Below are 72,089 nucleotides of genomic sequence, written 5' to 3' on the forward strand. Positions count from 1 at the left end.
TTATTTGGCCGTCATGTTGAGACTTCAAATGCAGATTCCACACAAATGCAGAATTAACTCTAGACCTTTCTTAGCTTTCTTGCACAATAATTAATGATGCAAAGGCATACAGCTGCATGAGAAAAAGCTGAGCAGCCAATTGCCCAATTACTATTGCTCCACTAAAATGGGGGACTGTGTATACAAAGGGCTATAATTCCTGCACAAATCACCCAATATGGAAGTAAATACCCAAAAATTAAAGCTGACAGTCTGCATTTTATCCTCATATGCATTGTTTTATTTCAAATCTAATGTGCTGGAGTTCAGAGTCAAAACAACAAAAATTCTGTCACTGTCCCTATACTTTCGCTTTTAACTATTTTTTTTTATTATTGTTAAACTTTGTTTATCAAGGAAAAACATTGTTAGAGCAAAAAAGTATTTTTACAACATTTACACTTTCACTTTCTGTTTGAAAGTGTAAAGACTGTGTACTCAGCATGTTTCTAATATAAAAACTGAATTCCTGGGGGCACATGCATGGCCACTGGAAACAATGGATTTGCCAGGATCAGGTGTTTTTGGGGCTGAACGCTGGCAGGTTGTTGGCTCTAGGCTCTTCCGTTTGGGGGCCTCTTGCCCACGGTGGTTTCCTGAGGCTATTGTTGGGCGGTTCCTGCGTGTCAGCGCTTATCGGCGGGCGGGTGAAATGTGGCAGGGCGAGCGCCGGCGCCGCACGCTACTGCTGTGTGGGAGAAGGCCGGGCCACGCACTGGGCTCGGACCGGCCGTCGTGCCCACAGAACGTGCTCACTCCCCCCTGTCCCCAGTGCTCCGACCCATCAGTAACCTGGTCTTAGCTCTCCAGCTGCTGGACGATTCAGTGCACTCTCCCCACACGCATTACACACACATCACACAGCTCCTTCAATCAAAACTTCTAGATAGAGACCATAAATGAGCTCTTTTAGTTTAGCAGCCCCGGTGAGTTACTCCAGACAGACCCAGTGGCAGTCCTTGTCCTCCAGCAGTATCTGTGCTCTGCTTAATCTCCACTTGCCAATGCAAAGCATTAAATTACGGCTGACTTTAGTACTGAAACATAGTGACATATTGAGATGTTTCACTATTGTCTTTTATTATTTTGGGATTGAAGTTTGTGGCATGGTAGAACTGACCACTGCACTAACATTGCCTCTCTGTTGGTGTCCTTGATTTCAGTATGGAGGGAAGTGTTGGGGATGGCACACAGGGAGACAGGCGCAGTTCGTTTGACTGTGTGGGGACCAGAGTGATGGTGAAAAAGGGGTTAAGTTTTTTTGTTTTTTTTTAATGGTCCTGTGCGCCCTCCCACCCCCACCCCCAAACCCCCCACCCCCCCGTGCCCCGTGCCCCTCCCGCCTGGGGATTATTCCGTCACCATGGCCCCAGGGAGCTATAAATCCCCCCAGCGCTCCTCTTCACACGCTCAGAGCGACCCGATGTCTGCAGGACATGCTCGACCTCCGTCTCTCCCTGTTTCTGTGCTGATCCAAATCATCCTCACTCTCGCATAGATGCATCATTGGTCCTCCTGACGAAAAGCAGCGTCTCTATGACAAACGCCAGCGGCCTCCAGCAGCAGATGTGGCGGAAGAAACTAAAAGCTGTCGCTTAGCAACACGTCAGACTGTGCCTGCAGAGGCTTGGCCTTAGCTTAGATCTCAAGAAGTTGTGAACTTTTAAAATCATTTTTTTAACGCTTTCTTCATAGTTCGTTCTCTCTTTTGTCACTTGTTTATTTCTAAAATCAGTGAACTTTGTGAAGTGTGCCAAGAGACTCTAAAGGGAAATCTTATATTTGTTCAGTTAGTTCCCTTTTAGAGTTCAAAGAGGGTCCTTTCTTCTCTCTCTTTGGTTGCCCTTTTCACCCCTCCCACCCCCCTGCTGAGGAGTGTCCGATTGTCCGATCACCATGTGGGAGTTCCGGTCCATGCTGTTTTGGCGGGCGGTCTTCGCCGAGTTCTACGGCACCATGTTCTTCGTGTTCTTCGGGATGGGCGCGGCCCTCCGCTGGACAACCGCCCCTCACAACGTCCTGTACGTGGCCTTCTGCTTCGGGCTGGCGGCCGCCACGCTCATCCAGTCCATGGGCCACATCAGCGGCGGCCACATCAACCCGGCCGTCACCTTCGCCTACCTGATCGGCTCGCAGATGTCCCTGTTCCGCGCCGTCTTCTACATCGCGGCGCAGATGCTGGGCGCCCTGGCCGGGGCCGCTGTGCTCTACGGGGTCACGCCGAACAACATGCGGGGAACCATGGGCCTTAATACGGTATGGGCTGACTCCCCCCTCCCATGAGGGAGTGTGAGAGGATCAGTTTTTATCCCTTTTTAGGATAAATACTGAACTGCTAATCTCGAAAGTTCCTTGAGTTCCGTAGGCTCCCTAGTGTAACAGTCATTAACGAAAATGCAGCCAAAAAGCTTTGAGAAGAAAGCATGGAAAAGGCCAAAATACACTGTATTTTGAGTCATTTCCCAAAATTATCTGCTCTGTCAATCTTTTGGCTGGCTGTCTCTAATGGAACCATTGTGCATTCGCCTGAACGTTGACATAGGATGGATGCTTCCATTCTGCACATCAAGCTCTCTCCACACACACACACACACACACACATACATACACACAGATCACCTCCTCTTCATCAGTCAACTTTAAACTAAATCTGTCAAACCTTTTTATTTATTTATTTTTTAAAATATAATTTTTTCAACAGTTCAAACACAATGCTGGATAATTCTCAATCAACGAGTACAAATTCATAGTTTCAAAAAATTGTAATCTGCACTCATCACAGGCAAGAAATACATAGAGAACTTGAGGGAAAGATGTTCTAGGTAAAAGTTGTGTAAGCCACTCTGGATAAGGGCATCTGCTAAATGCCTGTAATGTAAAAGGCACAGCATGCAGTCACATTGTGGTTTATTCCATATCTGATGACAAAGCCCTAGCCACAGACCTCACGGAGAGGAAAGGAGCAAAGGGACATTTGACCGGACCGATTTTGGGCTGCACTGTACATGCGCTAAACTTCAGACAAAGCGGCAGGGTGCATTTCACTCTCTTTGTCCAGACGCTGACCTTCCTCTAGGAGACCGCGATTGGTCAGGAGTAGTCCGCTGCGTGTGTGCAGGTGGTTTGATGTGGCTCAGCTTCATGACCTGTGCTGGCTGAGGAGCAAACCTGTTTTTAGTGTCTGTGTCTTTGTGAGAAAATCTCACAGATCTTTCCGCAACAGCATCTCCGAGGCCAAAAAAAGAATACTGCTCTTTAATCTGTTACTTTGGCTACTTTGTTTGCTGTCTGTTTATTTAGGTCTATTTTTGCATATAAGTGTAGTTGGAATATTGTTTCTGTAGTTGAATGTTGTGTAGTTGGAATGCATTTGGAGGTCTGCCCCAGGGAGGTGTGGGACAGAAAGAAGGGCCTTGCTGTTGAATGGGAGGGGGGTAGGAGTACCCTGCCTGTCTGGTACATTGCAGATCATGATTAGGGAGCGATGTTTCAGATTAGCACTCACAGAGCCCCCCCCCCCGCCCAACAGGTGCAGCCTGGGATCAGCCAGGGAATGGCCACCACCATGGAGATCTTCCTCACCCTGCAGCTCGTCGTCTGCATCTTCGCCGTGACGGACGAGAGGCGCAACGGGCGCATGGGCTCCGCCGCCCTCTCCATCGGGTTCTCCGTCATGCTGGGTCACCTGCTTGGGGTGAGGAGGGGAGGAGAGGGCAGGAGAGGGCAGGGGCGCGATTGGGGGCATTGATGGAAGCGTGAGACTTCAATAACTGGATGCAATGTCATGCTCTGCTAATGTGACTCACATGAACCTGTCAAAAGTCTGTCCCAAGTGTTTAAATCAGAGAACCACTGAACTCTCTACTTCAGAGCTTTGTGACTTATCTTTTTCATACTAAATGACAGCACATTTTATGTACTAAATCTACTTCTATTGTGTAGTAAATCTGACGGCTTTTCAGTGAATATTCATCTTTCCAAATGAATAATATATTAAATATGTAAGAAGGACAATTCAAATTTGGCATAGCCAGAACAGACAGAATTATGAAGCAAAAGTCTCATGCTGTGAACTACTGAAAGTTTTTTCTATTTTATTAAGCTCCAAAGTTTATCAATGATAATATTTAAGGATATCTAAATTGCGAGAATTTAATTGGTGTCTAAGATCAGTATTTACAAGTCATTCTCTGTATGTCTCGGATCTAATAATTCTCATTGAAGTAAATTTTTTCATTAAAATGGTGTATTTCTGAAGATGTTTACGGTAAATTTAATGAATTCTGCATTTGTTAGATTTTATAATTGTGGGGTTTCAGCCTTGCGATTATTAATGAATTAATCTTGTTTCCTGCCAAAGCTTCTTATGCACTTGAAAGTTTGGTAACTTGGCAACTGGTCCTAAGAACTTACCTCTGTGTTTCAGATGTACTACACTGGAGCCGGAATGAATCCCGCCAGATCATTCGCTCCCGCCGTGCTCGTTAGAAACTTTGTCAACCACTGGGTGAGATACACGATCTGGCCTGCAGGTGGCGATAACATTCACCATACTCCTCAGATGATTCTGAGCTCTTGCCTCATAATGAGGGATACTTTTAGTGCCAACATTCACAGGACTCATTTTAATCAAATGTAATCACATTTTAAAATATGTACATTTTTATTTTACATCTTTCATGTACATATACATGAAAAATGCTAAATAAAAATGTACATATTAAAAATATGGTTCTATTTTTGATACATCCATCATTTGATCATGATCATCATTCCTTTTCATTTGGTTCTATGTGTGTGTTCAGCTAAATATTTATGTTATATGGTTAAGCAACCCCTTGTAATGTGTGTGTGTTTGAGTGCACTGCAGGGTGGGAATCCCTTGTAATGCGTGTGTGTTTGTGTGTGCTGCAGGTCTACTGGGTGGGGCCCATGATTGGAGGAGCCATGGGGGCGTTGCTGTATGACTTCATGCTGTTCCCGCGCATGCGCGGTCTGTCCGAGAGACTGGCCACCCTGAAGGGGAGCCGCCCCCCTGAGAGAGAGAACCAGCAGGACACCCGGGGCGAGCCATCCGAGCTCAAGACCCAGGCCCTGTAACCTCACACTGCCACGCCCGACCCTGCACACGAGAAACCCGCACACACGCACGCACACACACACACACACACACACACATACACTCATGTGCGTGCACACGCACAGCCACTGAAACTGTGCCATGTCCTCACCGAACATACTGAAATAGGAGCAACAGGCACTCGAGAATCACTCTACCACCCTCCCACCCCCACACCCCTCGCTCCCGCTCCACCCCTGGGACCACAGGACAGAAATGAGAGCTGGAAGAGGAAGTGCACCTGGGGAAAGGAAGAGGGGGGGCGGGGAGGGGAGGGGCTGGGCGGGTGCTGACTGCTCAGGACCGGGGGCATCTCTCTCTGCTGTGGTCTTTTTCAGGAGTGAGCTCTGGACTTCAGACTTTTGAATGCTACTCATCTTCAAACCCTTCTGATCTTGAGCTTTTTTTTTTCCTGTGTTGTTTCTGCATTTTCAGCACGTGCACGTGTGACGCCATTCAAATTTACCAGGGTTTATGCTATTTTATTTTATTTTTATTTTCGGTGTGTGTGAGTGTGTGTGTTTACTGGTTTTATTTCTGCTTTTTCACTACTGCTCACCAGTGTTTGTATCATGCTGATGTTGCTTATGTTTTATTTATTTTTTATTTATTAATGTATTTAAATACCTCTCCCCATACAGTGTATTCACTGTAATTTTAGTCAACTTTAGACTTTTTTTCCAGTGGAAATCCTCCCTTCCACTGATTTTCCCCACAAAGATACAATGGAGAAACTAATGCTACATTCCAGCCTGGCCCCTGTGTAACTCGGACTAAAAGTCTCATTTTTGAGGACCAGTAATCAATTCCCACGCCATTTAAATGAGAAATAAACACAAACAACACAACAGTAAACTGTCTTTTCTTACCTGAAAGCTATTTAAACTTTTTAATTTTTTTCCCTGATATTTATTTTATACGTATGTATACATACAATGTATGAATGCATGTGTGTGTATATGCCTATGTGTGGTGTACACGTACCCCACACGCATGTGTATGCACGCACACATATAGACACGCATCAATGATTTCTGCATATACACACTTGAAGTTGATTTTTCATTTTGTTTATTGATTTATTGATATGAAACTTAAAGCAGAGCTTTAGATTTTATTGTTACACTTACTTTGAAAATGATAAGTAAAGTGCCAAAGACATACTGGTCTTTACCTGTATTGAGCCAAAAGACAGACATATTTTCAAATGCTTAGTATTAATAAGTGAATACAGTCTTTTTTATTTTGGCCTTGCAGCATGTGTGACTTGCAGGGCCTAATGTTTCCCTGTGAGATCGGCTGAGTGGGTTTACATTTCCATTTTCCTGCAGATGCAGAGATGAAAGTTCTGTTGATGCGGGAAATTATGTTTTGATAGATTCATTATCTTCATGACTTAGAGATGGCGCTAGTTCACACTTCTCTTATGGCAGCAGGGAATGGATTTTTAAAAATCCAGCAGAATGGACTGGTTGGGTAGCCTGCTTGGTGGGCGGTTAGCTAATCTGTTGAGATAGCCTATATAATTTTATTCACATCCGCACAAAAGAAGTCCATCAGTTTAGGGTGTCAAATTACTTCCTGGTACCTTTATGAGATAGAAACGGGAAGAAAGCGTTGAAGCTTATTCAGTTCAGGAAATATTTTGTGTTTGAATGTGTGTGTGTGTGTGTGTGTGTGTGTGGGTGTGCGAGTGAGAGAGAAAGAGAGGAGATGGTGAGACAGTGGGAGAGAGAGAGAGAATGCATGTGTGAATGTGGGAAAGATGGAGGGTGTATGAAGTGTGTGTGTGTGAGAGAAAGAGAGAGAGAGAGAGAGAGAGAGAGAGAGAAACAGAGACCTGTGCGTGTCGCAGTGTGTGCATTTTTTATTGATTCTGCGCAGATATACAAATCTTTAATCATCTGGATGACTTCTCTTTGCCCGAAGATGCGCTTTCCCGGCTAATCTGAGCAGCCTGTCCCACCAAAGGCTAGTTTAACGAAATGTGACTGTTCCAAGTTCGTCTACGTCATTTAAATTATTTTTACCTAGTATTCAAAAATGTTTAAGATCGAAAGTTGTAAAAATAAGTAACTTCCATGGTTCATGATGTGGAAGAGTTTGGATTAAAACAGTCGCTTGTTCAGTTGAATGAAATTTTGTTTAGGAGTGTTTTGAGGTGTTGGAAATCAAAGTAGAATATGTTTGCTCTAGTAATGAGATCTGTGATGTATAGGGTAAAGGTAGGCCTGTGATGTAGTCTATAGGGTAAAGGTAGGCCCATTTATTTTATTTGATTGTTTGAACTCATCATGTACTGGAGTAAAAAGTATTACAGTATTTCTGATTACACAGGACTGGTAATATAAGGAGAGGGAGAGTTAGTATAGCTACAGAAGACTGGGTCTCCCTGACAACATACAGACAACATGCTTTCTACACATTTGATCCACTGCTTTAATCCCATTCATTACTTTCTTCCTCTTCTTTATGTGTAACTTTTACACTTTTGCCTAAATTAGCCTACACTCAACTAGAAAGAACAGGAGGGAAAATGTTCTGATGATTGTTCATGCAGGGATTCGAAATACGAACTGATTTATTTTGGTTCCATTAAAACATCAAACTGTTTTTTAACCTGAATATATATTTCTTATTTTTAGAGATCTCTCGCAAATAATACTTTCTAGCAATCTTTCTTCACTTCTTTTCTAGGTTAGGTATTGGCAATTTCCCAGTAAAATATTCAGCGTTGCTATGTGCTCTGAGCCAATAGTGGACCTCTTGTGGTACGCCTCACAACTCCATAACAGCAGAGTAGACTTGCTTGTCTCTGTGCCAGCTGGACACTCCTTGTTACTGCACACCAACTGAAATTTGAGATCACAGACCTCGGTTGGTCTAAGAGTAGAATGCCAGCGCTTTCTAAACAGGCTAGTTTAAGACGGATCTTCCTAGGTATTAGATCAAATCCAGGCCGAATACATAATTTTACAATTCAGAATGAGTTTACATCAGAATGAATAGGCCACACAGAAAAATGAATATGGCTCATACTTTGCTTGTTACCATCCACCCACATACCCCTTGCTTAAAGGGACTATCTGCTTGTTGGTAGGGGAAAAACGCTTTTATATAAATAAAGAAACATGTGAAAACACTTTGGGATCAGCTTTTCTTGAATGTCCATCCTCATACTGCAGACTTGGAATGTGGCCTCATGGCATGCACATGTACACTTTGCATTTACAATCTGAGAGTCATTCGATTACGCCGCTATTATATAAAAATGATTTCATCAATCAACATGGTCCCTAGCGGTGAATAAAATAAAGTTCTTGGGAAGTTCAGAACAACCGAAAGTGAAGGAGAAATGTGGATTCAATCCAGGTCAGTGTTTCATTGCTCTGGGTTTTTTTTGTGTTGGCTCTGTTCTGCCTAGTTTTCACAGACAGTCCCCTCCAAAAGTATTGGAACAGCAAGGCCAATTCCTTTGTTTTTGCAATACACTGAATACATCTGGGGTTGAGATAAAAAGATGAACATGAGACAAGAGTTCAGAATTTCATCTTTTATTTCCTGGTATTTACACCTAGATGTGTTAAACTACTTAGAACATAGCACCTTTGGTATCAGACCACCCAATTTTTAGGTGAGCAAAAGTATTGGAACAGAGAGTATTTAAGTAAATGAAAGCAAATAACACTTAATATTTGGTAGCATATCTCTTGCTTGCAATAACTGCATCAAGCCTGCGACCCATTGACATCACCAGACTGTTGCATTCTTCTTTTGTGATGCTTTTCCAGGCTTTTACTGCAGCCTCTTTCAGTTGTTGTTTGTTTCGGGGGGTTTTTCCCTTCAATCTCCTCTTCAGGAGGTGAAATGCATGCTCAATTGGGTTAAGGTCTGGTGATTGACTTGGCCAGTCTAAAACCTTCCACTTTTTCTCCCTAATGAAATCCTTTGTTGTGTTGGCAGTGTGTTTTGAGCCATTGTCTTGCTGCATGATGAAGTTCCTCCAAATTAGTTTGGACGCATTTCTCCGTAAGTTGGCAGACAAAATGTTTTTGTAGACTTCTGAATTCATCCTGCTGCTACCATCATGAGTTACATCATCAATAAAGATTAGTGAGCCAGAAGAAAGATAGCCCTCCTGTAGGCAACTGTAAAATACATTTTTATGCAAGTGATATGGTGATGTACACTTTGGCCTGTACACAGGCTCCAACCTTCAAAAATCTTCCGATACATGTGGAGTCGCCAACCGCTTCTTTTCACCTGACAGCGAGGAGTTTCACCGGGAGAGCGTAACGAGCGCGGAGATTCACGTTATCTCCCCCAGATTCCCTCCCTGCTGAACAGGCAGACCAACCAGTAGGAGTCGCTAATGCAACGATCAGGACTCATACCCTCACCGGCTTCCCACCTGCGGACATCTGACCAAGCTGGAGGTACTGCTGCCAGGGATTGAACCCGGGTCTCTGCAGTGGTAGGCCAGTGCTTATTCCTCTACACTACCCAGATGGCACTCAACCTTCAAAAATCTTTTAATACAAGTTGTACCTTTAAACTTAAAACATGACCTTTTCTGGAAGTTGCAGAAATTGCCCTACTAATCCTGAAATACTTCTACAAGATGGACTTAAAATTGAACTTGTGACCTTGGATGAAAAAACTTGCTTTTAAAACTCACATAGATAAGCTCACAAAGAAATTAAGAGCAAAATTAGGCTTCATGTTTTACTTTTAACAGCAAGAAATCAATTGTCCCATCCATATTTTAGATTATGGGGATGTCATTTACAGTCACGCATCTAGCTACAACTTTAAATCCATTCAATGCTGTCTATCTCAGTGCTCTGTGCTACATTTGAGATCATTTTAGCCCACATCATTGCAACCTACATCAAAATACTGGTCGGCCATCCTTGTATACCGAAGGAAAGCCACACCTCTTATCCATTTATGAAGGAATTTTAAATGTCAGCAATATATCATATTCCACCCAGTGGTTCCTTTTGAAACATCTGATTCAGGATAAATGGCTTTTAGCTCCTTAGCACCATACCTGTAGAATGAAATGCAAGGTTCTCTTAGACTTGACACACTTGTGCCCTTGCAAACATTCAAACTGTTGTTGGAGGAATGTACTTGTTTTCAAGTAACTGACTATGATTTTTCTCCTCTTAATATTTTTCCATTGTATTTTGTCCTTTACTGTTTTGTTGTTTTGTATACACTTTGTTAACAAGGGTCTCATGTAAAAGAAACCTATTTTCAGTAAGACCTCCCAGTCAAAATAAAGGTTCAATAAAAAATGAATAAAAATCAATCTTCCACAAAACCCTCATCCACCCTAAATCTCCAAACCAACACCAACCTGCCCCAACACCTTGAACCCACCCAAAATGTATGATTTAGATTACACTATTTTTCATTTTCCGTTTTTAAACATGCTTCACACATCTGAATGAAAGGAAAATTAACCTTCACGCAGAAAAGAAAGGAGAGAATGGTAAATAAAAACCATGAAAGAGGGAAAAAACTGGGTGTGTCTTCGCGCCTGGCTTGGTGTTCATGCATTAGTGGTAAATGGCAGGCAGCCAATCTGTGTAGGCCTTTCTTAACCAGGTGCACGATTTCAGAGGAAAAGGAAACTTGGATTCAATATACAGATGAGTAAAAACTTTATTTCTATATATTTTTATCAAAGATATATGTAACAATTTTGAAACATAAATCAACCAGTGTATAGTCTGATATTTTGATATGTGAAATATATAATTGAAAAAGGCATTCTGGCTGAAGTAGAGGCAGACAGAGGCAAAAGTACTGTACACTACTGACGCCCAATCAGAGCAAAGCACGGGACATTGTGGTGGGTTGTGGTTGAGTTATACGGTGCCGCAACCCCCGTCTTCAGATACGTGGAATTTTAGGAAAACCTAAAACAAGACATTATGATACGGCAAGAGAACAAAAATGAAGTAAAAAGAAAAAATAGAAAGTAGCGTTTCTGTACAGGCACGACGTATCTCCTGTCGCTGATTGGTCCTCTGTATCCCACAGGGAAGGGAAGGCATTTTTTGGGTTTGTTTGATTGGTGCAGGAGTCAACTTGCAATGTAGGAAGCTGTGTCCACGCTATGGCATTTCGTATATCCCTGTGGCGAATATCTCGTCCAGCTCCATGTCGTCGGTTGTGGGAGTGTTACCCTGTGCCCTGCAGGAGAGGAGGAGTGACACTGAAAAACTAACCAGCTATCACTAATCAACCACAGAGTGTCAGATCATCACCATCTCCCTGGTGATCTGGAGACCTGTCTTGGTGAGCTGGTGATGGCATGACTTGTATGTGCGACTGGTTAGACTGGTTTGTGGCTTGGTGCGCTCAGCCTGGTGTTTTCTGTTTCTCTGGCGGCCAAATGTCTCGGTAGGTCCCTGCTTCCTTGACATGAGAGTTTGAGACAGGCAGTCGGGACAGTAAGCATGCGGAAGCCTGTATATATTTCTCTCAAGTTTCAACAAGCCTCGATTAGTTTAAATTTTTCTCTAAATGCCTACTATCATGTATCATGTCACTCTTGCGTTGAAGAGTATTTGTGCTCCTACCTTTTGTTTTTATTTGTATTCCATGTTCAGATCATTTTTCTTTTAAGATTCACTGCCAACTGTCACACAGGGTGAACCCCTGGGTTACTCCCCAACTTGAGGAGTATTATTTTAATATTATTTTGTAGAAAATCCCCCCGGGTGGTAAGGGAAAGGCCCATATGTTAGCTAACTGCAATTCTGAATTGAAAGAATGAAACCACTTTCTAAACAACTGCCCTTGTTTTCCCTTCAGAAGTGAAGTCCAGGGCTCAGAAAGTAAAAGTCCTGCCGTAGGTTTCCTCCACCCATAAACCCAGCCAGCTGATTTCACTAACTCATTCTACCTCCTGGCAGCTAATTATCAAAGTCAAGTGATTGGAACAAAATACTGGGGAGAACCTTTACTTTCTGAAGCCTCTGCTTCCTTTCATGTGAATATGCTTCCTGTAAAACTGTAAAAGATTCACACCAATATGTCACTTCACCTGTATCATTTCTGGTGTTCTCACACCTTCATGTTGGGTGTATCGCCCTTGTCTGACCCAGTGCTCTACCGGCTCTAGTCCAGGGAATTGAAAGGGGATTTGAACTTCCTTCACAATTTTGTGGCACTTTTATCTGAGCTGGAAGGGAGGGGGGTTACTACAAAGGGAGCTTAACATTCCCAGAGTTTCTTTGTGTTGGCTGGCTTGACTAAACCTCAAAACCGAAATCTGGCTCAATCATGAAGATGGTTATCGACTTTCTAAGTGAACACATGCTTTGTTAATCAAGCTCTCTGCATATTTATTAATAAACTGAAGAATTATGGGATAATCTTTAGTAATATAATCTGTATGGGACTATCACTGTCCTGTAAATAAAAGATAAGTGGATATGGACAAATAGTGTTCAAGAAGCTTGCATGTGTAGGCTACTGTATTCCCTCAGTTAAGAATCTGAATCTTTCATATGATGTGTCCTCAGGAAAAGGCAGCAGACTGTGTGGGGTTCTGAATAACCTCACCCCTGTAAAGAGTCCCCCTCACTATCAATGGGTGGTGCTTTTACACGTTTCAATCTGTTAACCTGAACATAACCAGGTTATCTGTGCAGCCTAAGTTACCATGTTGTTATACCCAGACTACAATCGAGTTGGCTTTCTGATAAGGAAAACCTGGGGTTAAAGCTTCAGTTAGGGTTGAGAACCAGCTGGCAGCAGTTGAAAGCATTGCATTTTCCCTGGGTAATGAGTCATTTAGTTGATAATGGCCCTGATTCTGTGCTGCAGAAAAATCCTCATGTTTACGTTGGACTCTACTGCTATATTTGAGCAATACTGTGCAAGATCAGTTTTTCAGAAGGTGCTTCCATTTGATATGAGTACTGGGGAGAAAAGCAAAGCAGACTTGACAAACATACAGGAGCCTGACATGTGTGCGTTAACTCATGATCAGTTCCAGATCAGAACTCTTCACCGCTTCCTGCTGATGAACTAACAAAGTGACACATTGGGCATGTTCCAGCGCAGTCCATTTGCATTAGTGCCTCGGTGATATTGCACATACTCACTGTTCTGGCAATGTGGCTAACCCAGTCTGCTAACACTGCTCATAAATCAGGCAAATGTAGTTATTTTCTACACAATATGTCACTTTGAATTAGAGAATCTGCTAAATTACTGCCTAAGCACAAATCCTCAACTTCATTATCATCTAACCACAAACCATCAGCTTCATCATTGGCTAACAAACCATCAGCTTCATAACTGTCTACCTAGAAATCATGTCTAAGCAGAAATCAACATAATCACTAACCATAATTGACCAGCTTACTTTGCCTTATTAAATAACCTGTTTCTTAGTGTGCAACGTCTGGATAGGAATTGTCAGTGTCAGCATCGGAACAACAGAAGCCTACAGTGCTCTGAGAAGAGAATAGAGTGACATCACTCACATGTCATGTAGAGGACTGATGCTGAGAGGGTTGTGGTAGGGCACCCCTGAAACGTCGATGTCCGTGGGGTAGGGGGTCTGGAACTGCTGGCTGTGGGTCAGACACAACACCTGTCACTCAAGGCTGATTAGCATAAATACTCCACTGCTCATTCACAAACTGATCCGCACACACGCTGTAGTCTTGACATTCACCCAAAAAACTTCATCCCCCATCATCCTCCTGAGCCAATTCACACCTCAACCTGATCAGAAACCTTTTATGCCTCCAACCCAGTCATACCGCTCAGTGATTTCACTCTAAACGGCTCAAAGTGAATGGTCAGAAATCTTTAGTTTCAGTTTGAAATTAGCTGAAAAGTTATGGTATGTCGTATTCACCTTCAAATTTCTTCAAACAAGCACACTAATCAGAATGTATTTGGAATGATCCAATAATGTAAATGCAGTTAGGTGCATTGTAAATACATGCACTGTTCTACATGGCACATCCCTGTGTATTACTTGGCTTTGGGGGACAGTAGGAACCCAGTACCTTGGTGTACTGTACTGCAGGACACGGATGCACTGCACTATAGGACACAGTTCTGTAAGGCACCGTGCTGCCATGCTCTGCACTGTAATGTGCACAGTGCGCAGGCCTGCATCATGTTTTGCTGTATTGCACTGTACTGTAGTAAAGTACTGCATGGTGACTGCAGGGCACTGACCTTGGGCTGAAGACTCCGTTACCTTGCTGGTTCCTGAGGAAGATGGAAAGATGGATCGACGTGAGTAACGTACATTATCTGCGTGCGTGTGCGTGTGTGCGTATGCACAGAGAACGAACACGCGTGTCTGACGTTGACTTACATGGTGGAATACAGAGCGTTTGCGGGGTAACTGAGCCTGCTCGTGGGGTCCTGTGGGATCTCCGCCGCTGAAGACGTGGGGGACGAGGTCTCCCTAAACAACACAAAGCGCACGGTCAACACTAACCCCCCATAGACCCCGCGCTCAGCGCACAAACGGCCCTCTCCTGGGGAACGGGGAGCTCCTCACCCTGCCGCCACCTTGGTCTGGATGGAGATGGGGATGTAGCCGCTGTTGTAAGGCTGAGGGTCGTCTGGGAGGAAACAGAGAGAGGGCGACTCGGCTGAGAGAGACGGCATTAGACTCACAGGGCCTTGCGCCGGCTAGAGCACAAGCTCTTTTAACAAAGAATGTGGTTTTGCTGGCTATAAATATAAAACGCCAGCCAATCAGATGTGTCAAATACCAGCCAATCAGTCATGGTGTACTAGATTTCACTGAAATCAGAAGTTCAAGTGTTGCGGCACTTGAGTGGTTGTCCCGTAAATAACATTTAGCAGCTGGTTAGCTCAGCTTCATTATTTAATAGGCATGAATAAATAAAGAGAAAACGGTGAAAGCAGGGTTCGGATAGTTTCAGGCTTGCCTGTGTAATACTTCTTGAACACGTCGTTTTTGGGCGAGTCCGGGTACACGTGCGTGATGAACTCGATGTCCCGGATGCGGTCGCCCAGGCAACGGATCTCCAGGTCCCTTTTGGTGAAGGGCTGGATGTTCTGTATTCTCCTGCCTCTGTCTGGGGAGACAGAAGAATCGCAGAAGCAGACATCAGCAAACGATCTAAGCAGACCCCAGCCCCGAGCCCAGTTCTCACATGGGGTTAGCCTGCGCAGCTACGCACAGACGCAAGAACGTCCACCCCACACTCGAGTGTGTGGACACGCCCGTCCTCGCGGGCGGGCACAATCCCCCCCCGGGGTGCAGGCACACGTACTCTCGCAGGAGGAGACGTAGGCGATGGTGATCCCCCCGATCTCTGAGTCACTGAAGCGGAGAAGGAAGGTTCCGTCTGGGCGGTCCTGCAGGATGAGGTGCAGCTGCTGCTTCCCGATGAAGCCGAAAATTAGCCTTGAGAGAGAGAGAGAGAGAGAGAGAGAGAGAGGGAGAGGGAGAGAGAGAGGGAGAGAAAGAGAGGGAGAGGGAGAGAGAGAGGGAGAGAGAGAGGGAGAGACGCTGTTCACACCCAACACCTAACATCGCCACTTTAAAGCCAACACCTCACACCTCACCGCTACACCTGATGTCTAATACCTGAAGCCCACCTGAGCACCTGACACTTCCACCATACACTCAACTATCACTCTGTACAAAGATAATAAAGAGATAAAAGCTCCAGACATAGATAAGCAGACAGACACAAGGACAAACAGACAGACTGACAGACAAACAGACAGCCCCAAGGGCAAGCAGACTGACAGGAAATAGCAAACAAGTATAGAAGTCAAAACTCATCAGTTCTTATGTGGTATGCCCACCAGACTATGCAAGTAAAATGCAAGTAGACAGACAGACAGACAGACACAAGGGCAAGCAGACTGACAGACACAGACAGACACAAGGGCAAGCAGACTGACAGACAGACAGACACAAGGGCGAGAGACAGACAGACAGACAGACAGACACGTACTTATCACTCCAGTAGCTCTTCAGGTGTTTCTTGGTGAGCTCCATCACACCATCAAACCACTGCCAGAAGGTGAATGAACGCCCTGGCAACACTTCCTGGAAACGCCCGAAAGAGAGAGTGAGTGAGCATGACAGTGTGAGAGAACGATATTTGCCACATTCACTGCATGGCAAAACCTCATTTTTTCCTGATCAGCAATAACTAGACCAAAACTTACTGATAAACATAGACCCACGTGCATACCCGTTTTTGAATTTTTTTTCTGACAAACTCAAGCATGTGTGACACATTGATTTCCAGGTATCCTTTTCAATCGAGGGGTCCAGCAAATTGCTTGTAGTTGCTTCTAGAAGCAACTGTAGAACGTCTGTCCTGTTTCAAATTTGCAGCCAGCTCCAGTTGAATATCAATATCAATATCAATATATGAGATCACATTTCTCAAGATGATGTTGGCAGACAGAACAGTCAGCTTACCAGCTCACATAGTGACACTCATGCAGTATTAGCTATTTACAATAGCTAGCTAGGGCTGGCTAGCTCTACTCTGCTCGCAAACACCCTATGGGTCGCACTTGATTCACCAAATATTTGAATCTCTAGATTATTCAGTTAAAATATAACTAAGAATAACCAATAACAAAGTAATCATTAACAGCAGCACTAATATAAGCCTTGGACCAGTGGTCCAGCCTAATATTATTCTTCTGGCTGTGCAGTTGTTTTGGCCTTTACTTTTCTTTACTTTCTATTCCATTACATCGCTGCTCTGGTAACACAACACCTTCATTTCATTCCAATAAAATTATTCTGAATTAGAACTAAGGGTTCAGAGCAGTTCAGAAGGACACGGTTTAGCACTGTTTGGCCAACCAAAGACACCCTGGGGCGGGTGTCACTTTTCAAAAGCTACAGACCTTTCCGGAACTGCTCCATTTTGATGAAATGTGTGTTAAATTATCTCCGATAGGCAGAGTGATGGGCCTTCGGTGCCTACCTTATTGAACTGGGCCCAGGACACCAGCATGTTGCTGAAGTCTCCGGAGATGTCGGGCTTGTCGAAGATCTTCTGTGCGAGGAAGTGCTGGTTGTAGGGGTCCAGGCTGCGCTGCGTCTGCACCTCTAACCGGAACTTACTGTCCAGGGTCAGACACATCTGCTTCCAGGGCACCCGCTCAGGGACCACGAACGGTACCCGGTCCTGACGGGGGCAAACACACACACACATGCAAGAGAGGCCCCAAACTGAGAAGTTAACACACACACACACACACATGCAAGAGAGGCCCCAAACTGAGAAGCTAACCTCTTCCTATTTTTCAGACTTTTAAATTATGGAAGTCCATTTCCTGTAGTTCTGTGAAATGTGAAATATCCACCAGAATTAGTTGTGCAATAATTTCAGCTTATTATTAATTGACAAAGACAATTATTTTTGTTAGGGAAATATATAACTTATATAACAGAATATATATATATATATATATATATATATATATATATATATATATATATATATAACAGAAGTGCACACAATACCTCAGTAAAAAAGAATTCCATTGCTTTTTTAGTTAATAAAATTATTTGGAGAAACTACAAATGTTATCAAATTGCATAGCTACAGCACACTGAACAAAAATATAAATGCAACATGTAAAGTTTTGGTCCCATGTTTCATGAGCCGAAATAAAAGATCCCAGGATGTTTCCATGTGCACAAAAAGCGTATTTCTCAAATGCTGCGCAGAAATTCGTTTAAATCCCCATCAGTGAGCATTTCTCCTTTGCCAAGATAATCCACCCACCAGACAGATGTGGCCTATCAAAAAGCTGATTAAACAGCATGATTGTTAAACAGATGCACATTGTGCTGGGAACAATGTACATTGGACAATACATTGTAGTGCAAAGGATTCCCAAACTGCACCAGAAACAGTCCTGATACACCATAATTTCTCAATTACTTTGAGGCCAATGTGATGATTTTAGTTGAAAACTGACACACGGAAAGTTGACACACGGATGGATTTAAAAGCTGAAAGAACTGTGAAATATTATTCACCGTATTAAATCAAACATATTAAATCAAACATTTCGACAAGAGGGTGCACGGACGTAACAAGAGGGTGCAGCACCCTTGTCGTCCCGCTTAGAAAAACACCTGGTTACTTTATTTGCTTTCAGTTTATCTCAAGACTTACAATTGCTCATTCTAAATATTTAACTTTCTTAATGCTGTACCTTGATAGGAATAAGCACCCATTTCTTTGTCTTCTTTTGCTGAATGTATGATATTGTACGATGGATTCTGGCAGGTACATGCTTTGGCAGCATAAACATATGATTGGCATGACAATAGAGAAAAAGAAACTGAGAAAGGGAGAAGTGGAGATGAAGGAAGAGGGAAGGAGAGACTCACTGGTTCAGAGAAGGCACAATCCCATATGATTGTGGCCAGAGCGTTGTTGTCTTGGCTACCGTGAACGATCACAACGATGGGAAGAGAGATCACCTACAAAAGCCACATAAAATAGAAACAACTTTACGTATGAATACATGCTCGATAACCTGCTCGTTAATGCAAACAGCCTGCTTTTCCAAACAGTGAAACATGTGGCTTTAGCTCAATACATAAACATGCAGGCACAGTGAAGAGGTTTAGGCGTTGTTCGACCGAACACTACAATGGGCAAGACACGCGATCTAAGCGACTCTGACCGCAGTATGACCGTTAGCGCCATACATGGTGGTTCCAGCATCTCAGAAACAGCTGCCCTCCTGAGATTTTCATGCACTACAATCTCTACAGTTTACAAACAAAAAAATGTAAAAACTGTGCAATAAAACAAACAACATCCACTAAGCAGGTCTGTGGGTGAAAATGCCTAGTTAATGAGAGAGGTCAGAGGAGAACGGGCAGACGTGTTCACAAAGGCCAAGAATGCTCAAATAACAGCTGCTGCTGACAGTGGTGTGCAGAAGGGCACTTGTGAACGCACAGTGCATTAAAACCTGGAAGCGGGTGGGCTACAGCAGCAGAGGAGCACGCCGGGTTCCACTCCAGTCAGCTAAGAACAGGAAGATCGAGGCACGTGATCACGCGTTGAATGGAATAGCGCTCTGACAAATCTGGATTTCAGCTGCAGCATGCAGACGGCGGGGGGCAGAATTTGGTGTAAACGGCACAAAGCCGTGGGTCCATCCTGCCTAGAGTCAATGGTGCAGGCTGACGGTGGTGGTGGTGTAATGGTGTGGGGAATGTTTTCTTGGCGCACATTGGGGGAGGGGAGCATGAACGTGTGACTAAAAAAGTCTACAGGAACTGCGTGATGCTATTGAGTCAGTGTGCACTGAAATCCCTTCAGGCTGTTTTGGAGGCAAAAGAGGGTCCTACTTAGTACTAGATTAGTTTACCTAATAAAGTGGTCACTGAGTGTACACTATATATATTTACGAATATATGAGAAACATGTGCATATGACAACATATAAACCTCAGTCGGCCGGATAACTGCACTGAGTAAAATCTGGAACCCTCCAAAATCAGGACCATACAAAGCCACCCACAGATGCCCCCTGAGTCATCACATCCGCAATGTTCTTCAGCTAGATCTTCAGTCCCACGTCTGTTGTGACATGATGTTCTGCTCACCCACGATTTGTAGGAGGGGACCATCGGTTCATGACCAAAGCGCATTCCTGGAACGTGGCCAGACACGTCCCGCGTACGCGCCTGACACATGAGGCCGCCACACACACTAACATCTCTACATTCCCCACACCCTGCTGACTGACAGAGCGACACGTGTGAAAGTGAGACTGCTATGGTCTGTGCACTGTGGAAAAGGCAGCAGGAATGTGGTGTTTGCCAGGCTAGCTGCTAGGGAGAGAGGCCTTTTTGCTGTAGGTGTGCTGTGCGGCTGGGACAGGGGCCTGTTTGCTGTAGGTGTGCTGTGTGGCTGGGACAGGGGCCTGTTTGCTGTAGGTGTGCTGTGTGGCTGGGACAGGGGCCTGTTTGCTGTAGGTGTGCTGTGCGGCTGGGACAGTGGCCTGTTTGCTGTAGGTGTGCTGTGCGGCTGGGCGGAGCACAAACCTGCATGCAGCAGGGCATGTCACACCCCGTGATACTGATTTCACTGGAAAAAAGGAGCGCAAACTTCTCTTCTGTCACCGACTCCGATCCCCTCCTGTCCGCCCTCTTAATCTTTTTTATGGACTGAGGAATGGAGAGAGAGAGAGAGAGAGATTTATGGGCATGCAGGGATGAGTCACTGAATTTCTTTATAGACTTCTCCTTCTGTATATACAAGTGAATCTTTTTACAAGGCTGGATATTTACTGACACAGTTCACGTATCTAAAATATCCTCCGTCGCACAAAAACCGAGCCAATCAAAAACATACCCTAAAAGGAACACGATCAAAAACAACTCCGCCACTCTGCTCAAGTGAGCCGCCCCTTTAAGCCAACAAACAGATAAAATACAAGTACACAGAAAGCTTGAATTAGTGTTGAATTTCTGACTGGTGAAGGCTTCTCCCTCTTCCCCAAAGCCTTTTGTTTACGTGTGAAATATCTGGAACTGAAATGATCTGGAATTCCCCAGAAGGGACCCATGTGCAGATGTGTCAGGACAATACGCACCATGTTCCTGAAGGTGGCGCAAGTGCTCTTGGTGGACGTGTTGTGTTCCAAGATGGCCGAGTTGTTGATCAGCTCGCCAACGTTTTCCCTGAGGGATGCAGCACATTTCAAAGATAACGTGTCATCTCTAAACATGCGTTACAACACACTGAAACTGAGCTTTTGTTGAAATTTTCAGGCTAAAATTCAGTTTCAGTAGTGGTAGTGTGTGGTAATAACACTGACTTCAGCCACAAACAGACATCTTGAGAAAATACTCGCACTGCAGTGCTAAAGGTTGCCACATAGTTCCGAATGAGAAGTAGCACTTTGCAGTCTTCAGTATCGTTATGACACATTTCGCTCTCAGTATATCAGTGCATGTTAATGTGCCCATAATCCTATGGGCCTGCACCGGTCAAGGGATTTAATTCACTGCTGTCTGATTTATTTGTTATTTAACCTTTATTCACCCAGGGTAGGTTCGCTGAGCATGGATGCTCTTTTACAGCAACGCCCTGCTTCACACTCATACACATTCACACCTGGGAGCTGCCCAGTACAACCACAATCTTCTATTGTTGGCCACTGAGCAGCTCCACTTGAGGGAGAGAACATTTTTTAGCCAATTAAATCAGGGGATGATGAGGTGGCAAGTCTTTTTTTGCGAGAGCCAGATCTGGGATTTTAGCCAGGACACTGGGGAACCCCCTACTCTTTGCGAATAGTGTCATGGAATCTTTAATGACCACAGTGAGTCAGGACCTCGGTTTAACGTCTCATCCGAAAGACGGCATCTCCTACAGCACAGTGTCCCCGTCACTGCACTGGGGCATTGGGGTTTATTTGACCAGCCCCCTGCTGGCCCACCAACACCACTTCCAGCAGCAACTCAGTATTCCCCGGTGGTCTCCCATCCAAGTACTAACCAAGCCCACACTTGCTTAGCTTCAGCCAGTCCGCAGGAGCAGAGTGCGTGTTGGTATGGCTGTTGATGGACAGATGTAACTCTGTCCATCAGGATGTGCTAAATATCTTAGTTCATTTAAAAAAAAATGCATTTTGATTGGCTGTAGAGGGCTGTTTTGGCTCAATACAGATCTGTAAAGCAAGGCTGCTGTCTGCGTGCCTTTAAGGCAAGATGTGCTCACCCAGTGCTCTCCTACAAACAGGAAGAGCGAGAGAGTACTGGACACACTTCCCACTTTCGTCACTTCCCCTTTCATTTATTTAATAATCATAGCATGTTATGCTACACGCATGGAGCGGCAGTGTAGGATAACGGGTAAGGAGCTGGTCTTGTAACCTAAAGGTCGCAGGTTCGATTCTCAGCTTGGACACTGCTGCTGTACCCTTGAGCAAGGTACTTAACCTGCATTGCTGCAGTGTGTAAATGGATGCAGTGTAAATGCACAAGTCTGATAAGTGTCAGTAATAATCGTGCACGTCACTGTACAGCAAGACTCCAGGCCTTCGTGGGAGTGGCTGCATCGGCGTCGCTACAGGGACGAACATGGTGGCATCAACGTTTTTAAGGACCAATAAGGCGGCGGTATCAGTCTCTGGGACGGACTGGCGGATCTGCTCACGTGGGGATGGAGCCCAGCTGGCCCAGGCTCCGGGCCTGCATCTCGGTGATGATCTGGGCCTTGAGCAGAACGGGCTTCCCTGGGGTCACCTTCTCCCCCAGCAGGTAGCGCACGGTGGTGGAGAACTTGGACTGCGTCTTTATCACCTGCGGGGGCTGCTTGTCCACCATCAGGGAGCTGGAGGGAGACAGGGAGGCAGGCTTCAGACAGGGGTCCGTGAAGGCTCACTACCTGAAGGGCTTTGTTACAAAGCAAAATATCCACCATGCATTTCAAAAAGGGTCACCCACTCTTATAAAAATGCTTGCTCACACAAACTCAAAGCTTTGATACTTTTGAAAAGGTATTAGCTATCCTATATCCTTCATTTTCAAAAGAATGCCATTTTTGAAGCTTGAATCCTCTGTATTTTGGAGATATTGAGTAATGAATATTACTCAGTACCCCCCCCCCCCCAAAAAAAAAATGGGTATATCTCATTTTGGAACCATACTCTTTGTATGAAGACTCCCTGGCTGGTTTCCTTGGTTCGGACAGGGAGCCGCCACCTTTCTCAGGGTACCAGCATTTATTTCAGACACTTCTTTCAGAGGAAATCAGATAACTTAAATCAGATAATGCGCTTAAAAATCTAAATGACTTTACAATGTTCTGAATACATTCTGCAGTGAAATAATCAAAGTTTCTTCATCAGCAATGTAACACGCTAATCCACAGGTCTTAACTTTAGACTGGGGAAATAATAATAATTCACCTCAGCAATAAAACAAAGCGAGAATCAAGAAATGTATTTAGAGCAGAAGGCTTGTTATCTTTCCTGCTGTCTACAGAGTATCCCAGTGCTGTGTTAAGTTTAAGTTTGGGCTTCTACTCCCCTGACCTCTCAATCTGTTCCACGCAGTATTGAAATGAACAGGTATCATCCTGCACATTGTGAGATCAGACACCTTGTGAAATCAACTTTGCTTGTTAAGTCCCGCCCAGTCTCCCTCATACCTCTGGATTAGTGTCTGGAGCAGAAGACCGAGCCTCTCCTGCAGCTCTGTGATTGGCTCCCCGCCTGGACAGTCCCGCCCCACAAGAATAATTTCCTGTCTGAGTTTAACATTCACGCCAAGTAACTGCTCACACCTGGGAGAGAGAGGATAAGGAAGTGAAAAGGAGAAAGAGAAGGGAACATGATGGGACAGCAAGAGGGAAGAAGCAGAAAGGATGAGCGAAAGGGAAGAGTTGGGTAATTAAAAGGGTTTGTTACAAGAACACAGATAGAGCAATACACATCATTTAAGGCAAAACCATATAGTCTATTCCTGTTATCAGATACTCTAGTCCTATAACCATATACTCTAGTCCTATAACCACATATGCTAGTCCTATAACCATATACTCTAATACTATATATATCCTTGTATTTATATAGCACTTTTCCGAATAAATTTAAATACTTGCTTGCTCATTTGATTACACCATTACATGTGACTAAAACAAATGGACTTTATACAGACATTTAACCCATAAATGTATTTGTTTACAGCAATCAATATCTCAAAAGATAAACTACATGCAAATCTCTGTGGTTGCAGCCAGGCCCTCGAAATCACTGCCATGTCAGTGCATGCACCACCGTATCCTGCAGTTTCTGTGCATGCACCACCGTATCCTGCAGTTTCTGTGCATGCACCACCGTATCCTGCAGTTTCTGTGCATGCACCACTGTATCCTGCAGTTTCTGTGCATGCACCACCGTATCCTGCAGTTTCTGTGCATGCACCACCGTATCCTGCAGTTTCTGTGCATGCACCACTGTATCCTGCAGTTGTAGTGCATGCACCACCGCATCCTGCAGTTTATGTGCATGCACCACTGTATCCTGCAGTTTCTGTGCATGCACCACTGTATCCTGCCATGGCAGTGCATGCACCACCACACCCTGCAGTCTCTGTGCATGCACCACCACACCCTGCAGTCTCTGTGCATGCACTGTATCCTGTCTCAGTTTGTGCATTGCTGTGTGTGTATGTGTGTAAGTGTGTAAGTGTGTGTGCGTGCGTGTGTGTGGGTGTGCGTGTGTGCAATTAAGAGCCTCACCAGGTCTGCAGGGGCCCCAGGTTATCGTCGAAAGGGGCCCCAATGGAGGCCAGGTGCTGCTCCCTCCTCCAGGACTTTATCCGCTGGAGGAGGCGAGCCTGGCAGTGTTCCAGGCAGTCCACCGCCTCCCGCAGGAGCTGCAGGCGCTTCTGCAAAGCACCCACAATGCCGTGAGCCCGGAATACGCCACTGAATCCTATACCAACATACTCAACAAGCTTACACTCTACCAACGCACATACACCAACCAGACAGTGTACCAGCACATTTATACCAACACAATTATACAGGCACACTTCCTCCAGGGCACATATAACAACACGTTCACTAACACCATCATGCAAAGACATGCACACGTTTGAATCTACGCCAGCACACTTACACTGGCACACTTATAGCACTGAAGAGGAGCCGTCTCTGTGCGACCAGTGTGGTTACCTTGGAAATTTCCTGCCCGTTAAACTCCAGTTGCTGAATGCGGCTCTGGAGTTTCTTGATTTGTTCTGATGAATTGGCGTCCAGACCGTTGCTCATGTTGGACGCCAAGGAAACTGCGAGAATGACAAGATCAGTTAAAAAAACTCTTCCTATAAGGGAGGCGCCGATACGAAAATTTCTGCCCAATGCCAATTTCCGATCATTTAGGGAACTAGTTGGCCAATACCGATAATTTGGTGATTCTGCTTCCGTAAGTTTTTTGTTCAACTGTTTAACATCCTGTCATTCTAAAAAAAAAACCCCACAATTTTAGTTACACAACTTTAAAGGGGATGCAACAAAGTTAAACATTCATTTTTATGGCATTTATGGCAAAGTGTGTTCCCCCAAATGAAATTGCATTCTTGAAATATCAGAGTTTCCCCTAGAATTTTTTTCAGGCCTGACGATACACACCAAAAAAGCCCTAAACAGACATGCAGGGTGACATATTGGACGCATGGTGCAGCAGGCGGTCTGAAATTATATTTCTTGAAAAGAAAACTGTTCAATGAAACAATATGATTACACTGGGTACTGATCTTATCAGGAATTAAAATAAATACTGGAATGTCTATTGACTATACATGTACATGAACACGCAGGATACATGTATTAAAGTGTATAAGGCACATTACCATTCTAGCCGCAACTTTCTAATCTAACCATGACAAACCTCAGTCCAAATGTTTCCTTTATCAAACTATATATGATTGCATGACAGGCCTAATAACACAATGATACGATATTTCTTGTGCTTCGCCATATTCTACTTCCTTACCACAAGCTACAGGTAAAGTAAATAATTCAGCACAGTGCTGGTTCGCAGGAAGTGCTTTTCACTGCGTTAAATCACACGGCAAGCGGACTTTTCTTTGTGCGCAGTTCTGTTGTGCATCTTACATCACGCGCATGCATAATTGATGTCGCTCAGTCCAGCTCAGAGAATGCACATGCCCTCGAGGTAGAGCCTCAATCACCATTAGTCCTTAAACATGACTCACTTTACAGTCCAGTGAAGGCTATTTTTTTGTTTGTTTTGTCCATTTTGTTGACCGGTTTAGGGACAACAGTCACCAGTTGCAGTGTATCTGGAGCAAAGGAAATGCATGTGCTGTGCTCTTCGTGTAGAGTAGAAAGTATTTATTATGCATTTAACCATAGAATGTTGACACTGTAAAGTGTACTGTAACAGTCAACAATAAAACAGTGACAGAACGTGCTTTGGAAATGAATTACAAGTGGCCTAAGGGAGCTTTTGGCTTGAAACAAACAGCATCTAACTATGAGGCAAAGGTGAGGTAAGGACATATGCTGATTGAGTCTGAGCCTATGGCACAACCGGGGCTGTCAGACTCAAGCCCTGTTAGGCTGCAGTGTCTGCCGGTTTCCATGGGTTCCTTTTAACAAGCAACCAATTCAGGCCTTGAAAACATGGTGCGTTAAATAGCCAATGACTTAATATTAAACTCAATATTAAAGTGCTGAAATATAAGAGAAGCCAGCAAACATTGAAGCTCTACAGGACTGAAGCCTCAGACTCCGGAACAACTGGCTCCAAGCCTGTGCTCACATAAGTCAGAGGGCTTAAGAGTTGGTCCTGTGCATGTGCTCACTGACGCTTACGTTCCAGAGATTTCCAGAGATAATAGCCTATTAATGTGGAAGTCATGTCACTAAATCCAAGCTTCATCCTGATTCATTTGGCCCTGTCTGAGATTCACTTGCTTTTCAGAGCCTCAAAGTTCAGTCTGCTTGTGACTCACTCACCCTGAAAACACTCAAAGTTGGCTCTGTGACTCATGCACCCAGCAGAGACTCAAAATTGGCTCTGTGACTCACTCACCTGGCAAAGACTAAAAAGTTGGCTCTGTGACTCATTCACCCCGCAGAGATGCAAAGCTGGCTCTGTGACTCACTCACTCTGCAGAGACTCAAAGTAGGCTCTGTGACTCACTCACCCTGCAGAGACTCAAAGTTGGCTCTGTGACTCCCTCACCCTGCAGGGACTCAAAGCTGGCTCTGTGACTCACTCACTCTGCAGAGACTCAAAGCTGGCTCTGTGACTCACTCACCCTGCAGGGACTCAAAGTTAGCTCTTTCCCAGTTCAGGTCCTCCTGCATCTGGTGGATCTCCTGTCTGCACTGCTGTATCTCCAGCACTTTGAGCACCAACATGTCCACGTCCCTGTTCCCTAGATCTGTCTGGGATCCCCAGGCCCCATCGGCCCGCCCAGACCCCAGGGGCACGCTCGGGAGAGGGGAGGGGGCGGGAGAGTATGACGCCTGTGAGGTGGAGGGGGAGAAAGTGGGGAGTACCTATAAAGAGAGCAGAGGTGAACTGAAACATCTCCAAGTAGGAAGAAGGCCCTGGAACTCATACTATGGGCTTTATACCCATAATGCACCACATACACCTGACTATTACATTAATGCACCACACACACACCTGACTCTTACATGAATGCGTCACACACACACACCACACACACCTGACTCTTACATGAATGCGTCACACACACACACCGGACTCCAACATTAACGCACCGCACACACCTGATTCCTACAGCTCTAGTGCACTGTTTGCATGGGGAGGCAGTGAGCTACAGTGCTTAAGGACCTGGGCATGTAGCTTAGACACAGGTTTGAATCTCAGGTGCTGCAGCGCAGTTGTACTGTTGAACAACAGGGTATTGAATTAAAATATCCAGCTGTTTAAACAGTTATAACGTAATCTGAAAATGCACCTGTGTTAACTGTGCTGTCACTTGTGTCAACTAAGCAAAAAAGCCATATAAATAATTTTCTTAGCACAGCACCCCCCTTAACAGATGGCTTACACAGCTCATATGTTATTCATTCATACAATCAGGTGTATTTATTGCGGCAGTTAAAAATGCTCAAGACCCAATGCAATGGCCTACTTGGGATTTGAACCTGCAACACTGTAGTGACCAACCGTCAGCATGTCAAGGAAAACACAGATGAAGTACATTCACGCTCGACAAGGTCCAATTTAGTTTCCCTTTCAGGAGGCCTTCCCCACCACACCCAGGTGGACAGATCCATCTCCATAGCAACGGTAGCCTTAACACTGACTGGCATTTGGGCACCCACTGGCAATTAGTAGTTATTAAAAATGAATAATTGTGCTGAAGTGTTTCATTAATTAGTCTCACTGCCCTAACACCCCATAGAGATACTGTAGTTTAAATGTTCATGAAATGCAATTGAGCATTTGAGATAATTACAGGTGAGTTATAGTCAAAAACATAGGGCCTTATCTTTAATTGCTGCATCAATATTAGTTAAATATTCAACTGAATCTTGCAGACGTAGAGCACATGCATGCTGAGCTATGGGGTGGTGGGAGGACTAGTAGAAAGAGAGGCTTTGGGGGAGGGGGGGGTGTAACTCACATGGTTGAGCAGGATTCTCTCTTTGTTTAGGGTGTTCTGGACCGTCTTCACCAGCTGAAGTGGCTGAGATCGGTAGACATTCTGTAACACAGCCATTACACGAGTAACTCCCGATTGCGTGTGTACATCATCATTCCTTAGCGCCAACAAGGATTAGATCTACCGCAAGTCCATCACGGACGTGCATGTTCGAACAGGTTTATGAAGTTGTGAGGCCAGCAATATTAACTCAATCTGCATGCATCACAGCAAGGATTACCAAGCCATCCAAACAATGCTCGATCCAACTTGTTGAGCTGAGACTGAACTATCTGTCCCTAGAAGCTTCCTCAAACCATGTCAGTCAGGTTTTAGAGCACAATAATGCTACTGACACAGTTCTGCATACTGTCAACCACAACATCGAACATCCAACTTAGTAGCCTGGAAAATATCATCGGGTTCTCAAGCACTGCATTACGGTGGTTTAACTCTTACCTCAGTTGCCTGACCAACCACAGCTTTGAGTTAGTCTACCGCCTATATGTTGATGACAAACAAATATGCGTGAGGACAAAATGTGATACCACTGCTGCACGTCAGGTACCAAGCTATGTTAAATGCCATCAGTAGCTGAAGTGCAGGAAAAATTGAGCTTTTGCATAGTTAGACTCTAATGACCCCTTAAGCTTGTTTTTGTAAGATGTAATCTTCTGTTGTTGAACCAGGAACTTGGCAGCAATAATGGATTCCAACTTCCCATTTGAGGCACACATGAAAAAGATCAGAGGACTGGTTACGCAACGTAGCTTGTCTTAGCTATCCCTCTGAGCCACAGCTGCTGTTAACACAGTGCAGGTCAACAGGGCTGCTGTCGGGGGGGGGGGGGGAGTCACCTTAGCCCCTGGAAGAGGAGGGGCCCAATGGTTGGTGAACTTGTGGGTAAATGTTATTGTCCCTGGCTCAGGAATGATAACATTTTGTCCCAGCACCAAGCACCACATTTCATTTTGAATACACAGTTTTCCGTTGGCAGGCCTTTCACCCAGACTCCTGGCACAGTCGCGGGCCGCTCAGAGCGCTGCAGCCAGAGCCCTCGCTCGCCCCTCAATCTGCCCTCCACCCTGCAGCCCCCACAGCACACTGCTCACTCACAAATCCCTCCGCAGTTCTGCGCAGGCTACGCCACGGAGCGTCTCCACACGATCGCCCCTGACAACCTGCAGAGGGCCTCAGACTTCTGCAGCCTTGCTCTCCCATTCGTCCTGAGCCCTCAGTGGCTGACTGAGCCACCCCCCCCTCCCCCAGCACCTCGTCTATGAAACCCCCCCCTGCAGTGCCTCGTCTGTGAAACCCCCCCCCCCCCGCCCCGTAGAACCTCGTCTATGAAACCCCTCCCTGCAGAGCCTCGTCTGTGAAAACCCCCCCCCCGCCTCCCCTTTACATGTAAGGGCTGCCGTTTCAATTGCCACCAGTAAATCCTTTCAGAAAAATCTTCTGGATTTAGCACGGAATGCGTATCTACTCACCAGAACCTCCTCATTTTCCTGAATTCACTCTACCTTCCGTGTGCAACTGTCAGCTAACTGACGCTTGTTGCTATAAGTGATTTGTAGCAACAAGCGTCTGTTTGTATTTTATAATATTCAAAGTGCAGCTCAGACACTGCTACTAGTTACTTTAACCTGTACTGTGTTTTAACTGGTTGTACATTGCACACTGGGAAAGGCACATGATAAATTAAAGGTATTATTATTATTGTAGTTTTTATTATTATTTTATTGAGTAGTAGATGACTCAGAGCCATTACCCATATGAAGTAGGTAGTAGATGACTGAGGGTTGTAGCCAATATTAAGAGTTTGAAGAATTGGGGTCATAACCCATATGAAGTAGTTCATAGTACATGTAGAGTTATCACCCTTATCAAGCAGTGTAGGAGTCAGGATCATAATCCACACTGAACAGCAGAGGACTTGGGCTGTTACCATGTTCCTGGAGATCTGCTGCAGCCGCATCTTCTCCACCACATTGCTGCTGTCCTGTGAGATTCTCTGCAGGAGAGAGATGATCTGCTCCAACAACCCCAACGCCCGAGCATCCTGATCCGGACTGTCGATGATCTCATCCCTGCACACACACACACACACACACACGCACACATGCATGCAAGCATGCACATGTACACACACACACACACACAAGGAGCAGACCGAAGAGAGAAGGAAAGGGAGCAGTAGATGGAGGACAGATGGTGGATGGAGATGGTGAGGGTAAATGGGGGAGAGAGATGGGTAGGATGGTAGGGAGAGGGGAAAAAAGTGGCCAATAAATGGTTCAGCAGGTGAGATGGAGAGCAGCAGCATGTTGCAACAGGTACGTGTAGGTAATTTGTGTGTATGTTAGCATGTCATTATGCATGTTAGTGAGTGCGTATGTTATCATGTATGTGCATGTTAGCGTGTATGCACATATTAGCATGTACGCATATGTTAGCATGTGTGGGTATATTAGCATGTATGCATATGTTAGCATGTGTGTGTATATTAGTATTTATGCGCATGTTAGCATGTATGCAAATTTTAGCATGTATGCATATGTTAGCATGTGTGTGTACAGTATATCAGCATGCATATGCATGAAAGCATGTATGCGTATGCTAGCATGCATGCATATGCTAGCATGTGTACATATTAGTATGCATGCATATGTAAGTGTGCATGTGTATGTAAGCGCGCACACGCATGTTAGCTTGTATGCGTATGTTACCATGTGTATAATTTATGTACATGCGCATGTAAGCGTGCATGCATTTGCTAGTGCGTGTGCATATGCTCCTGTCTCCAATGGTCCTACCAGCACTGTTCCTCGATCCAGGAAGCCAGGTAGCAGCGGACATCCATGGGGAAGGTGGGGGGGTAGAGCTCATTCAGGTGCTGGTGGGACAGGCACTGCAGCTGCAGCTGCAACTGTTTCCACTGCGCCATCCTATCGCAGGGCTGGGGGGGGAGGTGGGGAGAGGTGGTAAGGCAAACACTGTTGCCTTGGAGACTATTGGAAAATTTACTGGCCAAGCAACAGCCACCGTTCTCTAAGCAAGATGAGGCAATCTGCCAATAAGCCACTTTTCTCAAGGTACATACTTAATAACTACTGTACAAACTCATTGCTGACAGAAAGTTAATGGATGCATAATGATGATTCTTTTTTCATTAGACAGCCCGGTCCCACTGTCAGCATTATGAAATAGTCTGTGGCACAGGGAACTGTGATCCACGGAAAGTGTAATTACTGCACAAACTGGTTTTTCAGCCAGTAAGGAGCAGTTCTGTCAGCCAGTAGGGACTGGTTATGCCAGCCAGTACGGAGCAGTTCTCTCAGCCCATAGGGACTGGTTCTGTCAGCCAGTATGGACTGGTTCTGGTCCACCCCTTTGGACTGTAAGGAGACCAAAAGCTCATAACAGCTGCAGGGAAACTCCTGTAGGAGACAGTTGGTCTTAGTCTGCTACGCAGTGTAGGGCTATCTTAGACAGGCTCTGGAAAGAATTCTGATGTGGTCATTTATTTGAGATCGCCCTACCCCCCGCTATGTCATTTATTACATGTTGCTAAAAAAATGATGTAATCCGAACCGACTGGTTCCTTTGCTGGAAATGCGGGCACTACACTCTAATGCACGACTCATTTTTGCACTTGGCTCCTTTTGCACACCTACTGTTTCGGGGAATGTGTTAACCCTAAAGAGAGCAAGAACAACAGGCACAAGTTGAAAACAAACAGATTGGTAGAAAGAATTACAGTTGGCTTAGTTAAACAAAGTTGGGTATACCTAGCAAGATAACTGGCTGGTCACTTACAATCGACTAGTGAATAATAAGCTAATAGCGTCATAGCCATCTTTTCTCCTTTATTTGTCTCCACCTCCAAACACAAGAGAGCTACAGGCACCGGGTGACACCACCAACTCCAGCCAATGGTGGCTCTCTAATGGTGCTTCTCCAATGACCAGCACGGCACGGTACAGGATGGCAGGCATTCGTATCCTACCCGTGCCATGTTGCCTGTTGCGCTTCTCAATTACACAACAGACCCATGAAGGTAGGAGGAGTCATGGGAGGAGTAAAGCGGAGTAAAGCGTCCTAATAAATGTGTAATAATTAACTCTTGTATGTATTTCTATACTCTGTACTCTCGTATGTTTTCTTGTATGGGGATGGGACGATATGAAAACAATTTTCACCGTCCAGAACGTTTTGGCAATGTTCCAACACTCTCATCATCATTGCAGCATGCATCACAAAAACTATTACACTACTAACTAACGCTAACATTACAGTGTGAAATATCCACATTATATAACACCACTAACCTATTTAAAGAGACTCAATTTAAAAAATAACGCATATAACTGAAACATTTGAGCAGTAATACTTACATAACGTCTTACGTCTTTTACTGCTATCACAGAGAGAATGTGTAAGTGAATGCGATGATAAGAAAATTTTCGGTTACGCTGACCTATAAAACACTATTCCAAAAGCAAAATTAGATATGTTATACATCATTAGAAAGCTTATACTCTCACCTACTGAATTAAATGAATAAATTAATTGTTAATCAAGCCAGACTGTACTGAAAAGGGCGACAAAGCCGTAAACAACATGTGTTGTATTACGCACAGCTCGTTATTTACGAAGGTACCCAAGCATCACAAATGCGTGTATATTTCACAAATGGATTGTCCAAGACAATATATGACCACTCAAGTCTCAAAAGGAACATCTCTATGCGTAAAACCAATGGTAAGGTTGTATATTTATTCAATATTTAGTCCCAGATATTCACTGTAGAATTCGCTAGCTAACGTTACTCTCTCTTGCTCTCTTGGTATTTAAAAATGGCGGTTGCTGCCGATGGACAAACCGAACATGGGATGACGTATTTGTGATGATTTCCATTGACCAATCAACACTCTGCAGTATCGAATTGCAGCACGGATAGTACCTTTGGTACCTACCCCAGAGCAGTAGGTAAATTCGGCACGGGTACTTGCGGCCCGGCACGGGTCAGGTGGCAGTGGAGAAAGCGAAACAAAGCGGGAGCACGGATTCCAGCACGGCACGGTGGTGGAGAAGCGCCATAACTGAGCAAAAAAGACAGTGAGTGTCCTGGAGGTTTCAGGAGTGTGCCTGATTTAAAGGCCTCCGCTTATTTGCTTCAAGTTTTATTAAATGCTTTCATTGTTTCACGTCCCAATTAAAATGGTACAATATGAAATTTGGAGAACATGATATTTCACCCAATTTTCTCCCATAAAAAAACCCATATCACCCATGTGAAAAAGTAATTGCCCCCTTAAACTTAGTAACTGGTTACACTACCTTTAGCAATAATAACTGCAACCAAAAGCTTTTTATAATTTGATGTCTTTCACATTGCTGTGGCAGAATTTTAGCCCACTCTTCTTTGCAGAGCTGCTTTGATTCAGACAAATTGGCAAGTTTCCGAGCATCAACTGCTTGTTTCAGGTCCTGCCACAGCATCTCTATTGGGTTCAAGTCACGACTTTGACTAGGCCACTCAAAACTATCATTTTTCTTTTCAGCCATTCAGATGTGAACTTGCTTTTTGGGGGGGGGGGTTGTATTTACACTCGTATCTACAGTAGTTTCATGAAATATTATCAAGTAGGCTAACATATGCTAATTGCATGCAACCACTGTCCATAATTGTATTAAGCAAATTCAACTATTTTTTATTTAGTAAGGCCAACTATTTATTTTTTGAGTCTACTTAATAATATTGCTTCTGCTTGAGTAGTACCTAGATGGCAGACCACCTGGGGGTTTCCTCCCATAGTCCAAGGACATGCAGGTGGGCTAACTGGAGACCCTAAATTGCCCCTAGGTATGAGTGTGTGAGTGAATGGTGTGTGTGCTCCGCGATCCAGGGTGTATTCCTGCCTCTCGCCTAATGCACCCTGGGATAGGCTCTGGCACCCCCCGCGACCTTGACCAGGACAAGCGGGTATAGACAATAGATGGATGGATGGATAATAATATTGTGTACAACCACCGCCCAAAATTGTTTTGGAGTGTAGAGGCGTTCTACATGTCTAGTGTTGGGTAGAGCTACTAGCTTAATTACATTTTCCAATACTGTGTGTGTGGTTTATCTATTTCAAAAATCAAGCAGAAGTAAAACAATTAGAATTAGTATCATATCTGGACAAAGAAAAATTCCAGTTTTAGATTTAAAACACCATTATCCATCAGACATTGCCAGAGGTGGACCAGAGTTACTGCTCTGCCCCATATAAAATGCGGTGGATCATGTTTCATTGGATATTTACATGACCATACCACAAACTTTTCAGTGCAAAATCACATCTACATCATGAATGGGCATGCTTAATGTAAGAAAGTGCAGAACAGCAGCAGATTGGCCACATTTCATGTCAATCAAGTGTAGCTGTCTGAAGGGAAGAGATGAAAATAGGAAGAGATTAGAAATTTAACAGATGTATTTTTAAAAATGACACGCTACCAGCGAGGCCTCTGTGATCGATGTATTGGGCACGCCTGACGTGCGGTGTAATCCCTGCCGGATGACTTTCATCACGTTCACTTTTAGAGCAGGTGTGTGGGCAGGAGACAGTGGAGAGCTCCTGTCATTCCTGGTCAGATAACCAATCAAGGCAGGAAATGTGAAACAAACGTGCAAAACCCACCCAAAAGATTTATCTCGAAGGGAGAGAAACTAACTGGATATATTTAAAAAATCTTTTTCTTTAAAAAACCATATCAGTATGTTTGGAGGAGCTTATGGAATAATACAAAATAGCTGAAAATAGAATAACTGGGGGCCTTTAGCCCTCAGACCATGTTAAATTTCCTGGAAAGGTTCGCTATAACAAAACGTGTGAAAGATTGTCTGGAGTTGACAAGCTATTGGCATGGGAACCACTATTATTTGAATGTTTTTATTGTTATTATTTGGAAAGTGGAGAAAATGAATTAGTAAAATGTTACTAAGACTTTTATCAAGCATGCATGTTGTCTTTCTCTTAAAACAAGATAAAGATGGTGACTGACTGGCCACTGTGTATCGTACATACAGTTCAGACTGTTTTTCTTCTTGATTTGTCCTACGAAGGACAGGTCACGCCCAAAATGGGGTCGGCCCAGGAGAAAGCTGCCGTGCGATTCGTACAAACGAGGACAGAGTTTTTGGAGGAGTCAGTTGGGGACGGGTTGGGTCTATGGGGGGGGCGTGGTGTATCCTGTATGTTTTTATCTTTTGCCCCCATATGGAGAGGCACAACAAAACACACACAGCAACAGGAGCATACATTTTGACATCACAGCGTACATAGGAGGTCCTCTCGGAGCAACCTTTTAACTGTCCCCGCCCCATAGGGCAGAAGCCTTGGGTGAGGCAGCATTCAGCTGTTTTGCTCCCAGTAACTGGAATGGCCTTCCTGAGGATCTGAGGGCTTTTTAGCTTGGCTTTTATTTGATTTTCAATTTTTTTTATCTAGGAAATTTATTTATTTATTCATCTATTCAATGATTTATTTATTACTTTTATTTAGTTATCCATTTTTTATTTTATTTTAGCATCTTTATCTTAAATTTTGGCGTGCATGAAAAGCACTTTGAACTGCATTTACTTGTATGAAAGGTGCTCTTAAAATATTGTTTGATAAGTTTGATTGATTGCAAGAATGCAGAAACTATTTCAAGAGGGATCCAATGCCACAACCCCAGCCATTTGTCTCTCTACCCAGAGACTGAAATTAATTCTAAAAGAATTGAAAATTAATGGTATTATCCCCTCCAAAGCAATTATTTATTCACCTTTATTTAACCAGGAAGTCCCATTGAGATTAAAATCTCTTTTTCAAGAGCGACCTGGCCAAGGTAGCAGCAGTAGGCCTACACAATAGTTACAGACAGTACAACAGTCAACTGAACATACAACAATACACAGAGACAGCTATTCAGTCTTGAGGAAGACATAGCATCTCAAAAACATTTACATTCCTCAGTTGCAGTATTTTGTATGAGACTTTTAAAATCACCCAGAGGTATGGGATTAACTAAATTCAGCTCTTCCTGTAGCTTATTCCACACCCACGGTTCATAATAGGAAAAAGTTTTTTTCCCCAGTTCTGTACGAGCCATGGGAACTTCACAGAGCAAACATTTCTGGGAGCGTAGCGAGTAGCTGCCTGAGTTTAGGTACAGCAGGGAACAAAGGTAGAGGAGTAGTTTACCTAGCAATGCTTTATAAATAGAAACATAAGAGTGTTGCAGTCTGCGTGTAGCCAAAGATGTCCAGCCCACCAATTGATAGTGTACAGTGATGAGTTTAAGACTTTGCATTAGTAGAAAAACGTAGGGCTGCATGATACACTGAATTAAGGCTCTGTAAGACAGTGGAAGCTGCATGCATGTACACAAGATCACCATAATCAAGCACAGACATAAAAGTAGCTTGGACAAAAAACTTTTTGGCATTAAAAAAAAAACAAGATTTATTGTCCAAGAATTGTCCAAGAAAATCATATTTGAGTGCTGCGGCTGAACTGTTTCAAACACAATCGTTGCTGTGTGACAAAGTACACAAAGCAGCACTCCAGATGGACGTGTTCCATTTACCTAAACACACTAACTGAACTGCCACGCTTGTCTTTGCGCGGTGGTGACACACTTATGCGGATGGTGAGAACACACAGTCTGCTCCCATTTCATACTGCCACACACAATAGGGCCCACTTATCTGCCATGTCCGCTTCTGCACTGCTTTCACAGTATCCTGTTCTCTTTAGCTTACAATCTGGTTTCCTGTCTCACTCTGATTGTGCACACAAATATTTAGGGGGAGGCTGGCGGACAGCAAGGTAGGCTATGTTCAGGAACCGTTCAGAGATTCTTTTGAAAAAGATTTCTTTAAAATATGTATCAGACCTGGGTCAAATTAGTTTTGTTTTTACGCTTTACTGATGTAAAGTCCACTGATGTTGGGGGGAAGGGAATCAAAGAAATAATCACAAAAAGTGCAAACCCCGCCTTCTGGTCATATTGGCAGGCTCGATTACACCAGGCAAGATCAATAGAGCACAGAAAAGTATTTAAATCCAAAACAAATACGTATTTGACCCAGGTCTGATATGTATACACACAGTAACTATCTTAGTGAGCATTTTAAATGTGAGACATTTCTTTCTTCTGACAAAAAAAAATGTTCTTCATATCTAAAGTAAACATGAGACCTGGATGTGTGGAGGTCCGTTCTGTAAAGGATATTGAGATTGGCAGCCCACCAAATGGATGGTCCGCTGACTGCTTTACATTTACATTTGACATCAAAAATGTAACATTTGTTTGAAATGTTACATTAATTAATGAAATGCTCTTACAAAAAAAAAAGAAAAGAAAAAAAAAGACATTTAAATCACCAAAGTTTACCACATAAGCGACACACTGGCCTCCAAAGGCCGGTGCCAAATCCTCCTGTACTGAGCAGTGTAAGTAATACATTGCAATATTATAAAAAGTTATACAGTTTAGTTAAATCTCAAATGAATAAAAAAGCTTAATATCATAGTACTTATTTTCTCTGGCTCAGCGTACATAGTGATATATCAATTAAACTAAAAGATTGATTATATAACTGTAACAGATATGTTGCACCACAGGTACATGCAGTCTCAAGATAGCATCTAATGCTCCAGGCTACATTCATCCAGTTCTAGACAGCAGGGGTTCTTGCTACCCGCATCATCAGCATGTAATGCAGATGTATTTATAACCTTGATGATTAAATGCTGTTCGTGTTTTCAGCTGTAAATGGTAATTGCAACTGATCCGTTGTCTGACCCCTTGAAGGTATTTACCGGGGCTGTAAGCTGATTAATTAATCATCTCGGTTGATTAATCTGGCACCAGCTGGACGATCTACCGATCGATGGGTGCACTTCTAAGAGCGCACATCAATTAACCACAGGATTTCCTGCTTGTGCACTCGCTCTGGTTACATTGTACATGCAAGCTTGCCTATGATACACCACACTGTCACATGTACAGTTAAAACCAGGTCCATCTTGGGCCTGACTAACAGTATTTGCAGTGGTGAGCTCATAAGCAGCTTATTTTATTTTCAGACATTGGTCAGGGAACTTGCATGCTAAAGCCCAGCTGTTACAAGTATGAAATCACATCATGATGAAATCACAAATTACAATGAAATCACAAAATGGCTCAGCTAGTTGGGCTGTCAGTTTCAATTGAACAGCTTGTTCTACATATTTGACCAAGATATAGATCTTTGATTTACACAAACTCAGTCCCTGCAGTTTTGAGCCTAATGCAAACTCCCTAACTCCCTGACTCCCTAACTCCTTGACTCCCTAACCATGACCAGGATGTAGTTCAGTTTCTGCCATTCCTGCTTAGCCGATCCCTGCTTCTGATTAACTGCTGTTTTTACCCACACGTTTATCATTAAAATGCTGTGTCATAGGATAGGATGGAAGACATGTGCACCAGTTTATCTTTGATGGTAGGAACCCGTCTATGTGAGACGATGGAGGGGTCTGCAAAAAGAGAGGGGTCACCTTTCATAATGTCCCAATTGGAGTTTATGATTTGTCTAATCTGTTTGCCCAGTTTGTGTATGACAAAAAAACTCTTTTCACTCCTTTCTCCTCTCTGCAAAACTGTGTGAAGTTTTCTCATTTTCATGTTTAGGCTGCTGCAGTCTTATTCTTCAAGAGCACATTGCAGCACCAGGGGCCCACCTAGTCCTGACTGGTGGAGCATGTGGTGCTTCTATCTGATTACAGGAAACACTTTCTCTGCCTACATTTATTTCCATATTTTTTAGGTTGCAGTCATTTCATACACATCTCACACTTCTGTCTTTATCTCTGCAACCCCACCCCCCCACTCCAACATACACACAGACCAAGCACAAAAAACACAAGCACACAAACTACAGCACATACACAAATATGGATACGCTCACGCACACCAATTACCAAGCAGACCATTCGTTAGTGGGCTTGCTTATTTGCACTTTCTGCCCATTTTTCTAGCTCTAACTAGTCCTACAGTTTTTTGCACTACATTCAAACTTTTTACACCAAAATGACAGGCTAGTTCTAGACACTGTTGCTTGTATTCAGATTTTTTGAAATATTCAACTTTTTTTGTGGTCACTCCATAGAGGGTCACTCATGGACATTTAGTGTGATGTTTAGTGCGAGGCTTTAGTAGGACGCATGCGCAAGACGCACTTCCAACACCACGCGATTTTTAAGCACAGCTTTATCGCCTAACGTTACTTTAACTAACCGTAACCCTAACATGTCAGCGTTTCGCCTACTTTAGTTAACCTAGTTAGCACGTACGGATGCTATCCTGCATGCATGTGTAGGAGCTACGGACACACAGCTACAACCCACGTACGGATGCTATCCTGCATGCATGAGTAGGAGCTACGGACACACAGCTACAACCCGCGTACGGATGCTATCCTGCATGCATGAGTAGGAGCTACGGACACACAGCTACAACCCGCGTACGGATGCTATCCTGCATGCATGAGTAGGAGCTACGGACACACAGCTACAACCACCGATACAGATGTATGGACACACGGACGCTACAACCTGGGGTTAAATTGGGGGTGGACGGCATCCACCCACCTTTGGTAAATAAATAAATAATTTCGACCGGCAGTTTTACAAATAACTATGACAATCCAGTCCATTTTTCGTATGCTCCAGTCTATGTGTTCCCTCTAGCCAGTTACTCGCTCAACCAATCAAAAATCCGAAGAAAAAAAACTCAGGGGGAACAGTCGTTTATATAGACAGGCACAGAAAGAAAGATATCGTTGATTGTCTTGATTGTTTGGAAGCGGACGCGGTAGGTAATTTCATTAACATGTAATTTCATCTATGCAACATTTTAAAGAGAGATGAATAAACAGCCCCCACAAACGCCGGCTATTATTAACAGCAACTTTGATTGCTTGAGCAAAATCAGGTTGCTGGTCAGCAGCTAAGCTAAGATAGAATATTTCCCACACACATAACGTTTTAGAAGCGGCCACTGGTGAGCTGAAAATTTGTGGGGCACAGAACTTTCATTCATTTATCTCTGTCTTGCTTTTTAAAACTGCCTAAAGTCTACTGGCAACAGGGTAACAACCCTGTTAGGTTTAACCCCACAGGGGGGGTGGTCTGCACTTTTGCTTGGCTAGCAATCACAGCAAGCCAGTATGCTATATCAAAACTATGCGATCAGTCACTAAACGACTGTTTACGATTACATACATTTGGATTCCTTGACATACACACAACACAGTAACCGAAACACTTCTAATAAAAAAAAATTCACTTGCATATAGCCAAAACAAACTTTTGGCAAAATGCACACCCACCACACAGGTAGCAAGACTCATCTGTGGTCAGTAGCATCTACATGCCCACCACCCATAGTTAGTGAGACTGACCTGGGATCAGTAGCATCTACAGGCCCACCACACACAGAGCTAGTGGGACTGGCTTGGGGCCAGTAGCATCTACAGGCCCACCACACACAGAGCTAGTGGGACTGGCTTGGGGCCAGTAGCATCTACAGGCCCACCACACACAGAGCTAGTGGGACTGGCTTGGGGCCAGTAGCATCTACATGCCCACCACACAGAGTTAATGGGATTGACTTGGGGTCAGTAGTATCTCCTGACCCACCACACAGAGTTAGTGGGACTGATTTGGGGTCAGTAGTATTTCCTGACCCACCACACACACACAGTTAGGGAGACTGACTGGAGACTAGAGTCAGTAGAATCCCACTACACCAAGGGTTAATGAATTATAAAGAAGAGCCCTACAATAACCTGACAGCATGAATGTTTGCTGTACCACAGAAAGCCATGTGATGGGGGGACTGAGAAGCCACAAACTCCTATAATGGGTGGAACTTGACTGGTTCTATGACTGGTTCAAATTAGAGTGAGATCTCTGCCCATTTTAGGGTTCACAAAACCCCATTATGAAGTAAACATGAAAATGTAATAGCAACCTCCTTACAGGCAAAAGGTTGGTTGAGTTGTGCTTTATAGTTTTTGGCAGCTTGAAATCTAATATTCATTTTTGACTAAAGTAAGTTTTCGCTATGTTAACTACTGAAGACAGCAAGAAATTGTAACAACAACAAAAAAAAGCTAGACTTGTGTTCATATCCTGTACTTGTTCGGCACCAAGAAACATACTAGAGATAGTATGGTATTTCAAAGACATCCAAATAGTAAAGTGAAACTAGTGTTATGATGGATAGAAATGGGTATCAAATAAGAGAATCCCTCTGGGGCAAGGGACAAGAACAGCGGACTGATAAGCACTGGTTCCATAAAGGTTATGCCATTGAACTTTGATCACAGCACACTAGAATATACAAATACACAGCCCTTTAAATCTGGCATTATCAAGTGCAGAAGAAGAGATGTCATAGCCTGGACCTTAAAGGGGAATTTCCCCACAAAACAACATTAACCTCATTTACAAAATCAAACTTCCCTTAGTGGCTGACCAAAGCAGTAATATAGGCAGCAAAAGTTGCTGAATTGGTAGAGGCATACATCATAATTAATTTTTTTAACTGAAAAATTGTGTCATCAAAAAAGGGTGGAGCTACAGTTAGCTGTCAATCATTGATTTGTTTGAACAAATCACATGGTTTTGCCCTTTGCAATAAAACAGAACGATTGGTTCAAATCAGTACATTACTGGTAGGATATGTTAGCTCAACCCATATACGTCATGATACATCATTTTCCCATCACTACTGAACATCATGTAACTGTCCTAAATGACCATTCAGAGTGACAGGAATGTTCAAAATCAGAACAGTCCAAGAAACACAAATCTTCAACAACCAATTCCTTCCTGCAAAAAAAAACCTGAAAAGGTACTGTCAGAGAGGTGTCAAGCACAGATCCTGACCTGGGTTGACTGAGAACCAGCTCAGTCAACCCAGGTTACTTGGGCTCAGCAGGAACAAAAACATGAAATGCCTCATGGATCCCAAATGGCACTCTTTGTCTTAAATGACTTTTCACTAATATTCACAGAATATACAAACAGCACCCTCTTGTCCACCTTCAATGTCCTGCAGCTGCCTTCCCTGTTTACTGTGTAACCTTGTTGTCTCCACAAAATCATCTAGCTCATCTGAGAAAAAGAAAGACGTCCAGCTGAACCAGAATCAGAACCTCTTACTCACAGAAGCCCCCTCATCACATCTCCTAATAAGCGTGTATTGATCAGGACTTCGAGTCACATCTCTCTGCAAGTCTGTTCCAATCACAGCTCTCGTGAGTCTGTACTAATGTCACGTCTCTCTGCAAGTCTGTTCCAATCACATCTCTCGTGAGACTGTACGTCTCTCTCGACTCTATTTTCTGGTCACCGTATGGCATGTCGCGAGCCGTCCCGCTGGCAAAGTGCCATTTCCATCATGGATTTTGACACCCGAACCAGTTTTGTGACTCTTCATGCGGCAAATTGGGAGCCGCTGCTTGGGGTGTGTCAGTCAGGATCAAGCAGTGCACTGCAATTCTGGTGCAGCTCATTGCAATTTTGGTGTCTGCAATTCATGCCATCACTGCCCACTTCAGACCAGGTCCACAGCGCAAGTTGCAGCATACTTTGCATTTACTGTTCATTGTCTTTTTTAATTGCTGTATTTATTTGTTTTTCATTCTTTATGGCTGTTCTTATACTGCACTGTGGTCCCACGGTTTTGTAATCCATTCTTTTCCTTATACACACCTGTAATTAGAATACATGTAATTTAAACAATCCTTTCATTTTATTTAAGTTACTGTAGTTAAAAAGTATGTATCTGGGTCATGCTATTCACAAAGACAAAATAATAATCACGAAGAAAGCCGCCTGTAACGTATGCGAATGACAACTGCCCTCCCCAAAGGCATACAATTTTTTCCCCTCTAGAGGACATTTTAAATAAGTTTAAATAATCCATGCCATTGCTCAAATTAATGGACTCGTACCTTATAATTTATTTCTTTCGTTTGGGAATCATTGCATACCCGAGTGATTTTACTGTTGTGATTGGGATCGCGGATATGGTTATGATCTTGCCTGGTTTTATTTTGTTTAATAAAACTTCAAACTACTGTTGCCATTATTTCTTAGTCATTGCATAGCGTCTTTAAGCTATTTAGCCACAGGTTTAATAGGAAGTCTGACATTGATTCCTGAAAATAGAGCCCTCTGAGTCTGTACTAATCACATCACTTGTGAGTCTGTACTGATCATGTCTCTCTGCAAGTCCGTACCAACTACATCTCTCATGAGTCTGTACCAATTTATAATGGTGGGGAGGAGGGGTTTGAACCACCCCAAATATTACAAAACAGGTCAAACAACCCCCCAATAATATAGCATGATAATGCCAAAAATAATTTCATATAATAAAGATAAAGATTTCATGTTGTGACTGTGATATACCGATCAGTAATCTGGAGTATTTCCGCCTTAGAATTCACCAGAAATTATAATTCACAGCTGTTCTTTTAAAGAATTTCTTCTAGTGAGACATACTCCCCTGGAGGGTTGCAGTTCTCAAGGTCTATAAATTTCATCCCCCCCAATATTCAAACTAGTTACATCCTGGGTCTGTACTGAGCACGTCTCTCTGCTAGTCTGTACTGAACACGTCTCTCTGCTAGTCAGTACTGAACACATCTCTCTGCTAGTCTGTACTGAGCACGTCTCTCTGCTAGTCTGTACTGAACACGTCTCTCTGTCTGTACTGAACACGTCTCTCTGCTAATCAGTACTGAACACGTCTCTCTGCTAGTCTGTACTGAACACGTCTCTCTGCTAGTCTGTACTGAACACGTCTCTCTCAGTCTGTACTGAACACGTCTCTCTGCTAGTCTGCACTGAACACGTCTCTCTGCTAGTCTGCACTGAACACATCTCTCTGCTAGTCTGCACTGAACACGTCTCTCTCTGTCTGTACTGAACACGTCTCTCTGCTAGTCTGCACTGAACACGTCTCTCTGCTAGTCTGTACTGAACACGTCTCTCTGTCTGTACTGAACACGTCTCTCTGCTAGTCTGTACTGAACACGTCTCTCTGCTAGTCTGTACTGAACACGTCTCTCTGCTAGTCAGTACTGAACACGTCTCTCTGCTAGTCTGCACTGAACACGTCTCTCTGCTAGTCAGTACTGAACACGTCTCTCTGCTAGTCTGCACTGAACACGTCTCTCTGCTAGTCTGTACTGAACACGTCTCTCTGTCTGTACTGAACACGTCTCTCTGCTAGTCTGTACTGAACACATCTCTCTGCTAGTCAGTACTGAACACGTCTCTCTGTCTGTACTGAGCCTGTACTCAGCAAATCTGTGGCTGAGAAAATTCTGGACCCTGTTTACTTTTAGAGATAAAAAAGAAAATCAAGATGTAAACAGACTCACTGAAGCTGGAACGCGGAACATACAAAATATTTGTACATACAATGCATTCTCAAAAACATGCGCGTAGCCACACACAGGCACTCAGTTTCAGTTAGCTTCAATGAGGGAAAGAATATTCCCAACCAACTACGGCTACATGACGATCAGCAGGGTCAAAATGAACGTCACAAGGTGCAAGGCATGATTGAGTATAAGCTGACATGCTAATGTAGTACAATAGTGAGAGGGGGCGAAAGCACGTACCATACAGGGTACAAGGAGCTTGCCAATTAAAAAGAAAGCTTTCAATTTCAAAGTTAACGGGGCTGAAAAACAGGTCCTGAGTCATGCTGGAGGTGCTTTAGATTCAGTGGGTTTGTTTTCAGTGATAAGACCACTTTAGATCCTTTCTGGTTTTTAAGAATTAATGTGGGATACTACTAATACACAAAGGGGCTTAGTAGGTGGATTAGCAATGTGATTCACAAGCAGCTGTGTGAAAATGAAGGACAAATCCAAACTAAGAAAGTAATACTGTTTAAATTTAATTATTTATGATTAATTGAGGTTCTTTATACAAGGTCTTTGTGACGATTTTTTTTTTACTTTTAACTTTTACCCCACATTTTAATGAATGAAAAAAGTTCAGAGTGCTCTATTCATATTTGGTAGGCCCGTCCCATCGCTGTGGTCACCTCTCGGTTTAGGAGAGGGTGCACACAGGTATGCCTTGCCCCCCAAATATACCTCCCCAGTTGTTGTGTCCTTCCACTCCCGAGCTGCTCTGCCACTCCACCAGGGCAGCTTCAATCACTGGATTCATTACTGCACAATGAGAAAGGGAGGGAGTTCCCCGCCAACCGCACTCTTCCTCGGGTCAAACTAAATCCCTGAGGGACTCCCGGTCTCTGTTGGGGGGGCCGGGGGGGTGTGTGTGGTTTGCACTCACAAAGGACAAATAACTTTGCACAAAAAATATCTTCCATGACAACAAATTGTTTTCCAGGACATTTAGGCAGTTTTCTTATTTACCATGATGGGTAAATGATTCAAGGTTGTCCCAGCACACAAGGGAACCCTGTCTCCGCATGCAGCCCTTAGTGTTAATACAGACCTTGTCCAGTATGCAGCTATGCCAGGTCTGCTCCCTTGTAAATGGGAATATATATCTCTTGTCCAGTGGATAGTCATGTGTGCAAGCAAAATGCTGCTTAATTTAAAGACCAGGCAAGTTTTTTAATTACTGGAGAGCAGTCTTTTGACAGGTGCAATCTCCTCCTTAGACTCCAAGCCCAGGATAAATGCATCAAATGTATTTATGCAATTTTCATGATGTTTAACTAAAATCTGTGCTAAATGCATATGTATTATATGGAAATCTTTTCTGCTGCTAAAGGAGGTTTTTAGTTACTAAATCTAAGGGGACACTTACATGAGATATTAAATGTCTGACGTTTTTCAGTGGACAACTGAATATTTTGTATTACTAGCTTATTACATCCCCCTTTAAACATGCTAGGACTTATGTGATGATCAGATATCCGTTTGATTAAAAATGTGCCAGAAAACAAGAAATTGGCCGCACTGTAGGCCTACGCTAATATTTTGCTATTGACTAGTTAAATTACATGCTAAGCCTACGAATCTCTTCACTAAATTGTCAGTTAAAATATGCTTAAATGACTAAAACCGCACACCGACAAATTATTACCAATCAATATTTTGATCTACTATGCAAGTAATGTCTGAACGCTGCGTTTAATGCCCGTTTAAACCAGGATGTGAAGGACTTCCTGTTTTCATAACTTGTAACTAACTTTCAGGTTCCGTGTTTTCAGCCGTTCGTTAGGTTCGGAGTTCTATTCCTAGTTTTAAAATAAGCACGCTGCTGACACTCCTGCAGAAAATATTAGTATATTTTAAACCCAGTAGTTTTTTCCCCCATATTAAAAGGCTATGTTAGAAACAAGTACATTTCATATTTCACATTAAAAAGTGTAGGCGATGTCATTTACACTTTATACACTTTCCAGGATATGTCCATGCACGCCATCGTACAAATAGCCAACACGATACACCTGATCACACTTCATAAATGCACGCCAGGGAGAACTGCTTGAATAACTGTCCTAATTATAATTTGAACTAAAAATAAAAGGTTATCTGACTCACCGTTTTATTTCTATAAGAAAAGCTGCCGCAACTTCAAAACACTGACACCAAATGTTATATGTCAAGAGTTCAAATAACACTTAAGTGTTGAATTAACACTGGTTTTACTGTGTGTGTACCTTGAAATATTAGCGCACTTTATTATTTGATATAGGCCTCTTTGTTGACACGATGTTTCTATTCATTAACGACTAACCTGACCTTACAAAGGACAAGACAGCCTACATTAAATAATAAAAATCGGTAACTATATTGTCCATTCAGCAAGCAAACTATTTCCATGACCTGACACCATAAGCATGAACAGAGCAAAATGCAGAACTTCGTTTCATCTGTAAATGTTATTTTATTTCTGCCTGACGAAAGACTTTCATTTTAATAAACGCGCTTCAAACACACTAGACAATTCCATTTTGAAATGCGACGTATTTGCTGCCAGTCAAGTAGGCCCACTTTATACGGGTCTTTCAAATAAGAATAGAATAGAAAAGAAACAAACAGAAAACAAGCTATGCGTGGTACAAGGACATACATTTTGAAGAGTGACAAATTCTTACCGTCAGTGAACCGTGGATTAACGTTTTGGGTTAACGTCTTGCCTGCGTGGTGAACATCTGAAAAGCTTTCCAGGAGGTCGACGTCCTCAAGTTCTTGTGTTCGATTTGTTTTAACGTTTTTCTGATATGATAGTCTTTTACAGTACGTCGTTACGTAAATTGAGTTCTCTTTACTGTCCGTTAGAAGCAGCCATACGCAGTAACATTCGTGGTGTAAACCGTGTAGGTTGAATACTAAATCAACTGTCCTGGGTGAAAGTGGATAGATATGAAGAAAACGAAAGCTTCTCAACAGATTAGTGCCCTCGACAGACAGTTCGCCAACCCTCTGTAGCGCTGAGAAGTGCAGTCCTACCTGGGTGCGGAATCGCCCCCCCCCCCCCCCCCCCCCTCCCTCTTGAAAAAACTACTGCGTGTTCTGTCTGTAACATTTTCATATTTTATGAGACGAGCGTTTAAGATATAAAAACAGTGGTCTGTAAAGGCAACGTGTACATGACATTTACATTTATTCTATTTTTATTCGTTTTTGTGTGAGAATTCACCATCTTTTTCGTAGTTAGGTTTCGGGGTTTTAAGGAACATTATCGTGTATTACGCAATTTCTAAATGCCTTTTGTGCTTATTCCTCTCAGTTTTTCAACATAGTATTACAATATCATCAGGCTTAAATGAAATGTAACTACTACAAGGCTACAAACGACTAGCTACTACTTAAATTACTTCGTCCTTCTTTAATAACGGGTATTCCCACGGAACTATAGCCTGTATGATAGTACCAAGAGCGTATGTAGCCTACGTGGTCATTAAATGCACCATACAATACAGTGGCTAAATTCAGCATTCGTTTTTTAGTTAGAAGGGGAAGTTCTGATGATGACAGTGAAACTGTGCCTTTTCTTTTTTTTTAATCAGTTGCTGCAAGTTCCTGTAAGTCACGTTATTTTCCTTTAAGAAACGTGTGAAATCGTTCGTGTTCTAGACCACGCGGCTCAAATGCCCGTACGCATTTAGTAAAATATTTAAGATGCCTCAAATGTGTATGGGCTCCGTATAACTGTACAGTAGCGTATTTGTGTTGCAATTATCCATAGCTACACGTGCTTTAATACATTTAGCCTATTGCAGCCTATAGTCTATGTGTGACAGACACAGGTCTACCCTTTCTGGCGACCGATTGTGGACCGCGGGGTGGGCACAGACTACCATGGACGTAATGTGTGGATTATCCATGCCCCTCGTCGTTGCCTCCCCAAGACGGATGCCGCATTTATACAAAGGGGACGTGTGCGCAATGCCTATTAGGGAAACAGACCAACGTGTTTATTCGTTTATAGAAATTAACTAAGTAGTATGCGCTTCTGTTCGGTCTAAATATGGAGGTCTTATTATTTTCCGCAGATACAGTGTTTAATTTCTTTTTATGAGAGACTGTCGCTGAACATCGGTCTCTTGGCAGTGACAATGACAGAAGCAACACCCAATGTCTTAGTACGCAAGATAAGAGGCACATGGCCTGTCCACCAATTGAGTTCCGTCCTCGTTTGATAGAACGTTGAAATTCTCGGCGGGGCTCATTCACTAACCTACGTGGGCGGGAGGCGCGTCATTTCAGAATCAACAGTAGTGTAATTTCCAGTTAGGCGATTCGAATGTTGTGCTTCCGGGAATATTACGAATGGACGATTTAACCAAGTATGCTCTGCCTGCAGTGTCTGCGAATTCAGGAGCGCACTGTTCTATTTATTTACTTTCTATGGACAGCGTTGCTCTTACGCAACAAAAAACACTGAGATATATTGAGATACAATTATGTTGACAATCATTATTTGGCATTTTTGTGACAATAGAAGGCTGTTGTTTTCAGCATTTAATTACACATACCAATGGGGTAAATACAACATTGATCACCGACCCATTTGTGAAATAACTGAAATACACAGTACACTATATTGTAATCTGCATTGAGAAATGTATGGATTAATATGTAGAAATATATTTACATTTACAATTTTTTCCACTATGGGCTTACTGGAGTATATCACAATATGACAGAAGGCTTAGGCAAAAATAAAAACCAGGTATGGGAAGGTATTACTGAATGTATTATTACACTATAATCTTTAAATATATATGTGTAGCATAAAGGTGTCATGCTATGTGCTGTACAGCTGAATCTGATGTTTTGCAATGAGTGCTGTGTATTATGATCCTCCCATGTTGGGGAATTGTGTCCCTTTTTTATTTATTTATTATTTATTTTTTGTTTGACAGACCAATTTGCTACTTAATGGTACTATTAATAGCTATGTATTTTCTTAAGTGTCTGAAATAAAATTGAATACAAACTCACCCAGCCTATTGTCACACTGAGTTCTACGGTGAGATGTTTGATTCTCACAACTTCCTGCCCTGCTGAGCTCTCAAAATGTCATACATAATTGCACATAATTTTCTATGCGTTGCTTGCGAAGGAAATGTACTATTAGAGGTGTGATGTATGCTAAAATTAAGATAAAGTAGATAATTATATAGATAAACTTGATTCATCCATTCATTGAATTGCCACATCTAGGCCATCTCTATTCTCCAACCTAACAGACAGCTACACAACATTAAATGCTTAAAAATGACACAAATAATTTGTATGATTACATAAGAACAAACAAACCTCCAGAAACTCAAATTCCTTAATAACGAACTCAGCAGACACCTATGATATCAGACCAGGGTCAAGATTCAGTTTCCTTCAGTCAAACAACAATCCAACCAACTAGTCAGTCAGTCAACCAACCACCAATAAGACAGCCAGTCAATTAACCAGTTAGTCAGTCAATCAACCAAACTGCGAATCAACCATTCACTCAATCAAAATCTATTCACTGTCTCCACAAGGGTAATGGGTAAATGGACTGGTAAATGGACTGCATTTATATAGCGCTTTTATCCAAAGCGCTTTACAATTGATGCCTCTCATTCGCCAGAGCAGTTAGGGGTTAGGTGTCTTGCTCAAGGACACTTCGACACGCCCAGGGTGGGGTTTGCCCATGGGGAACCTGTCTCAGTGTGGCATCACATAGCTGTATTATTTATCTCATTGTATTGAAAGTTCCATGGACCCTCCAAGGCACCCCTTCTCTGATTCAAATGAACAAAACTTTAATAATCAAAAAAATTATTAGCAGTGATGTGATAAAAGGTGATGCGTAAAGTTATTTGCTGTGTCATGTTGTGGGAAATGGGTGAGATCGCATTTACAAATCCCCGATTGTGGGGGTCTTCCTGTCCAAGCGCACGGTTGCTTTTTTGTCATACAGAGATCATTTAAGATTAAATGGTTCTGTTTGCCATGTGCTGGCAAACACCGTCTTCTTCATTAAGAGGAACTGCACTGTTTAAAGGGAGATGACACAATGTGCTGATACCGGTACAGGCGCAAGTGTGCTTGATGAACAACAGCTTCCCTCGGCAGGTCGTACTGTAAATGAGCTTGATTTAGGCACCTTAAGAGCTGTGGGGCAATGATGTTCTGGGGAAATTCGGTGGAAAGAATTCCACAAAAGCCTCCCATTAAAAGCTGTGGCCCTGCTGTATCTAGCTGTTTAGATTGATTTAGCAAACCTGACAGATCTCGCATTCATCACAATATATAAGATTAATCACAAATTCAATATGTAACACGGACATTTAAAAAAAAAAATCCATTTATATACTTGAAGATGCAAGCAGAATAAACATCCAGTGAGGACAACATCCACAATGTCAAATCCTGTGAGTACGCTTGGTTTCAACTGCGGTATATTGTTAAACAGTTTTATACTTCTTTGAAAAGAGATTTGTACATTCTGTTCATTCTTACTTTATGGCACGTTAGTAAAGGCATTAGGAATCTGTACCTGGGTCTGTATTTACAAAAAATCCTAAGGCTAAAAGCAGCGCCTTCAATGACTTGCTGATTTAGGAGAAACTCTTGAAAATAATGGGTTTGTCAATCCTAATTTTAGGACTCCTAACGTTTTTTGGTCTTAGGGAAAGTCACAAAGCCTTTTAGTGCTACAACGAGCTCTGAAAAAAGTTTGGGGTAGTCAATAGGACTCCCAAGTCACTAAGATCAAACCCTCCTAAAAACAGCTGCTGCCCGTCATCTGCCTCGTAATTGGGTCAATGCTTTAGAAACATTTCATAACAGCTTTTAAAAAGTATCGCATCAATAGATTATAGTACAGTGGGCAGTAGTGGGAAAGCCACATTTATATAGTAGCATATACTGTATGTTTCCACGGTTGTTCTGAAGTGATCCCGACTCCACATTTTCTTTTAATAATGTTCTTCCTTTCATGAATCACTTGGGCAAGAAGTGAAGACTATTCTTCTGTTCAGTCTTGTCTTTTGTCTTTACAGTAAGATAATTACATTTTGTGAAAATGGCCCCTGGTTTGGGATGACGAATATGGTATGGTACATATTTAGTGTAGGATAATTAAACTCAGGGGCCATATTGGATGGAAAGAGAATCATGGTAAATCATGGTAAAACATGGCAAGACATGGTAATAATGGTAAATAGATAAATCATGGTAGACCATGTTAACTATGACATTTCTCCTTCGAGGAAATGGAATTGTGGTGAATATCCTGGTTGGGCAAAGATAAATAAATTTTCAATCTGTGATTATAATCAGGATAAATGCATGAAAATGGTAAATCTTGGTATCCATGGTAAATATCCTCTATGGAATAGAATCATGTTAAATATCTTGTTAGGGGAGAAGAATTAAACAAAATTTGCAATGTGGGATTTGAATCAGGGTAAACATGGTGTAAATGGCAAATATCCTGTGTTGGAATAGAAAAATGGTAAATATGGGGCTTTGGATGAATAATCATGGTACAGTTCAATAAGTGATTATGAAAATTACAAATATGATTTTTGGAAATCATATACACGTACCTCTCCTCTCTTGGAAGCTGTAGGAAGGTACTCCATGGATGCAGGATGCAGATTTTGAACCCGGGTGAAAACGGAGATGGAGAGATCCGCTTCTGAGGCCGCCATGTCTTCATGGGCTCCTGGCTCTAGGGATTGGCAGGATTGTTCAGGTTCCTTCTGTTGGATTGTTTTCACCTGTGAACGAACAGCTCGCATGTTGGCCAGCAATCAGAGTGTTATCGATCGCAATATTCTGATCAATTTCCAATGCAGTTTCACCCGTGGAATCTCCCAGCCTTTGATTTTGAAAAGTAAAATGAAATGTGTGGAAATGTGTAACGCAGCAGAGCATGAAAACATTCCACATTATCCTGGTTATGTTTGAGAAGAAGGTAGGGTATTTTAATCAACTGGTGGTCGGACAACAACCGCAAGGCTAAAGGGAGCAAAACAGAGGAAATAGCCATTGATTTTAGACAATTTAAAGAATAAATCCCTTTCACCACAGTTAATAATGTACCTTGACCATTAATGTACCTTTTTGTTCTTTTTAAGGAAGTTTCAGTGTCGATGGCTCTGTTTCAGAACTGCTTTATAAGGTTCTGTTTCGGAACTGCTTTATAAGGCTGTTCTACAGAGCATCTTGCTCTTTGGTCTGATTTCCGCATGTTTATTTTGGGCCACATGAGAATCCAAGATCAAATAAAATGCAGCGCATGACACAGATGGCGAGCAGGATCATCGGGAGTAATCAGACATCATCTGCCCAAGTCTGGAGAAGAAGGCTGGGCAAGACCTCAGTGATTCTGTTCACTCGCCCTCTCCACACCACGTTACAAACAAGCAGTCAGGGAAAAAGGCAGGATAATGTAAATACAAATAAGAACAACTAGATTTAATACGTCTTTTGATCTGACAGCAATAAGATTATTAAATGAGCATGTTATTGTGTGAATAATATTAAATGGTTGCTTCTAAGGGCTGTGTGCAATCATTTTTCATTTGATGCAATGCACAGTATATTATTCATTTTATAGCAATATTTTTAAAATTCCTCTTTTTATCAAGTTTTGTGTGTGTGTGTGAGTGTTTTTATTGTAAGTCTATTGTACTTTTATACTTCTTATATGTTTTTTTTATACCTTGTGCACCATGACAATTGATTTTCCTCTATCAGGGATAATAAAGATTACCTTGACCATGACCTTTTAAGCTCTTAAAAATAAAAATAAAAATCTTTCAGACTTGACCCAAGAACAAACAAAAGAAATCCCCATCATGTAGTTTCAAATGTGCCTTATATAATTAAAGCATCAGCTCTCCTATTGTAACCATCTAATTATACCATGCCATCTGGAGTGGGAAAAACAGGATCAAATATGGTTAGATGGGGATTTATGTGGTGCAGAAAACCAGGATATGAGCCACATCCTAAATATTTGTCCCCTAAGTCCACCTGTGGACTGTGTATGACCTTCTAGAAGCAAATGGCATCGCATCACAGTGGATATTGGTTTGGCACGATAAGATATGAATGAATGACTCATACCAAAAGGTCAAGTTATTCCGTAAAAATAAAAAAAAAAAGACAGAAGTGGCTACCTACCCCCCTTTTACTCATGTGTCATTCCACAGAGCAGGACAGGGCAAGAGGGGGTCGGCATGACAGGGCGGCCATCTCTGAACAGGCAAATACCGTGAGCAGGAGGGGAGCAGTTTGGACCAACTTTCTTTATTATTATTATTATTATTATTATTATTTATTTATTTATTTATTTATTAGTTAGCGAATCCTGCTCTCTATGCCAGCTGAAGGATTCTCAATCCTCAAAACCACAAACACTGCTCTTGTGGTTGGTGTATTAAACAGAGGGTTGTGGAATGTGTTGTGTTGGTTGCCATGGTGAGGTCAGATTTACGTTCACGTAATGCTAAAAAAAATATCTCACTACTACTACTCAGTAAGTCAAGTGTCTGTGTGTTCAGTCACATAAATATGCAAACATCATTAAGAAAGATGGCTGTCTCAATCAGTTGACTGACAAAGCAATCTTTTTTCAGAAACACAATCACTGGTTTATTCATACGAGGCGGGTAAGAATGGCTAACTTGTTTGCCAGTGGTGTGCAGCTGCTTCTCTACCATGAAGCTTGGCTCCAGCACAAACAAAAAACAACCAACGATTATATAAGTCAGAACAGAAACAAACACCGTAACACAACACCAAATAAGACAATGTCTACAGGGAAAGGAAGAAAAAAGAAAATGTTCACAAACACTCATTACATGCTCAGCATGCACAGCATTCTCTCAGACACTCGAGAATGTGCATGCTTGGGGAAAGGGAGAGACTGAGAGAGAGCGAGAGAGAGCGAGAGAGAGCGAGAGAGAGCGAGAGAGAGCGAGAGAGAGCGAGAGAGAGAGAGAGCTTTTGCCCATGAGCTCGGCCCATTGTCTAAAGGTCCAGAAAATTCAATTTTTTCTACCACCGTTTGTATGTCAATCAGTAAAATTTGTGATTTTTCAAATTCACCCATTTATATATAATCATTGTGTTTGACAGAAAATGGAAGAAATCATTCAAAACAACACTATATATTACAGGCAGCACACAAGGTGACAGCAACACCATCATAAAAGCTCTGGAAAAGACCACCTAAATGCCACTATAATGTAATGTAACACAGGCTTTTCAGTCAAGGAATCTTCAGCATTGCGTTTTTCAAATCCATTAAACCTGTCTTAAGGCTCTGACCCCACTGACCTTTTACACATTCTACCCATCAGTGTAAATATTACACGTCTTTATACAGGTACCTTATGGGGTATGTCACCCACCTCCCATCTCTCATTATTTTATTTGTTTTCCAAGTTGGCCTTTTCTTTTTCGGGAGTGACTCACAAGCTTTGTTTAAATAGTGGACCTTAATGTTCAAATGAAATTTGCTAATCCAATATTTTCTGGTCCACACAATAACATTACAAGAGACCGGGGATGTGTTTAGACAAGCAAAATGTTTCTTATTTCTGCCATGAAATGGTGATGTAAGTCAGCACTGTTTCACGTGTGGAGTGATGAAAAAATTTTAGGGTGGCAAAAAAAAAATCTGATTTGACCAGTCAAGTCATGTGACCAGGTATCACATATGTATCTGATTTAGGACCACACAGGAACGTGGTTCAAATTGATAGTACCTGATCCCATAAAATATGCAAAAAAAATAAATAAATACATTTTTTACATTCAATGAACAGAGCTCCACCAGGGATTTGATTAAATATGAATTACATGCCTGGTTCCTATGCTACTATGTTGCATTGCAGCCCCTTATATTTGCTTAGCAAAATCTTGATCTGAAGCACTCCACCGCAACCCACCGAAATACTCTATTTTTGAAACTGTATTTACTGGAGTGGAGATGAAGGATATATATTTAAGAGTTAGCTGATTGGAGACAGGGACACAAAGGAGGGAAATTATGCATTTTAACCCTCCAGAAAGGGGAGCCATTTGAGCTAAAGGAGGTTAATATCCCCCTCTATATACAGTATTATGCAGCCTGTAAACTTCCTTGCCCACGATGGGCCATATTTGTTTCTTGGGTGGAAATATATTGTGACAGTAAAGAGAGACCAGAGGGCCTGGGAGAACCATCAGCCTTAAAAAGAGAGCGAGGTTATGCTCCTGAGAGATGGAGAGATAAACATAAAAGTGGAAAGGGTGATGAATGAGAATGAAATGAGGGGTCAGATGAGGACACGGTAAGTTTATGCTGGTGCGAACAAACCCCAGAGCACAAAAACCAACTGTTTACAGTTTCCGGCAGACTATCAAACAAGCCAGTCAACTCAAAGAAAAACAAACTTTATATGGAATTCCACTGGTCTCTCTTGTGGCCAACACTGAGCATTGCAGGATAACAGGGAGAAGGATTTGTTTGACATAGTGGGTGTGTGATGACCTTATAGAATAAACATACTGCTCACGATCAGTAGAAGTGTCAAATGATAGTAAATTCAGGCAATACTCTCATAGCAGCATATTTATGAAAACAAGAAGAAAAAATTCAGATTTCAGCCATTTTACATTGAAATTGCATTCATAGGTTGCATTAAAATATGCACATATTGATTCATAGAATCAATTAATTATTTAATGACTGATTTATGCTAATTAATGTCTACATTCACAATGAATTACCTCAATATAATTGTACCTTAATGCTTCATTAGGTAGTGTAGCACAGTGGGTAAGAAACTGGGCTTGTAATCGAAAGGTTCGATTCCTGAGCCCAGGAGTTCAAAACTTTTTATCTCAATCAGATCCGATCAGATTTTGAAATCCCATATTTTGTGATCCAGGATCAGACAACTCAGCCAGATTTTGTCCCGGTATTTCGAAGCAATTCAGGATAGGATCACCCTGATCCAGATTCAGACTTTTCAAGATCACCAGATCCTGATTATCAGTGCTTTAAAGCACTGGGACATTACTGAGAAGATTATGATTTTCTAACCTTCAAATTATATATAATATTCGGGGGGCTTTATAGGTGCAATATGTAACTTTCTGAGTGTCAATTTTTATGGCCCTACAAATGTAAACAACCTTTACATCTTTTTCTTTTTACATCTAAAACTATCTTTTAGCTTTGACAGCTCTTGATACAAGGAATACCAGTTTGCAAGTGCTAACATTTTTGTATTTGATTTAAAAGCCATAAAGGTTTGTTTGTAAACATTAAAGCAAAACAGGCTTGTATTTTGATAAACTTATTATTTGGTTGAATGCACTGTTCTGAGAGGTAGGCTAGAGGTCACTGTAAATGTGACAGAAAAAAGTAAATAAAAATTTTGCAACCATTGAGCCGACAAACAATGTATTATTTTAATTTACAAACTCTACCATCTTTTTTAAATTGAAATGTATTTTGAATGAATTGTATACTATATATTTTTTCTGATAATCCACTCTAAATCCACCCTTCTACTGGGATCAAGGTAATCCTGATTTTTGGATCAAAATGATCCCAATCCTATGTTAAAGTTTTGAACTACACATTTTGAAGATTTGATCCAGATTAAGGCTAGGATTTGATTACCTGATCTGATCGGATTCCAAAGTGATCCCAATCCAGTTTTTTGGTTCTGAACTACTTTAATCCAATCTGATAGTCAAAATCTGATCAGATCACTTTTGAACTCCTGGGCCCTGGGCCCTGGGTAGGACACTGCCGTTGTACCCTTGAGCAAGGTACTTAACCTGCATTGCTTCAGTATATATCCAGCTATATAAATGCATACAATGTAAAATGCCATGTAAAACGTTGTGTAAGTCGCTCTGGATAAGAGCATCTGCTAAATACATGCAATGTAATGTAATCAGCAATAATGACAGGTGAGTTGTGAATAATATCTATAAACACAATGTAAATATAAGGAAAATGACTGTGCTGCCTGTGTGAATCCCAGGTGTGGTGAAAAGGGTGGTTGGTGTACCAAATTAAGAGCAGAACTTTTAAAAGGACAAAAGTCCCAAAAGCACAAAACACTGCAGACAGACACATCTCAGTAGAGCAGTAGCCTCTGTGTGCAAGATGCCATCACAGGACCATATGGCTTTATTCAGTTTGAGTTCGGTCAGCATGAGAAATTAATATGCTCTAATATTTGATGTGTGTTTAACTTCTCACCAGGTGATAGTGACACATTTTAATTGCAGTCAAACAAATTTCCATACAATGAAGACTGATAGTCCGGTTTGAGCCAATTCATTGTTCAATTGCTAATTCATTCTCAAAATTTTTTAGAAGACAATGGAATTAGTGAGAACTGTGTTATCAGACCTTATTTGTGAGTACCTTGTATACCGAATGTTCAGACCCAAAATAAATATCTGCTTTCAGTAGATATAGGCTGCTGCATATTTACAGATACTTCATACACATTGTTAGTTAGATTTTTTAAGATAATTTTTGTAATTTATGCCTTAATTGCTTGTATTGCCCTACTGTGTAGTCAGGGTGCCATTGTAAAAGAGAACTCTGTTCCCAACTGGCCTTCCTTGATTAAATAAAGGTAAATTATGGTGATTATAAATTTATTATGGTGACAGCACTGGAGAGCCATGCCTAGGAAACTTTTTTTAAACCAAGGTATCCAGGCAAGGAGTATATGAGAGGAGACCCAGTGGAAAATATATGGCCTAATGCGAATGACAGGAAAGAAACGATATAGTAAATATCTACTCACTTTAGTCAGCCTAAAATATTTTGTTGGTTTCATTTTCGGTTTGTGCATCATGACTAAATGATCTCAGGTGTAATTTTATGACTTGATGTACATTTTTGAAAAAGAAGGTTAATGTACTGTATGTTTGAGGGTCAGATATAAGTAAACTTCAAACGTCCACATTCTCTTCAGATGTTAAGATGAAAAACACAGGGCCAAGTTATGTTAAATCATTTAGGAAACATTGACTATCAATGCTTTGGAATAGAGCTAGTTTAATTAGTGTAAGATAAGATAGCCATTCTTGCTTTTTGTAACTTTGCCACATCTTGAAATCGATACATGCTTTGCATGCGTGAGTAACTTCGCATTTTTGTACATTGAAAATGTGTTTTCTTGAGATCCGTGAAGGCTAAACTAATATTAAACAGGCACTACGATAGATCCACCACAAGAGGGTGCCTGCGGACTGTGGCAGTACAACTTCCTAAAGTTGTGTGGGCCCGTACCTTAATCATGGTACGTAATGTTTGCCGACAAGTCACTGAGAAAAAAAAACCAAAAAAAAAACCAATATGACCGCGCTGCATATCATTTATTTAAATTAAAAAAAAAAATTTAGTGACTTCTGTATTACAAACAAATCGGGGAATTTCTCAGCATCTAAAAAACGTTTCTGTAAATCTGTGTAATCAAGATGCCAATCGGTTTACGATATAATAACGTGCATTTCTCTACAAAGGACGTCCGTGTGCCAAATCTCATTTCCTCTCCTCCAGAGTGGAGACGCGAATGTTTGAAAGAACGTCCAGCACCTGGCCTTGGAGCGCGACTGTCTTTCATTAAGAGAGGTTCTGGACGCGCGCGCGCGCACACACACAGACCCTTTCAATTCCCCTGTAAAAGTCAACGATTGTGATATCAATCAAGCCAAACATGCTTTCCGCCCAGTGGCAGGGCTCACCGGGTCAGCTCGCAGATACTACTACAGAACAGCCAATTATCCCGGATATAAAAATCACCACATAACATCTCACAACCCACGCGCGTTGCAGAGAAATCAGAACTAAGAAACACAATCCCCATCCCCAACCCCCATTTCAATTTCAATAAATCGCGCTTTTAGCGCTCCCCCATTTTCCCCTTTGGCAAAATGCTGGTAGAGCCTGACCGTGTACTGTTTGCCATTACAGTAGTTGTATTGATCAATGTTCAAACCCGGTTTTTGAGCCGAAGAAAACGGTACGCATGCGCTCAAGCGGATGACTGTCCTTGGTGGAGCTTTAATATCCACGCTATATGTATTATTCAAAGCGTTTGTTCATCTCTGGGTCGCAGACTTTCCTCTTGAGGTATCCCCGGGGAAGCGGAGTGTAAATCAGAATTTATATTTGATATATTTTCGCTCCTTCGCTACAAAAAAGAAAACAGAGAAAGAGAAGAAATGAGACACAATCTGGGGTCAACTTACAGGGGTCATCCACTGGAAAGGACGAATGCAGCACCCCCTGCTGGATTTCTGAGCTAGTCATTCACACCACATGATTTGGTTGCGTTTTCTTTTACATTAACAGCGGACTCGTATCCCGGTATGGGCTGCTTCGTTGCGAACTACTGTTGCACCAGTCCATTATGGTAAGAAAACCACGGTATTATACCTAGCAATGTCTGCACTTGCTGTGTTATGCGGACGAACAAGCTTTCACGAAACGTCCATTTGTAGTTTGCAAATACTGTATAACCGCAGTTAGCAGATATAACGTGTGAAAACGATGACCTAACTACAAGAACACCGATACCTAATTTGCAGCTTAATTAAACTTAATTAAACACACATACGACAAAAAATTCCACTCTACCTCGTGGAGACAGATTGGCTTTCCGTGTAAATTTTAATTGCGCAATTCTCTCACGAGGAAAGGTTATGTGTCAGCTCCAGCAGTACTGCACGTGCAGCTCTAACAACGACACAAACGATCGCACATTATAGAGATTACCGAAACGGTGTAAAGCGCATCTGAAAGCTGATCTCAGCATTTGCAACTCTTTAAGTTTGTAAACACCCATTCATTCAACAGTTCACCATGCTAATACGTTTGATTTGAGATTTATGTTCTTTGTTGTTTTTAAAAAGATATTTTGAAAAGTAGTCATTGGCCTTGTTTGACAGGGCCACTCCACTCCCTTGGCTTTCCTGCCTAGGGTGGCAAGGGGTGGAACTGTGACTGATTGGTGGAGCCTGTATTTACTGTAGAGGTTCACTGAGCGTATGGGGTGGGGAATTGAGGGATCGTGTTGATCAGAACACATTCAGGGGGGAGCGATGTGTGTGCGTATGAGAGAGGTGGGTTGGTGGGGGGCAGATTTATTGGGAAAGGGAGAGTCGTGGTGGTCTTGGTGGAGCATGAGCAGTCGATGGGTGAATAAAAAGGCCGGGCCGCCTCCTAACGAGATCATAAAGTCGGGACAAAGCTTCGCTGTGGAACAAAAAGAGCCCTCTTCCCTGGAGAGCCTGCCTCACAGGGGAACTGCTTTATGCAGGTGACAGAAGGGACGCAGCTTTTCGTCCTTGTGAATATAGGGCTTTAAGCGATCCTTGGGGGGGGGGGGGGCGCATCGTGAGCTGGCCCTCTTCCCATGACTGAGCACCCACCCTTTCTTCCTCACCTTTTGAAGACCCTGTGTAATGTTTGGAGTCTGCTTACCCTGAAAACAACTGAGTTCTCATACTGCCTACTACTGGAGGATTTGATATTGATCATTTTGAGTGTGTGTTTTTTGCATGCCTAAAATGGCATCTCTTTTTTTAACCAATCAGTGTGTTTTTTGCGTTCTGCCAATCAAGTGTGATCTTGCATTGAGAAAAGACCATTGTGTCAGGGTGAAAGCTAGTTAACTTACATTAAAAGGAAATTGCATTGCTTTCCTGCATTGCAGTTTTCCTGTTGATCAGGAGGGGCCACAGGGTGAGCTAATGCCAGAGACGGAAAACTGAACCATGTGAACCAGCATTCATTAATACACCATAAACCCACCCACATGCCATCTCACAAGCATCAGAGTTTGACAATGAAACAAATAAAAAAATATGAATCTCCTAGTTCTGGATTCTGTTAGTGGTGGCCAGAGAGTGAGGCTTCCATGATTCCTAAAATAGGAGGAATTATTAGATGCTCTCAGAAACTCACTGGTCTGAACCAATCACGGTGCTCTTACATCAAGTGCAGTCTTTTCGATTGGACCAGACAAGTCAATGATTAATATTAGGGTTTAGCTCCACCTTTTGTGAGGGCCTCACTTTGCTGTGAATGTGTAGTACAGTTTTCATTGGTGCCTACACTGTTTCACTATGCCACGTCTGTGAGTTGAAATGCTAGAGTTAAAGATAGCAAGTGTGAAAGGCTGTTGGGAGGGTGCTGGCTTTTAAACACCAGACTAGTGTTCCCTGCTGCTGTGTAGTACCAAATCTGGTGTATGGGATCCAAAGTTGTAGCTGCAAATAGAAACTCATTCGATACTAAATAAAGCACCATTAAAAAATAAAATGAATTATTCATGAATATGGCCATAATGTTACTTTTTTACCATGTATATTCTCATATTCACTCTGATGGGCAAAATGTAATTGGTGTTTCAAAGCTCCAAGGAGATCAACTGAGCAGGAATATATATGTTTCAAGGTCACTGAATTTAGTGGCAGCTTTTGGGGTTTCAAAACATTGTAACACTGGATTTATGGAACCTGAATTGGCAGTCTTAGTCACAATATGTGAAAGAAACCTTTTTTCGATCGTAGGGGAATTTGTTGACACTTCTGTGACATACCTGATTAGGTCCAGTTGCTGACTGATTTCTGGAGAGGCCTCTTGATTTGCCGGCTTGCTCTGCAAGTGTCTGGTAGTGCTGGGGGGTCAAGATGATGAAATCACAAGAGGAGGGGTCACCTTTTTCTCCCTCCAGGCCTGTCCTCCAGGTCACTGTCTTTTGGAAGGTGGAGGGGAGGGAAGGGGGGGTCCCAGTCAGAATCAAAATCATAGAACAAGGTTACCCCCTTCCCCACACCCCCTCCCCAGAGCTGGTACCCAGTTAACCCCTTAACCTTAAGCCTAACCCCCCACCAAACAGCCGAAACAAGTCAAGAACGTGGAAATTCTCAAACTGACACCCCACTAAAGAGGGGCGACCCCCTCCCCCCTCTCCCCACCCCCACCCCCACCCCAGTATCCCAGAACCACATGGTTATGGATGCTGGATCGCAAACGTTCACTCCCCTCTTCCCAGGCACAGCTGGGTGCAGCACCACTGTAGGCTGTCCACACACACACGGAAATGCGTGCGCTCCTTATGCACGTACATCATATAAACAGATCTATCCGTTTGTCCATGTGGGATATATGCTGACTCATCTCATTTCATTGGTCCTATTAACTCCAGGGCATGACTGCTGTGCCACTCTCCGGACCGGTCACTACAGCGCCCCCCTGCCCAATATATCACTGCTACTGCTGCTAGTGCGCCCCCGCCCGTCCCTCTGCCGAACGTCCTGTGACGTGGACTGGCCTTTCTCCGCACCCCAAACCCCCACCCCCACCCCCACCTGACCCACAATGGGAAGAGGAGGCAGCGGCCGTGCGCCTGCTCCCGGCTGGGACAGGTGTGAGGTTAATGGGATTGGAAGTGTCTTTGAAAGAGGTAATAAAATTAATGGAGCGCTGTCACGGGGGGGTCCTGCCCGGACTGGCAGATGCTGATGGTATTATTATTATTTATTATTATTCCCTCATTGCTTTTGCTTGGGGGACGCCGGTTATCCTGGATGACTTATGCATACGCAGCACGCATATTTTACGGCTACTCCAAACTGCCACAGGTCAGGTGTTACAGCGCCAGCGGTGCGTCTGGGACTCAAGCCCCGCCTCCTTCTGTCCTTTCACCTCATTCAGCATCATGCTGCAGAACACTAAAGGGCACAGGTGAGTCACCCTTTCTCCTGTCCCACCAGTGCTGTGCTGTCAGCTGTGTGGTCCTGTTATTTTTAATGAGTCATCACTAGTGGACTGCACTAGCACTTTCTCACTGTAGATTCAGAATGAGGCTGGCTCTAATGTATCTCACTGTAGAGCTGGAACCAGGCTGGCTCATTATACCCCTCTCCCATTATAGAGCTGAAACCAGGCTGGCGCTGGAAAGGTTGTTTAAATGGTTAGAGCATACATTTTGAAATGCAGAGATGGCAAAGTTAACATCATCACCTCAGACCCAGCAAACCAAAACTAAAAATTATAAAACCAGGCAAAAACATGCATAAGGACCATCACTGGTTTGAAGGTAACCATGTCTGCCTCAAAGTTCTTTTATATTACATTCAAGCAGTCAGCAGATGCTCTTATTTGGAGTGACTTGTGCAGCTGAATATTTACTGAAGCCATTTATGTCAAGCACTTTGCTCAAGTGACACACCTACCAGTAACTCACCTGGGAATCGAACCCGCCACTGGCTTACGTGTCCCAGCTGCCATTGTGCTATGCACCGCCTGCAAGCGCTGAGCTTGTAAACCGCAACCAGTCCCTGCAACCACTCCACGTGCAGGAATATTCATAAGACAGCGATGGTGCGAAACACCAATGCCCCCCCCGCCCCGCCCCCTCTCGCCACCCCTCCCAAAAAAATGAAAAGGAACCCCGCGTCCCGTAGAGGTTGGATTTAGAAAACATAAGTGGCAGATTAGCGGGCAGGGCCCCGGAGTGGATTACCCGCTCATCTCCCAGGCTCATGCTGCGCCGCTTCCCCCTGATTGCGGCGGGGCGGCGGCGGGGCGGCGGCGGAGGGGCGCGGGCGCCCGGCTTACGCGGGGGTGTCCGGGGAGCAGGCCCCACGGCCAGAACAATGGCGTTAGGAAATCCTCTCTGCGGATTGAAGGCCGCGCATTAAAAGGGCGAGCTGACCCGGGGGGCTCGGGCGCGGGGCCCTCCCCATTGTGCTGGGCTGATTGATGTTGACTGAGGGTCACCTAAGCCGGGCTGGGCCGAGCGCTCGGGCCCCGCGCGCTCACACGCATGTGCTCCGCTGTAATGAAGCGGCCCGCCCGACGGCCCGGGCCTCGCGGCCTCGCCCCCGTCCCCTAGGCCCGGCGTCCGGAGAACGCCCCCGTCCCCAGGCCCGGCGTCCGGAGAACGCGCGCGACCCAACCCGGCTGCGGTCCGCGTCAAACCCGACTCCGCAGAACACCTTTCTGCTCCACTCTGAGGGGAAAACATGATGAGTGGCCTTATACTCATTGGTTTATCATAGTTTCACCAGTAATCAGTATCAGCAGAACCTCTTGTGAAGAAATCTGAAAAAAGAGAGAGTATATACAGATGTTTACCTTCGAATGCAGCACAGCAGTAAAAACAAATAATATTTGCCTAATATTGTTCTTAATAGTTAAGGAAAAAGTTTACTGAGTATACTGAATTTGACTTGGGCGGGAAATTCATTGTGGGTACACTGAATCTGTTTGAAGGGTGAAGTTATTGCGGGTAGACTAAATGCAAATTACTCAGAAAGTACATCATGGGTAGATGTGAGTTACTGTAAGGCGAAACTGCAAAGACGACCTACTGGGTCTGACTGAAGTAGGAAGCATGTTAGCGAGGAGACAATCTGAGCTTCAGATTTAGGTGAGGGCAGTTGGCGCAGCCGTTCTCTCTGAGCGGTTGCTCAGAGCACAGGCCTGCCCGTGCAGCTCCTCAGAGCATGGGCCTCCTCGCGCAGCTCCTCAGAGCATGGGCCTCCTCGCGCTGCTCCTCAGAGCATGGGCCTCCTCGCGCTGCTCCTCAGAGCATGGGCCTCCTCGCGCTGCTCCTCAGAGCATGGGCCTCCTCGCGCAGCTCCTCAGAGCATGGGCCTCCTCGCGCTGCTCCTCAGAGCACGGGCCTCCTCGCGCTGCTCCTCAGAGCACGGGCCTCCTCGCGCTGCTCCTCAGAGCACGGGCCTCAGCACATTAGCGAGTGCAGGCACAAACACGCAGCACGCGGGCAGGCAGCTGGCAGAGCAGGGGATTCATTTCAGCCACTAAAGTATTGAGCTGAAATCGATGGAGGAGAAATCGTTCGACAAGCCGCCTCACCCATCCTTCAGAACCGAGAGACGAGTGGGGTGGGGGGGGGGGGGGTCGAGGGGGGGGAGAGGAGGCGCTGCGTCCATATAAGAAAGGAACCCAAGGAAACCATTATGAGGCTGAGAAATCAGAGGCATCAACATCTTGTGATGCCTATTGGTCACAGACTTCAAGCAGTCATTGCTTGAAAAGGATATGCTACAAACTTCTAAACATGACTACCTTAATTTACATAACATTCAAATACCCAAAATATTATGGTGCCCCGAAATGGGAGGGCTGTATAAAAAAAGTGCTGAAATGGTAAAGCCAAAATGTATAAGAATACCCTTTAATAAAAGCTGAGAAAGTTTGATTACAAATCCAAAATTATGGAGTACAGAGCAAAATCAAAAAAAAAAATTATTTGCCCCAAACATTATGGGGGGCACTGCTGCCTCTATCTGATGAGATGAGTCAAATCCTGTGTTCAGTATCCTAACAGCAGCATATGAGAGAGAGAGAGAGAGAAAAAGAGGGGGGGGGGGGGTCATTTTAGGGATTCAAAACAGACCAGGTATCACATTCAGTTTAAAGGAGAGATCTCTTATCTCCCATTCTGAAAGAAGGGGTGAGGGTCACCAGTTTTAGGATGCTGTCTCAGCCATTGCATTATACTACAGTACATTCCATTAGAATCACCCACTCTGTGCTCTTATCCAAAGTTACGCACAGTAGCGGAGAACACCAGGACTACTCACAGGAACACAAAATGGCGTCACCAAAAAGCCACAGAGGCCCATTTATAATCAACAAGTGTAACGGTAACCTAACAAACAACAAATTGCATTGCAACTTAAGTACCATTAGACAGATAACCCATCTTTACACAGCTATAACTATTACGCTATCCAAGTCAAGTCAGGCAAAGTCAGTTTATGTATAAAGCGCATTTAAAAACAACGGAAGTTGACCACAGTGCTAGAGGATATGTTCCGGATCACGTGTACATGTCTCTGCTGGTGATTTGTCCCTTTCTGTCCTTCACAGGCTTCGGTGTTCCATGTCCTTTTGTTGCATTCCGCACTGTTTGGCTGCGGCAGTGTCTCCGGGGTGAGATTGGCCTTGGGGGGGGGGGGAAGGGGGGGGGGGGGGGCTGGGGGGGCGAGGGGGGCGAGGGGGGGCTTAAATCGCAAAGACCCGGGAACCATTGTGGCACCGCTGAAGCCATTTTCTCTGTGCTCCAGACAGAAAATGCCCTTGCTCCTTCCTCATTCTCCCCGTTTCTGTACACCCAACACCATGTTCGAGTGTGAGCCGCCTCCGCCTGCACACCAGCACTGTGTCAGTGTTTCGCACAGCGCCGTGTTCCAGCACTGTGCTTTTACACCACTGCTGGCTTTTATTTGTCACCAAAAAAAGTGTCTGCTGTCAGTTACAAAAGAGAACTCATAATAATCCCCCCCCCCTCCTGGCTGCCTCCCACCACCACCCCCCACTGCTGCCGTTGGACACCATGATTCCATTACCCCCCCCGCCCCCCCGCCCCCCCACGCTGGAGTGGCCAGGCTCCGCAGTGATGCTGGGAAAGTCTGGGGAGAGAAAGGTGTCCCTCGGGGGGGTTTGTCATGGAATGCCCAGTGCGGGGCAGGAGGCAGTGAGGGGGGGCGGGGGCTGACAGGGCTGGGGGGAGTGATGGGGGGACAATGGCGCGGGACATCTGTCACGCGCGGCCGCCCCCATCTCACGGAGGGGTCGCTGCGGCGGTGGCGGCGGCGGCGGCAGGGCGGGTGCTGCCTCTCTTTCTCCCCCCTCCTCACTCTTTTCAGGAGACTTCTGCCCCCCGCAACAATCAGCCTATTGTCTACCCCCGGCATCACCAACATTTAACCCTTCAAACCTGCTGCGCTTTCTCTCTCTCTCCAGACACGCAAACACACACACGGCGCTCTCTCTCTCTCTCGCTCCCCCTCTCCCTCTCCCACTCCACCCATCTCTCAGTTCAATTCTGTTCACATCAAAATGGCTTACTGGCCTGAAATGCAATCCAGTAAATATTGACAAACTACATAAACTGACCGAACAAGGTGCAGTGAAAGCATAAAGCACACAACGATCTGGTTCATACGTGTAGTTAAGGGGGAAATGAACTACCAGTGACTCTCTCCCGCTTTTCTCTTTTCATTCCCCTGTGAAAGCCCTGCTCTTTACTGCACCTCCAGCGCCTCACTGCCTCACCCTAACGGCCTTCGCCCGCTGCACGCCTGCGAGCCCACGGAGGGGCGGTTGACCGGATGGGCGAGGGGGTGAATGAGTGGGTGGGGGGAACGAGTGAGGGACTGGGTGGCAGGATTAGTGAGTCTGACTGGCACAGACAGAGCCGAGCGCTCGCGTCGCTAGCCCACGGTGGAGAGGCCTGCGAAACGCTGCTGCGAGCCAGTCAGGATCCTCGCTCACAGGCTGCCCGTCTCCAAGCGCGCCCTTGTCCTAAAATAGATTTGGTATTGACAGATCGGCTGAGAAGCACACTGAGAGCACGCGTTGGCGTGGGTGTAGACATTATGCGGCAGATGCTAAATGCGCACAGACTGCGGAGGCATCTGCTCTTTGGGTCCCCTGACGGAGAGTTAGATTACACAAGCACATGCCGCGTGTTTACCGTAAACGCCATGTTCGTCGCGGCTGCTCGGGTTGAGCGCAGTCGCTCAAGGGTGCAGCGGCAGCGCCCCACATAGGAATCGAACCTGCAGCCTCCCGGCTTTAGAAATCGCTGCCCTGATCAGGTCGGCTCAGGTCACCCGTGATGTCACGGGCTCCACGGGCCACGTCCACCTGTCCCGCCCGTCCCAAGAGAGAAGACAAGATGTCCCATTAGGGAGGTCATGTGACAGGAATCGAGCGCTACATTCCACGTCTGAGGTCAGGGTTGCTTTAAATATGGAGCATAGGAATTCAGCAAACGATCACAGCACAAGTGAAAATGCTCAATATTTCCCCTCCCAAAATATAATATACAATACAATAACGTCAGTAACAAACTGATTAACTCTTCAGTACTCTTCAGTTTTCACTATCATTTTATCATCTTTCTATCTCTTCTTTCCGTTTCTCCTACTTTCATCCCTATTTCCCCCGTTCCTCTTTTTCCTTGTCTCTATTTTCTTTCTCTCTGTTCTTTGCCTTCTCCCCCCTTGCATAGTTGGTTGATATGCATCAACGGTAAAGGATTAAATTTTAATACACAAACTGACCGCAGTCCCCAAATGAAGGTCAAAAGTACAGAAGCCTGTCTCCATTCTCCCTCTCTATCAATCTGAATTCAGTTCCAGTGTGCTTTACTGGCAGGGCAGTAAATATATAGTGTCGCCAGGGTTACAAATAACAACAACAGAAAAAAAATTACACAGCCTAAATCTGCCGGGGCACTTGTACACACAATGTATACACACGTGCAGAAACACATGCTTCCATATTCATCCATACGCACATACGTGCATATACATGCATACACGTTATGGATAATACGCATGCAGGGGTTTCTCTCTCTCTCTTTCTTTCTCTCCTTTTCTCTCTGTTTTCCCCTCTCTCTCTGTGCGTCCCCCCCCCCCTCTTCCCGTGAGGGTGCTTAGGTGCCGTTTCCTGGCTCCGGCGTGCTGCCGATGAATCTCCCGGCCGGGCCCCCCTGGCCCCCTCGCTGGGGCCCGGCGTTCGGGGGCTCTTGGCTGGCTGCAGGCGCGCGGCGTCGCCCCTGAGCCCCATGGATCCCCGCCCCGGAGCCGGCCGCGGGGTGTGAGGGGAACGCCCCGGAGCCGGCCGCGGGGCGTGAGGGGAGCGCCCGGGTGCCGTTAGCGCCCGGCGCAGCGAGCTCCGCGCTCGCTCTCCCGTCTCCTCTGAGGGCAGCGCATGTGAATCGCAGATTGATTGCCTTCAGTATTCTGCTGCTGCCTGCGGTCTGACCGCGGCTCGCCACTGCTGCTGCCGTCGGCAGCGAGAGTGTGGAGCGGACAGCAGACCCTGCTGGGAGCGTACTCGCCACTGCCCCCTGCAGGCCCAGGGAAGTACCTGCAGTCTGTTATTACCTCCTCTGGCCCATAGTATCATCGCAATTGCTGAATGAAAAGAATCAATAATGAATCAAAAAACAGAAGAAGTGGTTGTAAAATGCATCAAAAATAGCGATGGGGATTCCAGTGGTGTGTGTGTGTGTGGGTTTTTGTGTGCGTTTGTGTGTGTGCGTGTGCGTGTTTGAGAGTGTGTGTGTGTGCGTGTGTTTGTGTGCGTGCATGCGTGCGTGTATATGTGTGTGTGTGTGTGTATGTGCGTGTGTGTTTTGTGTGCGTGTGCATGCATGAATGTGTGTGTCCGTGTGCGTGTATGTGCGTGTGTGTTTTGTGTGCGTGTGCGTGCATGAATGTGTGTGTCCGTGTGCGTGTTTGAGTGTATGTGCGTGTGTGTGCACGTATAAGTGTGTGTGTGTGTATGTGTGTGTGTGTGCGCGTATAAGAGTGTGTGTGTGTGTGTGCGTGTGCGCGTATAAGTGTGTGTGTGTGCGTGTGGAGGTGGGGAAATGCTGAGACAGAGTAATTTACGGTGTCCAGTGCTGAAATTCCAGCTCCATGCTTGGCTAGGCACCGTAATGCACTGCCTGGCGACTCCTCCTGTGGCGTCCCGGCCGCTAATGGCTCCCAGATGCTGCGGCTCCGGGAACAAAGACACTTTTGAAAAGGTGATCAGCGGAATGGGGCGCTGGCCTGCCCTGATTTAACGGGACGTGGTTCAGGAGAAAGGTGGCATTTGTGTACGGTACCGGCTCACACGGCCCGGGCTGTCCTGGCAGTGAGGGGCTTCTGTGCGTGTGTGTGTGTGTGTGTGTGTGCGTGTGTGTGCGTGTGTGTGTGTGTGTGTGTGTGCGTGTGTGTGTGTGTGTGTGCGTGTGTGTGTGTGTGTGTGTGTGTGCCTGTGTGTGTGAGAGAGAGAGAGAGAGAGGGGGAGGGAGGGAGAGGAACTCCCTTAAGAAACAGAACTCACCAGTAGGGATCAGTTGAGCCTGCTGACATCACGGACAGAAGAATTCATATTCTATAATTATTTAGGACCCTAGCGGAGAAACCGTAACAGAAAGGTTGTACCTGTCTCCTGGGCCAGCCTCACACTTACTTCCCATACAGTGATAGCTGCCCTGTCTTTTCACTGCTCAGAATAAATATTTAAGGGGAGCTGTCAGTGCCTGTCTACCCAGGGTCCTGGCTTATCACTGTAGGGGTCAGAGACTGATGAAGACCACATGCCCTGGCCTTGGCTGGCTGTTTGTTTCCATGTGTGTCTAAAGAGACACACCTTGCGACCTTCCCCGCTGCAAACCAGCTGACCCCCCAACCGACCCCCTGCCCCCCACACCTGAAATGACCCCGCCACCACACCCAAAATGCCACCATCTACACCTGAGTCAAACCCACCCCTTATGCACCCATGCCATTTTACAGGACTTGCACCGATATGTTACCCCTAGTGAATAAGAGTATATCCTGAAGATATTTCCAGGCTGGTTCCATAGTGGTTGTAGGGATTCATTAAGTGTGCAGTAACAGTAAAACAGTACAGTGCTGAAACCAACTGTAGCCTTGCTGTGAAACACACACAGAAATACCAACCATCTTACACACATTCTTAAATTTTTATAGAAAAATAAAAACAAGACATTACAAATACGACTACAAATAATAATAATAATAATAATAATAGCAGTAAGCCATATCACACAGAACTGTAGCAGTATGATTCATAGGCGCCTGAGTATTTTGTGTTTCCTTTTCATTTTAACAGGAAAACCAGCACCATCTGTGACAGCTGAGATGCAATTATCCCCAAATGCATCCTGCTCCTCTCGCCAGAGCCATAATGATGGCAAGCGATGTAATAACGCCTAACACCTGAGGCTTCCACCCCTCCCTTCCCAGAATCCTCTCTGTCCCCATTTCAACCGGACTGTCGAGCATCTGCTCATTCAGCGAGCGAGTAGGGGCTACAGGAATGTGTTTTCTGATGAATTTTAATATTCTATGGCTACCAAGATTGAATATTTGATTCAATACCTCCCCCCTCCCCCCTTCCTCTCAAAAGCAACTGTAGAAATGTGTTTTCCAGATCCAGCTGAATTTTATTATTGAGTAATGGGTTATTTTCTGCATAATGTACAACTACTGAAATCATAAAATACCACATTAGGAAACATTTATGAATATGGTGAAAAATTAAATATCGACTCATTGCCGGGAGAGTGACATTCACATTCA

General features: G+C 43.9%; 2 protein-coding genes across 3 annotated transcripts; one reads left to right on the plus strand and one right to left on the minus strand.

Moving 5' to 3' along the window:
* Positions 1–1,393: 1,393 nt before the first annotated feature.
* On the plus strand, positions 1,394–5,374 carry LOC118208319 (lens fiber major intrinsic protein-like). The gene is made up of 4 exons (XM_035382881.1): positions 1,394–2,295; positions 3,569–3,733; positions 4,466–4,546; positions 4,954–5,374. The coding sequence occupies exons 1-4, from the start codon at positions 1,936–1,938 to the stop codon at positions 5,137–5,139; spliced, it is 792 nt and encodes a 263-aa protein (XP_035238772.1). The 5' UTR covers positions 1,394–1,935; the 3' UTR covers positions 5,140–5,374.
* Positions 5,375–10,813: 5,439 nt separating this feature from the next.
* stat6 (signal transducer and activator of transcription 6, interleukin-4 induced) lies at positions 10,814–47,898 on the minus strand. Of its 2 annotated transcripts, none has more exons than XM_035381097.1 (21): positions 47,555–47,898; positions 31,177–31,319; positions 30,309–30,450; positions 28,343–28,423; positions 26,999–27,209; positions 24,885–24,997; positions 24,447–24,595; positions 23,355–23,489; positions 22,359–22,535; positions 20,791–20,878; positions 20,240–20,362; positions 18,567–18,659; positions 17,146–17,349; positions 16,150–16,244; positions 15,457–15,590; positions 15,109–15,258; positions 14,712–14,775; positions 14,523–14,615; positions 14,381–14,413; positions 13,672–13,761; positions 10,814–11,365 (listed from the first exon to the last, which is right to left on the minus strand). In XM_035381097.1, the coding sequence occupies exons 2-21, from the start codon at positions 31,305–31,307 to the stop codon at positions 11,287–11,289; spliced, it is 2,385 nt and encodes a 794-aa protein (XP_035236988.1). In that variant the 5' UTR covers positions 31,308–31,319; positions 47,555–47,898; the 3' UTR covers positions 10,814–11,286. The 2 variants fall into 2 exon arrangements, with proteins under 2 accessions (XP_035236988.1, XP_035236987.1); XM_035381096.1 differs by having other exon boundaries at positions 26,999–27,242.
* Positions 47,899–72,089: the final 24,191 nt, after the last annotated feature.

The sequence above is a fragment of the Anguilla anguilla genome, chromosome 11 (assembly GCF_013347855.1).
Source record: "Anguilla anguilla isolate fAngAng1 chromosome 11, fAngAng1.pri, whole genome shotgun sequence".
Lineage (NCBI taxonomy): Eukaryota > Metazoa > Chordata > Actinopteri > Anguilliformes > Anguillidae > Anguilla > Anguilla anguilla.

Bases quoted from the DNA above. Each gene is read 5' to 3' on its own strand.
- LOC118208319 (XM_035382881.1), top strand. From the start codon at position 1,936: ATGTGGGAGTTCCGGTCCATGCTGTTTTGGCGGGCGGTCTTCGCCGAG. The intron at 3,734-4,465 runs GTGAGGAGGGGA...TCTGTGTTTCAG, and splicing joins TGCTGGGTCACCTGCTTGGG to ATGTACTACACTGGAGCCGG. The intron at 4,547-4,953 runs GTGAGATACACG...TGTGTGCTGCAG, and splicing joins GAAACTTTGTCAACCACTGG to GTCTACTGGGTGGGGCCCAT.
- stat6 (XM_035381096.1), bottom strand. From the start codon at position 31,307: ATGGCGCAGTGGAAACAGTTGCAGCTGCAGCTGCAGTGCCTGTCCCAC. The intron at 27,243-28,342 runs GTGAGTTACACC...CTCTCTTTATAG, and splicing joins AGAGAATCCTGCTCAACCAT to GTACTCCCCACTTTCTCCCC. The intron at 15,259-15,456 runs GTACGTGTGCCT...CTGTCTCCCCAG, and splicing joins CTACGTCTCCTCCTGCGAGA to ACAGAGGCAGGAGAATACAG.